This window comes from Cibotium barometz, chromosome 17 (genome assembly GCF_041138505.1).
Source record: "Cibotium barometz isolate CiBa-2024 chromosome 17, ASM4113850v1, whole genome shotgun sequence".
In the NCBI taxonomy this organism is placed as follows: Eukaryota; Viridiplantae; Streptophyta; class Polypodiopsida; order Cyatheales; family Cibotiaceae; genus Cibotium; species Cibotium barometz.
Genome location: NC_141062.1, coordinates 4,048,741 through 4,120,829, shown reverse-complemented (window position 1 = coordinate 4,120,829; position 72,089 = coordinate 4,048,741). Strand labels below are relative to the sequence as shown.

The 72,089-nt window shown below is 40.0% G+C and overlaps 1 protein-coding gene across 1 annotated transcript; it reads left to right on the top strand.

Moving 5' to 3' along the window:
- The first annotated feature begins 22,567 nt into the window (after positions 1–22,567).
- Positions 22,568–27,833, top strand: LOC147629603 (coronatine-insensitive protein 1-like). Its single transcript, XM_086811093.1, has 3 exons — positions 22,568–25,257; positions 25,648–26,146; positions 26,399–27,833. The coding sequence occupies exons 1-3, from the start codon at positions 24,773–24,775 to the stop codon at positions 27,206–27,208; spliced, it is 1,794 nt and encodes a 597-aa protein (XP_086667219.1). The 5' UTR covers positions 22,568–24,772; the 3' UTR covers positions 27,209–27,833.
- Positions 27,834–72,089: the final 44,256 nt, after the last annotated feature.

Genomic DNA, 72,089 nt, shown 5'->3' with positions numbered 1-72,089 from the left:
GACTGTCGACATAGGCACAAATGAAGGATCTGTAGGAGCTACACGAAGGGCTGGTGGAGGCCGCCTACCCTGGTCCTGGAGACGGCCTCAGCCAGCACCACCACCTGGCCGCCGATGGCTAGTGTAATCCACCTCCTCCCCTCTAAGACAAACTCCGCATATAATTGCTTTGCGAAGTATATGGGAATCTGGCGGTTGTTCGGCATCCACCCGTATGCGACAACATATCGACTATAGATATGTGCCGCCATACGAGGATGCGAACACCGCGAAATAGTAAGGGGCTTGCCCGCCCCAGGCCTCATCCCATGACTATCGAGGAAAAGATCTAAGTAGGCTCCATCCCTAATCGGACCAAGATCACAGACCTGACGATATGTCATGCCATTTGACACAGGAGCAGTGCGATGGTGGGCTATCCACTCATCTACATAAACAATATTGTGAAGGCTACGAAGGGCGAAAGCATCGCCTCCAAGTCTGCCACGATATGTAATGTAGACGGTGTGTCTCTAGCACTCCTACGGTTAGCCGTCGTCGCTAACTCGCGGTCTATCTCCGCGAGATGAGGTCCACAATAGATGAGCGGCCCTCCTCGTGTGACTCCATGCTAAAACCTAAGCCTAACACAAAGGTCCAATGTGAAAGCTCCAATGTGAAGGGTCCAATGTGAAGGGTCTAATGCTTAGTGCTAAGTAGCACTAATAAAGCTATAAAATAATGCTAATGGGTCCAATGTGAAGGGTCTAATGCTTAGTGCTAAGTAGCACTAATAAAGCTATAAAACAATGCTAATGGGCCCACTAATGCTATAAAACAATGCTAATGGGCCCACTAATGGTAATCCAAAGGAGAGTAAAAACGACTTCTGACAATGAGGCAAAAAAAAAAGTTTTTCGGTTTTATAACCTCGATCGAGGTTTGGTGGCATCATGCACTTTAGGGTTTGCAAGATGTACGCTCTGTATTTTAAGGTTAGTGAAACATACGACCAATAGGATCGACGCCACTGAGATTTGATATTAGTATCTCGTTCAAGGTACATGGACGGCTTAGATTTTAAGTCATTACCACGACCAAGGTATGTCGACGGTCCAGATTCATTATATACCTCAATCGAGATATTTAAACGGCTGAGATCGCATCTTCCACCAATGTGCCTAAAATGGACGGTGGAGATTGCGTCTCTGTATCTCGAACGAGCTATTTGGACGGTGGAGATTATATCTCTGTATCTCGAACGAGGTATTTCACGATTTGATCTCAATATCTCGTTCGAGATATGTGGACGGTGGAGATTGTATCCCTTTACCTCGAACAATGAATGGTCGCTCGAGATTTTATTTTGATATCTTGTTCAAGATACGTGGACGGTGGAGATGGGCTTGTCAAATATGCCTAGGGGGATACAGCGTGGCCCTGATGTGGATCCGAGTGGCATAGATATCTCGATCGAGATAATGTGGTGGCGGTGACCTGTAGTGGTGACATGGATGATGACTGGAAACCCGGACTTGCTAGCGTAGCATTAGTTGGTATCTCGATCGAGATATGTCGCTTTAGGCTTGGGAGGCACGTGTCGTGTTTTAATTGACGGCGGCGATATCACGATCGAGGTACTCCACCCGAGATGCATGGATGTCCCAATTTTAGAGAGATTGAACGAAAGTGAGTACCCTCATCTTGCAACCTCCCTATTCTTTTACCTCCATGCAGAAAACACCTCCATGTCACAAGGATGAACAAATACGATGGGCTAAAAAGTGGCAATCCAAATCTACCTTGAAATGAATTCCCAAGATTTCTCCTTCTATACCACTTGAACCAACCAAGCAAACAAGGCCTCAACATAATAATCGACGTAAAAAGCCCAAACTACAGGTTACCCCAAAATGGATACCTAAATGCTTATTGAAAGCTCAAGGCTACTACAAGGGTAGCCGTTGTACTTAGATCCCAAAATATAAATGTACACTGCTAGACCCCCTACCGTCACTCACAAATTCCCACGTCTCCTGAGTGAGAAAAAGTCTTCAATGGCTCAAATTCATACAAAGGGAAGAATATTGTAGGAGAATCTTCACCACCAATGCCCAAAAAAGTCTAGATCCCAAAGAGAAACCCTCTCACAAGAGGCATAATGATTGATGGGAAAGCTTCTATATCACCAAATGTTATAAAACCATTGTTAGCTATCCAAGCCTCAATCCTATTGGTTTCCTTAGAAACGACCCACTACGCAAGTACAAATTGCCTTTCTTCAAGTGTCAACTCCATTACTCATCTATAAGGGAGAACCCATAAGCTCCATCTAGTCTTATGAAAGCCCCTTATTGCCCTTAAAGCTGTAGATTGATATGCTGCAACAAGTAACAAAGGGTGCTCCTAGAGCCAATAAGCACTAATGGAGCAAAGTCATTGATGGGTTTGAGAAGTTTGGATTTTGTGGAGAATTAGAGATTTTGGGGAGATGAAAAGTGGCAATGAGTTTGAGTAGGAGATTTGGGTTGAAGAAGAGTGTGAATATAAAGTTGAAGAGATGTGAGAAGAGGGTGTAGGAGTTTCTTTAAGTTCTCAATGGAAGGTCAACTCCAACATTTTGGTTCACGAGAGGACTATCACAAGCTAAGTGTGGGAGGAATGATAACACCTAAATTTAGCACCCATTTGACATCAAAAATCTTTTTATCACTTTGTAAGTGTGTAAGTGTCGACATATATGGCGGGTTAGCAATGCCGTGCACATTTTTTGCCAACTTTGGTAGTGCATAGAGACTTTCGTTTGTAGGCACAATAAAGGTCTCAATTGGAACCTTAGTATATACATATGTTTGAGTTTCTTTCATATGAATAAAAAATCAAAGAAAGTTGGTTGGATGGTTGGAGGGGAGTTACATGACTCATGGAAAAGGAAGTGCTTCTACTTTTCTCTCTCTTCCACTTTCTTGTTCTAGCATCTCCTCTATCTTGAATCTTGTGCAATAATGTCTCCTTTTAGTGATGAGAATCAAGAGAGTATTATAGCTTAGAATGTGTGTGTGCAATTTTGGGCATTTTCTCATGTAATTTCTTTCTTTTTCTCCTTCCCAAAGCCTAGAGCAAAGCTCTCAACATATACTTTGATATCTTTTACCCACAAAATTAGACTACAAACATGGAATTTCCTTGGTACATTTGCTAGGAGAAGTGGGCTTTAGAAGGTGTGCAAAGAAAGATCAATTCAAAGCTTTATTTTAGTTCTATTCTTCAATCACTTTTCCTAATCAGGGGGTCAAGTATTGTCAATTCTATATTCATGGAGGCGAAGGCAATGAGTTGATGTGCAGCCATGCCATTATCTGGGCTAGACTGAGAGAAGATAGGCAAAAAACAAATGATGCATAGTGGACACACTTGTTCATAAGCTTCCTAAGGAAAAGACCATGGGTACAAAGTCTTTAGGGCACATCAAGCATTGTTGGTTGCAAAGAGGACAAGCACAGCCACTTGACAGAAGTGTATTACATTAGGTGCATAGGTTAAATTCCAAGCCTCCATGCTAAACTTGGCCACCACATGAACTCTAACACTCTAAGAGAGAATTCGTGTGGTTGCTTGTTGCCTTTTGTCTTCAAGCTTCATGACAACAATCATACACGAGGCTCACCCAAGATCACAAACAAGAAGCAGAAGAAGAGGATGATGGGACCCTCAAGAGAACCACCCCGTGCTTTACATTGTCTATTGCTCTGTGTTCCATCAAGCTTCGTGTCACGTGACTATGTGATCCTTCTTGAAGGAGTCAGTGTTCGAGAAAACATTTTTATTGAAAAGACTTTTCACCACTGCTTGAGAAAGAAATTACCACATTTAAAAAGTATTATATATATATATATGTTTAAAAAAACTAAAATTTGTGAAATTTGAAGTTTTTTTTTCTTTTCACAAAAATTGAGAAGGCTTTTTCAAGTTGAACAAGTTCTAGGCTAAATCGAACCTCTCTTTTCTCGAACCCTTGAGGCTTCATTCTTCACTTTGCTTTATGTTCTTCTACTTCTCTCCTTTCCTTCTTCTCTCTCTCCTCTCTCTCTCTCTCTCTCTCTCTCTCTCGTTTTTACATGTGTTAAAAGCTGACGCCTCGTGTCGCTCAGCTCGCTGGTTTGGCCCGCCCCTTTAGCTCCGTGTCGACGCCCAATGGCGCCCCCTCCTCTACCTATCAGTTGACCTCCGTGCCGCTGCGCAGCGCCCGCCAACGCTTGGCCCCATTTGCGCCACGCTTGGCCCTGTCTTCAGCTGTTCGCTACGAGAATCCACAAGATCTTTACTTACGCGTGGAAAAGTCGCCCTGTTATAGCCTGCCAAAGCCCGGCTTTTTGGGAGTGCCGACCCAATAGACCTAACGTCCCTTGCCCCGCTTGGAGAACCGCCATTTTGATCGCCTTGTGCCCACCAACAGAGCTTTTGCACCCTCTCTGGCCCTTGCCCGGCCTAAAGAGCCGCCATTTTGATGTCCCGATCCGGCCGGTGCCTCTTGACGCGCCAATCGGCCTGTCGGCTGTCGCCGTCTCATGGCGCTCCGGATCTGGTCCGTATCTTGCTGCGACGCCCAGTAAAGGCTCGCCCTAAGCCTCTAGCGCCCCATATAATGCTAGGTTACCCCGCCGCCCTCCGCTACGCCGCTTGGTGGGCCCGTAGCCACACAGCCGGTCTTTTTAAAAAAGAAAAGAAAAGATAAAGCGGTTATATTTAGGACATATACATACATATTACACAAAGCATAAACACTCACTGCAAGTAACATACATGGTTTACTATATTTAGAGACGCATAGAGCAAAGCATAATATAATTGGTACACAAGGGTGAGGCATCGATCGGGGTAGCCAGCAGGGTTCGAACCCATGACCTGGGTTTTGACAACGAAACACCTTAACAACTGAGCTCTTGCCCCTGCTTTGTGGGATAAGGGGGGTCCCATGGGTACTAAGCCCGCTTCCTAACGCCCAACTTTAAAAAAAAAAAGCATAATATAATTGGTAATAAGACGCATAGAGCAAAGCATAACATGGTTTACTTAGACATGTAAATGGTAATATGCATGTAGACGCATACGAGCAAGAGCAAGAAGCTAAAGTGATTGGATGGAGATCAAAAGGAGAAACAAAGTAAGCTACCTACATGAAGCTACCTACATGGTACATATAGAGAGATCAAAACAAGTATACAAAGATGAAATAATGAAAGTGCACCTAGATATTGCGGTCCCTTGAAAATCCTTAAGAAGGTTGGTGGACTATAGTACAAACTTGAGTTGCCGGAGAGATCTCGAGTTCATCATGTTTTTCATGTCAGTAAACTATGAAAAACAAAGAATGTAGTTTCTCCAAGCATTTTGGTGGAGTTGATAGAAACACCATCTATTCCACATGAACCCAAGAGGATTCTCGGATTTAGAGATCAGAACACGATGCATACTGTGTACTGTTAGGCACTTGTTAAGTGGAAAGATGAGGCTTCTTCGTGGGAGCGCTCCAAAAACTTTTCGGAGTTCGTTTTTGTGGACGAAAACTCTTCTTAAGGGGTGAGTAATGTTATGTAGCCCATATGGGAGGCCCAACCGACTCTAAGACCGTCCACCAGAGCATGGACGACAATGACATTCGAGCTAGGGTTCAGGGGTGAAAACGCCCAAGACGGAGTTCCGTGGGCAACCGGGCATGTGTGGGAGGAAGGCCCCTATATATGCCCAGTAGTGGGGAGGATTCCCCATTACCTCTCAGGCTAGGTGGTGATCCAGGGCTTCCCTCCTCTACATATATGCAACTACCACTGGTGTGACATTATGAGTCTTGGAAATTAAGATCTCTTGAAAGGAACTATGCTATCCATGATCTGCACACCCTAAAGCTTTGGCGACACTATCTTCTTGGACAAAAGTCCACTTTGGTTATAGAGATAATAAGAGCTTAAAGAGGACTTTCACCCATAATAATCTTAACCTGAAGCATAAAAGGTGGATGCAGACACTTCAGGAGCTTGGAAGCAAATTTTGACCAAGAATGATCTTATCACATGTGAGGTAGACAAGGTGGATGCAGATGCTTTAAGAGTTTGATTTTTAGGTCAAGTATACATCAAGAAAAGAGAATGTGGTGGTAAATAGGCTTAGCAAGAAGGCTTTCCAACCCTCTACCCAGCTGAGATCAAGGATAAGATTGGATCAAAAAAATTTACCCTTGTTATTGCATTGCTTAGCAGGAGAGTAAGTTTTTCCAGGAAGATAAGAAAGTTCAAGGATTCATAATTGAAGAAATATGTATGTACTTCAATAATCGGTTGTGTGTCCCTGAAGATAGAGATCTTAACATAATAATTTTAAATGAAGCTCACGATAACCTTCTTATAGCAAGACACCCCAGCTATGTGAAGACTTTCATGGTAGTAAATAAAAGTTTCTTTTGGCATGCATATATTGCAACATGTTCAATGCCTAGTGTGCCAAAAGATGAAGGATAAAAATGCTAGGAAAATTGCATCCCCTAGGCATTATGTAGATGAAGTATGAGTACATAAGCATGGACTTACTTGCTAGATTACCTTCAATAGTTAATGCTAGATATGATCGCATTTTAGTGGTGGTAGAGATCGATTGAAAAAGGTAATCATATGATTCTAGTAAAGAATACTTATTCAGGTCTTGAAGTTGTCAGCTTTGAATGTAAGCAAAGCTACAAACACTCACTCCCTCAATGTCCACAGATTAAAGAGAACACAAGGAGCAGAGAGAGTGTGTAGAAGGCTAGTTCGTTCACTCAATGGAGACTTAATGTCCACAAATTAAAGAGAACACAAGGGGGAGAGAGGTTGTGTAGAAGGGTAGTTTAGTCACTCAATGTCCATTGATTAAAGAGAATATAAGGGAGACAGAGAAAGAGTGTGTGTGTAGAAGGCTAGTTCATAGGAGCAAAGCTGCAAACACTCACTCACTCAATAGTGTGTAGAAGGGTAGTTCACTCACTCAATGTCCATTGATTAAAGAGAACACAAGGGAGAGAGAGTGTATACGTAGAGGGCTAGTTCACTAGGAGCAAAGCTGCGAACACTCACTCTGTCGATATCCACAAATTAAAGAGAACACAAGGGAGAGTGAGAGTGGAGAAGGCTAGTCCACACACTCAATGTCCAAAGATTAAAGAGAACACAAGGGGGAGAGAGAGTGTGTAGAAGGCTAGTTTCACACACTCAATGTTCACAAATTAAAGAGAGCACAAGGGAGAGAGAAAGAGTGTGTAGAATGAAATAAATTGTACCTAATGTGCACAAAAATTATTGAGAATTTTAATATGTGCAAGATGTTCACATGGTGTGTATGTGGTGCACATGTGCATGGTGCGTATGTACACATGGTACATTATGGGCATGTGTGTACATGTGTGGATGAATACACTTACTTGACCATGGAAATGTGCACATATGTATATGTGTGTATAAATACACTTACTCTAACCATTAAAATGTGGGTGTACCATTGTAAAATTTAATAAGGGTTGTGAAATTGAGAACCTTGAAATGATTAAGAATATAGTGTCATGTGAAGCCATTCATGTACCCATAGTGTATTAATCTAGTACTAGTGAATAATTAATAAGCTGGACATTATTTTGTGCTAAGGTTGGATTAAAAATATTAAAATTATCAAAGAGAAATTAAATGGATGTAATGCTTTTAAAGAAATTACAAAGGTTAAGTGTAAGGTCTTATAAATTTATTTGATGAACCTTGTGCATGGTTTAAGACTAAGGGTCAAATTTCAAATTATTAAAATAAAAGGATAGAAGGGATAATATCAAGACTGGAACCATGATTAGTTGAGTGGAGTTGAGAACTAGTTAAATTCAATTTCATGCACCTAACCAAGTCAAACGTGACACTTGGCAGTTTGGTTGGTGCATGCCTTGGGCCCCAAACAACCATAATACCACCTCCCTTCTCATTTTATTCATGCCTTCTTCTAGAGGCCTAAATGCTATTATGTTTACTAGTAGTATGTGCATATAGTACTTCTGTAAGTACTTGTATATCGAGTGCATAGTAGTTGGGGCTATGCCTAGGTTCATTTATTTAGATTAATCTAGTCTCTAGAAAATTCTCAAAGAATCTATAGGGAAAAACAAATAAATTTTAAGAAGAGAATATTACCATATTTAATAAGTTAAGTGCATCTATGAAGTGGAATTAACCTTGGACGTGAACCTTTGTTAAACCCTCTAGTTTATTTACATTAACCTATTTAAGGCTTAGGATATAAATGGATTAATCTATCCCAATATTGAGAGTATTGGATTATAACCTCTATTTTAAATCTTAGGATATAAATGGATTAAACTATCCCAAGATTAAGAGTATTTAATTAATTTTGGGACTAGACTTAAGGTTATATGTATAGGGTAATGATGCATAGTTTCATCCTTTATAGTCTAAATTATAATTTAATTTTAATTTATTAGATATATTAAATTTTTAAATTGATTTAAGTCTATAATTAAGAAGGAACCATCTCTAGAGAAATTACACATCTACATGTGCATAGGAATTCATGGAAGTGAATGTGCATTTAGGTGCACATGAGTTTAGAAATTATGCCCTGGATTGTTATTAAGCTAGGGGAATTCAAGTTTAAAATTGTGGATAAATTATGTTAAATTATGCTTAAAAGAATTAGGGGTTTCCTTGGAAATTAATAAGACCTTATTAGAATGTATATATATAATATGCTAAATTTTTGAAACGAATAATAAAATGATTAAAGAGATGTTTAGTGACACAAATGTGCATAAGGATACAAGAGGTGCATTTGGAATTGAATTAATTATATGAAGATATGGACCTTGATGGATGTGCATGAGATGCACATAGAGTCAGTTTATTAATGTATGTGCCAGTGCAACACATTGCTTGAATTCTTGGACCCCATAAATTGAGATGGTACTTCAATAGTACTATAACCTTAGAGAATTTATGAGTTAAGTGTGGGTTTAAAGGGTGCTGATTGTTAGCATACACTCAATGCGCACCTCTCCACACATGTATCTCACATCTATGTTTAGTGCACATTTGTAAAGGCCCCCATTATAAGGAGAAGCTATTGGTGCACTATCGTCGTTGGTGAGAACCCCGACTTAAATGCTGATGGATTCATTATTGTGAATCATTTATGGTTAAGAGAGGGCAACCCTAAACCCTAATTCCTAAACCCTAAACTCGACTATAGGGGTCCATTATTAGTTGTGGGCGATGGGTCGGTTGGCCACGTTTTGAGGTTGGGTGTGACCGTGTCAATGCCGCATAACTACATATGTTGTATACGCACTACCACACTACCTGCATTACTACTATATATGGACATAGTTATCACAAAAGCTAAGGCATGCAATGCTTATGAGTATCCACACACTCTGGACTTTTAGTACTTCTTCCATCCAAAGTTTATCTAGATCGGCCATCTAAGCTCTGTTTCATGGGTGGACAACACACTCACATTGTACCTATCTCATAATTTTGAATTCTCCCCATTCTCTATCCATTTCATTGTCTATTATACTTTGTTTTGCTATCTATCTTTCCACTATGCTATATATTCTTATAATGATCCCTTAAGGATATACATGTACAGTTTGAAGGGTGTCATCCCCTTTGTTGAAACTAAGTGTTAATTGAAGGGTGAGATTCCCTTAAAGATAGAGATTAATTGAAGGGTGCCAGTCAAGAGTAAACTAAAGGATGTCATTCTCTTAAGTTTTAATGAGAATCATAATGTTGATCTATTGATGAGAAATTTTGACCTTAAATGTCTACTTTGACCTTAGATTTTTGCTTGATAAATGAGAATTTCACCAAGCTCTCACATGAACCAAAAGTTGGAATTAAGAACCATTAAAGAAGTGTTTGAGACCATTCTGAAAGGGTTGGAGATTCTTGTCCTATTCTTGGATTGGTTTACTAATGAGATTCTAGGAATTGTTAGTAATGCATTAATATCACATCTTGTTTAATAAAGGGATTGTTTGAAATTGTTCTTATGGAAGCTTGGCTCCTTCTCGTCAACTAAAATAAACTAAAATAAGCTTGGCTCCTTCTCGTCAACTAAAATAAACTCCCATTATCTTTTTCCTATGAGGAAGTTTCTCATCCTAAACTTCCATGCTTGGAAGTTGTTCTTGTCTACCTTCTCACTCACAATCTTGGATAGACTATGAGATATGATTACTTGTAGCAACTTACCAAAAAGTGACTGCAAAGACTTCTGCACTTACAATAAACCTGCAATCTCCACCAATAGAGCAGTACTATAAACCCATTATACCATACTTTTTATGTGAACTAGTCTATATCTCCCAACAACCTACAAATCTGAGATTCTCTACATCGGCTATCTTCTTGCAACCAAATTTCTACTGTAACTTTACACTGAACTAGAAATTGGGCATACTCAATCGAAATTCACACTTTCATAGAGTGCCTACAAGGAACTTGTAGAGCCAAAACAAGGCCTAAAATGGCCTTGAATACAATATCTAAAATACCACACAATATATCGCTCACTGTGAAGGGCAAATCAAGATATGCTTGCACCTTATTGTTGTATCTACCTACTACTACTCTTGCTTTAGCAGCTCCCTCTATAGAGATTTTCTTCCAAACAAAAGGGAAAGACATGGAGTTACCCTTACCCATGTACCACTTCCTTTGCTTGCCTCTTGAGCTCTTCACGTAAATCGACACTCTGATACCATGAGAAGAATGCGGGGAAAGGGTGATCTTGAGCTCCTTACAAAGAAACACACACCCACAAGAGTAGACAAGTACAAAAGAGAGATCAATGAATATTCTTCTATTGTCCACAAGAGGGATCATGTGATGGTAGGCTTTTGGAGGGACTCATTTCAAATATGAATAGCTTTAAGCAGACACATATGTTTATTCCTTGAGTAGCTCTATTAATTTGGTCTCTTCAAGGGTCAAGTCTATAGAGGTCCAAACATTTTTAAGTTCTTCCCCAGGTTATGCTAGGTCTATTTGTTTAGCATCCTCACATATATCATAAGATGCACCTGATTCTTTTGGTCTCTCTCTTTTCGGTCTGGGCACACACACCTTCTATTTTCAACCTAGTAGTTTCTGAAATGCAAGGGGACTTACCTCTAGTCCTCTTCTCACTATCCTCAGGAGGAATATGGAACATCCTTAATCCCAAAATACCCATGAACGTCCTTAAATCCTTCTCTTTTGTTTCTTTCATTCCCTCAAGACTCTAGGAATTCCTTAGTTTAATTGGTTTGGTTTGTGGTTCACTTGGAAATGTTGTTGCCTTTCCTTTATCATGGTCTAGCTACTTCTTCTTTTCCCTTTTTTTCTCTTAGGGGATTCTGATGCTAAAGATGTCATGGATAGGGTTGCTTGATCTTGCAATTGCTTGGCTTGATCCCTTGGCACAACCTTCAGTGGAACTTCCTTTTCTTTGTTCAAAGAAGACGACAGAAATGTCACACTAATCCAATGGTGGGCGATGTTGTATTCATTATAGGATTTGGGAGAGATTAGTCATACTAAAATTAAATAATGAATGCCACACTTTGTATACCATCTATCTAATGGTGGTGCATTAGGTGTCACTACTTCTGGGATGGTTCTCATTGGGCATTTGGCTAGTCTATGAGAACCTTGACATCTCGACGCACTCACCTTGGTGCATTGATATCCTTTGCTTGGTAAGGTCCTGATGTTATTTACATTAATGTTGTCAATTAGTTTTTAATCAAAATTCGTAAGTAGTAATATTGTTTACTCTCCACTTATTTATGTAATTCCATGCTTTGTATTGTCCCCACAACAAAGTATTTTTATTTACTAAAGAGCCTTCCCCCTTCCTTCGGTTTTGGAACAATGAGAATTGAGCATTAACTCAGTATAAAGAACAACAACAACATTAATCTTATCGATTCTCCCCATAACAAATTTTCTTCTACTTTGTCTCACGAGCGCGATGGGGAATGTTAACCCATTTAAGGATCAACACCTGCTGCCACTAGTATTCTACATCAAAGAGCAAAAAGGACATATGTTCCTATTGCTATGTATATCTCTATGTACACATATACTTGGGTCTAATGGGTCTCTAGCTATGCACATATCTAGTCAGGGCACACACATATACCCAGGTGACACATACACACGTACTCTCACTACTATGGAGCAATGATATGTCCAAATTTGTAACTTGGACGGGCACTCGTAATGGTACAATGGAATACTGATGGTAATCTCCACCTTCAAGAGCATGTGGTAGCAAGCTCAAATGAATCCGTTATGTACTTCACACATATCTTATGGGATTAAACCTTGTACAAGAAATAGGCCACTTGTGAGCCTTGGGCACCCAATCGACAATATTTTAAGTGTGTATGAACACTTATGGCCTTGTATAATAAGTTAGTTTCTCTAATAATATAACGCACACTCCCATTGTGCAATTGAGTCTTCTCTACTCTATCATCATGCTTGTGTAGCTACCATTAGTGTGAGAAAAAGGAGTGTGTGCAACTGAGCCGATGTGACAATGAATTGGGAGGAGTATAAAGACGTAGAGCTCCCTGAAAAAAGACTGGATTGCATCCATTATGGCACATTGGTAATAAGCTCCCATGATATGTTTTTCTTATTCTTGTTAACTTTCATAGCAAGTTATAAAGGTTTAATCTAACCTATATCTTTCTATTGCACACACATAACTTATCATTTTATCTTTATAAATTTTCATTGTTGTCCATACTTAAATCAGACTTATTTAGACTCATAAATCTAGTTTTTAATTGGATTTTTAAAGTTTATTTTGGCTCACTACAACTCATAACCTTAAATAAAATCATACCTTCTCTTGATGACCTTCTACACTTACATTTATCTCACCTTCATGGCTCTTCTACACTAAAGTTACTTATAAGATAAGAAATATGGATCACACAATTAACTCACAAAATAAAACCTTTTATTTTATTATTCTTATTACATCTCTCGTACTTCTCAAAGTAGCCAATGTTACATTCATTCAAAATCACATCATCTATGAGCCAAGGATTATGAGGTTTACATCTACAACTTCATTATTATTATTATTATTCTAAACTATATAATTATTATTCTCCAGTATTTGGTTATCATTCTCCACTATTTGATTATTTCATTGACTTATTTTCTACATAACCTTGTACATTTTCTTCAGAGTAACCTTGCCTTGATTTCATTTCACCCTGATCTTGTATTGGATTGGGATTCAGTTATTTTATTATGTAGAAGATTCCTTCTTACTAAAAATGGAGCTCCTTGATCTTGATCTTGTATTGGATTGGGATTCCTTCACATAGTTATTTTACTATGTAGAAGATGCCTTCTTACTAAAAGTGGTTTGTCCTTGACCCATTTCAAAATTGTTTGTCTTTGATTAGAGTTCTTGCTTATCTCCCTCCCACTTAGGTATTAATTTACATCTTTGATTAGAGTTATTCCTCATCTCCCTCCCACTTAGGTATCAAAATTATTTATCCTTGATTAGAGCTCTTGCTTATCTCCCTCCTACTTAATTTACATCTTTACAAGGAACCCTTACACTAACCTTAATCTTAGGTGGTTACTTATTCTTTGTCTTGCTCTACTCTCACCTTCATGGCTCTTCTACACTAAAGTTACTTAGAAGCTAAGAAATATGGATCACACAATTAACTCACAAAATAAAACCTTTTATTTTATTGTTCTTATTACATCTCTCGTACTTCTCAAAGTAGCCAATGTTACATTCATTCAAAATCACAGCATCTATGAGCCAAGGATTATGAGGTTTACATGTACAACATTATTATTATTATTATTCTCCACTATATAATTATTATTCTCCAGTATCTGGTTATCATTCTCCACTATTTGATTATTTCATTGACTTATTTTCTACATAACCTTGTACATTTTCTTCAGAGTAACCTTACCTTGATTTCATTTCACCATGATCTTGTATTGGATTGGGATTCAGTTATTTTATTAGGTAGAAGATTCCTTCTTACTAAAAATGGAGCTCCTTGATCTTGATCTTGTATTGGAATGGGATTCCTTCACATAGTTATTTTACTATGTAGAAGATGCCTTCTTACTAAAAGTGGTTTGTCCTGGACCCATTTCAAAATTGTTTGTCTTTGATTAGAGTTCTTGCTTATCTCCCTCCCACTTAGGTATTAATTTACATCTTTGATTAGAGTTATTCCTTATCTCCCTCCCACTTAGGTATCAACATTATTTATCCTTGATTAGAGCTCTTGCTTATCTCCCTCCTACTTAGGTATTAATTTACATCTTTACAAGGAACCCTTACACTAACCTTAATCTTAGGTGGTTACTTATTCTATGTCTTGCTCTACTCTCACCTTCATGGCTCTTCTACACTAAAGTTACTTATAAGCTAAGAAATATGGATCACACAATTAACTCACAAAATAAAACCTTTTATTTTATTGTTCTTATTACATCTCTCGTACTTCTCAAAGTAGCCAATGTTACATTCATTCAAAACACAACATCTATGAGCCAAGGATTATGAGGTTTACATCTACTTCATTATTATTATTATCATTCTCCACTATATAATTATTATTCTCCAGTATCTGGTTATCATTCTCCACTATTTGATTATTTCATTGACTTATTTTCTACATAACCTTGTACATTTTCTTCAGAGTAACCTTGCCTTGATTTCATTTCACCCAGATCTTGTATTGGATTGGGATTCAGTTATTTTATTATGTAGAAGATTCCTTCTTACTAAAAATGGAACTCCTTGATCTTGATCGTGTATTGGATTGGGATTCCTTCACATAGTTATTTTACTATGTAGAAGATGCCTTCTTACTAAAAGTGGTTTGTCCTGGACCCATTTCAATTTTGATTAGAGTTCTTGCTTATCTCCCTCCCACTTAGGTATTAATTTACATCTTTGATTAGAGTTATTCTTTATCTCCCTCCCACTTAGGTATCAACATTATTTATCCTTGATTAGAGCTCTTGCTTATCTCCCTCCCACTTAGGTATTAATTTACATCTTTACAAGGAACCCTTACACTAACCTTAATCTTAGGTGGTTACTTATTCTATGTCTTGCTCTACTCTCACCTTCATGGCTCTTCTACACTAAAGTTACTTATAAGCTAAGAAATATGGATCACACAATTAACTCACAAAATAAAACCTTTTATTTTATTGTTCTTATTACATCTCTCGTACTTCTCAAAGTAGCCAATGTTACATTCATTCAAAACACAACATCTATGAGCCAAGGATTATGAGGTTTACATCTACTTCATTATTATTATTATTATTCTCCACTATATAATTATTATTCTCCAGTATCTGGTTATCATTCTCCACTATTTGATTATTTCATTGACTTATTTTCTACATAACCTTGTACATTTTCTTCAGAGTAACCTTGCCTTGATTTCATTTCACCCAGATCTTGTATTGGATTGGGATTCAGTTATTTTATTATGTAGAAGATTCCTTCTTACTAAAAATGGAGCTCCTTGATCTTGATCTTGTATTGGATTGGGATTCCTTCACATAGTTATTTTACTATGTAGAAGATGCCTTCTTACTAAAAGTGGTTTGTCCTCGACCCATTTCAAACTTGTTTGTCTTTGATTAGAGTTCTTGCTTATCTCCCTCCCACTTAGGTATTAATTTACATCTTTGATTAGAGTTATTCCTTATCTCCCTCCCACTTAGGTATCAAAATTATTTATCCTTGATTAGAGCTCTTGCTTATCTCCCTCCTACTTAGGTATTAATTTACATCTTTACAAGGAACCCTTACACTAACCTTAATCTTAGGTGGTTACTTATTCTATGTCTTGCTCTACTCTCACTCACTTTAAATACTATCTACTGCTCTATCTTGTACACCTTAAATAAATTTCATAAAGTTGATTTAAATACCAAATACATCACCTTAAATAAAGTTCATAAAGTTGATTTAAATACCAAATACATCACCTTAACTCTACGTTCACCATCTAGGTGCTAATGTTTTTGAGTGCTTACGTACTGTGACCTCTATAACATGTGTAGATGAGTAATAAAACCATCCTTCACAAATATGTAAGCCATTGTACTAATTCTCTTCCTCTTAAATAACTCTAGTTTCAAAGAAAAAGCTAAATCTAGTAGTTCCTTACCTTCCTTCTTGGTGAGGGAACTTATCATTTGTACTTGCTATACCAAATCTAAACTGGCATTTTGTTGTCTCTAGATGTGAGATTTTCTAATCATTATCTATTTAATGTTTAAATATATTTCTCTTTCAATGTATTGTCTCATACTTTCTTATAAAGGGGGTCATAAAATTGTAAACACACACACTCTAGTCCCTTGTAACCTTATTTAGTTACATATAAGATCACTCATTTTTCACATTGACATGCTAGTGATATGACTCACTTTTTCACCACTTTTAACAAGATCATTAATTCTACTTTTTCAACCACTTTTAACAAGATCATTAATTCTACTTTTTCAACCACTTTTAACAAGATCATTAACTTTACTTTTTAATTAGTTTGACAAGACCATGAATTGGGAGGCTTCCATTCCTATACAAGACTATCTCGATCCTTTCTTAAAACTTATCTAAAAAGGACTTTCCTTGATATCATGGCCTATTTCCTCTAGTGAGTAGACAATGGGTCATCACCTAGTCGCTTACCTAGTGTAATGCCTAGCTAGGGTAAAGGTGGATTTATGTAACATATATCCCTTGGCCTTTCATTTCTTTTTTTTCTATAGGTTCACCTACTTTAACCTTTGAGAATTATTTCTCTTTTGATTAAACATGTTTCCTCTTGTTAAACTTTTCATAGCAAGTTGTAAAGGTTTAAACTATACTTTGATATTATGCACACGTATCTTATCTTTTTATTTTTATAAGTTTTCATTATTGCTCTTACTAGTCTCATAACTTTGTTAACAAAAAAAAGTTCTTCTTTACTCACAGCCCAACTCATATGAATGTCATTAATATGCCTTATATAAAAACACATGTAACTTTTCATTTTCCATCAATATTTTTTCTCTAAGTTTTTTCCTATAACCCCCTTCCTTTATGGATGAATTTACCATCATCTCATTCTCTTCATCTCAATGTCTTAAATAGATCACATCTTTCTTGTGCTCTTCTACAACCAAGTTACTTGTAAGATACCAAATAAGGAATTGACATCTAACTCATAAAAGAGAACCTTTTGATCTACCAAGTTACTTGTAAGCTACCAAATAAGGAATTGACATCTAACTCATAAAAGAGAACCTTTTCATCTACCAAGGTTATAGTAGCAAGCCGAGTTCTCCTATTTCTCAAAGCAATGTCCTTTAGTCGTGTTTCATTCATTCAAAATCACAACATCTACAAGCCAAGGATTATCAAGTTTACATCTACGTCTACATGCTCATTATTATTATTTTTCTCTGCTATTCGATTATTTAATTGACTTACTCAATTTGATAGTCTTGGTGGAATCTTATTATCGACACTGATTTGCTACATAATTTTGTCTTTGTCTTGCTTCATTTTCATGGTATTGATTAATGCTATTTTCTAACACTGAATTGGTGTGTATTCACATAGTACCTTGTGACTTTAAGTTTGTCTTTGTCTTGCCTTATTTTCATGGTATTGATTAATGCTATTTTCCAACACTGAATTGTTATGTATTCACGTAGTACCTTGTGGCTTTAAGTTTGGCCCATCCTTTAACTTTTCAACAAACAATAATTGTTATGTATTCACATAGTACCTTGTGGCTTTAAGTTTGGTCCATCCTTCAAGTTTTCAATAAATAATAGTTATTACTTAAAGTTGAAAATCAATTCGTACATCTCAGTGTTTGCCTACAAATAGGCATTGATACCTCTTTAATAAATAATGTTGCTTTATTTAACCACCATTACTTCTTCACAATAATTTGTTGAATTTGTAAGCTACACTATAAGCAGTGGGCTTGCCTCTCTATTTGCGTAGCCATTAGGATGAATCTAATATCCTTTGCTCCCTTATATCTATTTCCCTTTTATGACCTCGTATTACAATTTGGCATTGCTATTCAAGCCAATTTTCAGCACACTCCTCTATCGTTAAATTTGGTGAGGTTCTCATAACTTCCTTCTTAGGGAGGCCGAACACTTGTCATTTATGTACAACATGTAAATACAAATGACATTTTGCTATCTCTAACTGTAAGGTCTTCTAATCATTATCTATTTATTGTTCAATGATCTTTCTCTTTTAATGTCTTGTCTTATACTTTTCTATGAATGGGGTCACAAATATACATACCCATATCCAAACCTCGTGAGTATAGTAATTTAATTAACTCACAAGGCAAGGGTAGAATAGTGGGAACCTAGATCTCAATGAATATAGGAATGAGGAGGATTTGACCATAAGCTATGCAATCAAGTTAGAAGATAAATCTGAATGAGGAGAGTCGAAGGGGAAGTCCTCACAGATTGGAGAGGATCATTGGACATCACAAAGACTGATGCTAAAGGTTAACCAATCCACCATTAGATTAAAATACTCCATGCGAACATGTTCTTAATGTAGTCCTTTGAGGTGGGTACATGGGTCTTGTAAAAGTTCTTAATCTTAAAGTCTATCCACATGAGCCAATAAAAAAATTACACTTCTTACAACTATGGACATGCTAACTTAAAATAAGAACTTGAGAGATTAGAGACCTTTAAAAGGTGTCTAGAAGAGCTAACACGTAGCTTTCCTTATCAAATGGAAAAAGGCTATGCCACTTGTCTTTGGGCCATTCATTGCCTTCTTGATAGTATAGATATAGATTAAGAGATGTGCAAGTTGATCTTAGTATGTTGGCACTATAAAAGATTAACACTCAACAAATCATTTACTGCACATTATATACACACATATCCATTCATACACATGAGAGAGAGAGAGAGAGAGAGAGAGAGAGAGAGAGAGAGAGAGAGAGATTTTATTAACGTCTTCTAAAGGCCAAAAAATGGCCTATGAGAGACAAAACCTGTGTGCATCATCATCAAGTCTCAATGGACATCAAATGAATACAAAAGAAAAAAAAAGTACAAAGTACTCTATAATGTGGAGATAAATCACATACAGAGCTCTGGTTAAGTACTGTGGGGTGGGTGGGAGGGAGGCAGGGTAAATACATCCAATAAAGCAACTAGCTCCAACCGGTGCCAATGACTGGGTGTAGGATGTCATACAATGGGTTAGGGGCAAGATATCTCCCAATATGTGCTAGATCAATCTGGGGTCTGTACTCTCTGCTATGTATCCACACAATCTCATCAATCTGTGTCTGGTGGAGACCTGGGGGGCGAGAGCCAGGTGGACGGGGGCGCCTACTGGATTGTAGCTCTCTCGCTCGGGCTGATGTCACTCCTCTACTAGTATATGTAGAGATAGTGCGTCTCCAAGTGACCCGGGTTTGAATCGAAGGAGCTATGGAGGATGTCCCACTAGTGAGTGGCTGGAAGAAGGTAATGATCCGTGCTTGAGATGTAGTATCCCTCTGCTGGAGCTGCTGCAATAGCTGCTCTCTACTATGACGTCGTAACTCCATCGAAAATCCCCCCAAGCATCTCTGATCATGAAACTGCATAACTCTACTGAGTGGACCAAATCCCTCCCTAAAGAGACAGTGGTATCTCCCCCGAATCTCATAGTATATTGGGCAATGACAAACATAATGCTCCTCTGTCTCCACCTCTATGTGGCACAATCTATAGATACGTGTCTCCCTCAGGGCTCCTGTAGCTCTCCCTGCCTCTATCTCTAGAGTGTGTGAAGATACCCGAAGCTGCCCAATAGTAGTGCGCATGGCATGAGACATATATACATCCATGTACCCTAGTCTCTGCACAAACCCATCCTCTGTGAGCTATAAGAAATGATCGTGATAGTGTTGCCTCTTCATAGGAAGAGGCTGTGGAGGATCAATCCATGTATGATGTGTGTATAGCTGTATCAAATCCTGACGTATCAATCGGTTCCTCTCCACACGGGAGAGTCTCATGGTCGGATGGTCCTTATTATACTGAAATGAAGGGAGCTTGTCCATACTCATCCCATGTAGTAAAAACCATTGTAAAACCTCATACCATGACTATTGCCCTGATGCTGCTACTCGCTCTGATGACTCTAGGGCTTGTCTCGGTAATCTATCTGGGGGCATGTGCCTAACCACTGAAATGTCACTGTCTGAAAGAGTGCCTCCACTAACATGGGAGAAGACCAAACTCTGCCAAAACTATCTCATGTGGCGTCGAGGTTTTACTATGAATCATTTGTGAGAACATAAGTATCTGTGGGCGCTCTAAACCTCACCATCTGCTCACTGATAGTCCTAGAGCCCAGATGGGGGATGCATATATCGAGGCTGGTGTGACCATGGTATTAAAAAGCCATCCCTTTGTACGAGGTTTTTGAAAATGCGCCTGGTGACATTGCCTCTCAAGTAAAGCTAAAGCTTCATACCCTTTGGCTACCCTGCCCTCTTGAACTACGTGTCTCATGGAGAACCTCCCCGCCAGGCTAGTAAAGGTGACACCCAAATATACATATGAAGTCACTACATCCACACGTCTATCCTGGTATATGATGTGGGTGGTCTCTCACCCTTGCTTCGTGGTATTGAAAATCATAACCTTGGTTTTACCAAGATTGACCGTGAGGCCCCTTTGATTACAAAACTCACCCAAGGCATCCATGTCTCGATGTAACCCCTGCTGTGTATCCGAGACAAGTACTACATCGTCTACGTAAAGCATCAAAGCTACATATAGATCTGCCAAAGATGATCGACTGCCCCCCCTCTGCCCACAAAATCTGCTAGCTCATCAATGTATAATCCAAACAGGGTGGGAGATAATGGACATCCTTGCTTAACACCAATAGTGCTAGCAAGCTCCTTTGATAATCTGCCCAAGCATCACACACGACCCACAACTCTCTCATACTACACAACAATAATCCCCCATATCATCTCTGATGGTACCCCAAGTGCTTGCGATCTCTGCATAAGTCGCGAAGCATAATGTCAAATGCCTTGCGGAAATCCACAAAGTAGCAATATAATCTACGTCTCTGTGCCTTCGCCTCCTCTATGAGGCTCCTCAGTGTGAAGATATGATCAAGAGTGGAGTGGTTTCGACCGAAACTAGCCTGCCCCAGTAGCTTTGAATCCAGAGATCTCTGCCAATTTATTGAGCTCATGCTCAATGACTGACCCATAAAGTTTGGCCAATGTGTGGCCTACCATCACATTGGCCAAACTTTATATGTGTGTGTGTGTGTGTGTGTGTGTGTGTGTGTGTGTGTGTGAGAGAGAGAGAGAGAGAGAGAGAGAGAGAGAGAGAGAGAGAGAGAGAGAGAGAGAGAGATAAGATAGGATTGTGGTTTCATAGGAGATGGCAGGATCGGATGTGGTTTGAAGGGTGGGTTTTGAGGTTTAGAAGGCAACGAAAAGGGGAAAGGTCGGGGGGAGGGGAATGGAGAGTAGATGGGCATGTGAGCTATTGATTTCTAAAATGTAGGAGCTACCACGTAATTGTCCTTGTGAAATAGAAATGGAGAAAGGGGCTACCACGTAATTGTCCTTTTAAAATAGAAATGAAGAAAGGGGCTACCACGTAATTGTCCTTGTGAAATAGAAATGGAGAAAGGGTATACCAACTATCTTTGGATGATTTCCTTTATTAGTAGTATGGATACAGATATACACATGCACAATTTGATTGTGTGACAACAACTCATTTACCACATGTGCACTTGGTTACTTGAGACTTTTGAGTGCCTTAATCTGGGCCTTGCCCCTTCTCTTGAACCTTGTAACATGCTCCCAAGGAATACAACAAATGAGTCTTGATGGATAATTGTGGTGGTCATAAAACTTCAAGAGAAAGAACAAGTGCTGCTCTGCAATGGTACAAAGGAGCTTGAAAGCCATAGTGTGATGCCCAAGAAACATTGCAAGTGCGCCCTCATATACAATCAGAGTGTTCATGAATGCTAGCAAAAGACTAAGGTCTAACCACGGTAGTGATGGTAAGGATAACATCAACTAAGAAGTACATAAAGGAGTGGTGGAGCAATTTTCATAGACATCATTTTTTCTCAATGGATCTTTACACCTTCAACTTTAAGATTTTAGAAGTACTTTTTTAAAGAGCTAAAATAGAACTACAATGTCTTGTATTTGATGATTTCAAGGAATCCCAAGAATATACTTTGCTTATAAACACACTTATAGTTTGCAAGTATTATGTGAATTGTCTTCTTGTGAAAATAAAAGTAGTTGTATGGGTGCCTTGTGAAAGCTCTCGGAAAGGTTAACTTCTAATTTTTACTTGATAATGATATTGATAGTCATTTATCGCCAATGTAATGATGATGACATAAGTAAGGAGATGATTAGCCAAGTAGAAAATCACACCTCACTAACAATATCCCTTGAGACTAACCCTCAATTTCAAGTAGAAAACCACAAATATCCGTTGAGACTAAACCTCAAATTGAATGGCTGCATAAAACTCTTCTTCCGGTTTTTAATCCGGGAATGGCCTTGATAGTGAGACACTAATTGGAAATCAATTCTTTTCAACTAGCAGGGATGCCTCGGATCTCCTCGTGGTGCATCCATTTCTACAAGGTCAACGTTTGATTCTATACTTGATAGTGATGATTATAGTCATCGATGTAGAAGCAAGGAAATGATAAGAGGCATGTAGCAAAACCCCTTGAGAAGAGTAAGAGCAAATTCTCCATGAACTTGCCATATCAGAAATTTGTCAAGCAGATGTCAGCCTGAGATTCTTCTAACCTGCCTTGGTAGAATGAGCGGGCCATCAAAGGGGCCCTTTTTCTTTGAGAGAATGAAATCTAGCAGGCCCGTTGTATGTGATGAAACCAAAACGTTTGGTTTCCATTATATATTGGGCGTGACCAAAAAGGCATCTGCTGCTCTTCCTGGCATGGTTTCCATCATAAATTGGGCGTGACGACCAAAAAAGGCTCCTAGAGGCATCTGTTGCTCTTTCTGGCATGCATGCATATGGACATGAAGAGGAAGCAGACATCTGCATCGTTAGCAACGGCGAGAATTATGAGGCGGCTTTCATGTAGGTTACTAGTAGTAGGTAGGGCCTCGGGAGATTGAACAGTGCACAGCACCTGGTCAATTGGGCACATTCATATGTGTTTGGGAAAGCTGAAGGGGCCCGGCCCCTGCCCCAGCCCCTGGGGCGGTGCGTCCGTGCTTGCAAGGGGGGTGCAACTTGCGGGCAGATCGGTTAGAGAACTGCAGAGCCTGCTGGTGGGACTCGGGGGAGGGTCAAGGCCACGAGGGTATCACCATGATCTCGATTTCGGGGATTAAAAAAAGAAGTGCCGAGTGGTGGGATAGTGCGCACTGTAGTACCATTAACCTGGGTGGGTGGTGCTTTCAAGGAAAGGGAACCCATTTTAACCTGCACAAGAAAAGCATAAGGGGCCTCCAGAGTCCAGCCTGCACAGTGCAGGGGGGACCCACATCAGCACACCCCCAGTTTTCACTAATAAGTCCTGGTGCATCTACCTACATCACCTTCTCATCAGCTTTTTGTGGTGCCAAAGTGCAAGCAGGTGTGGTGACTGGTCGTGACACAGGACAACTTGCAGACCAGGTGAAATCGAGCACAACTTGCAGGCCAGGTGAGATGAGAGGATGGGTCCTGACTCCTGGATCCTGTTAATATATTGGGTAAAGGTATATGCCCCTCACAAAAAAGGCGTAAAATTTATATGTTGTGGGCAAAAAGCCGGTGCATGAGGCATGGCATGATGGCAGGGTGGGGTAGCTAGACGTGACTCGTGAGCTTTGCTGGTGGTGGGATTATGGCAATGGGCATCTCTCTCTGGTTGATAAGATTTGATTCACTGCAGAGAAAATGGTGGAAGGGTGGAACCCTTTCCTTGTAATAATGCGCATATCTTGCCGTCTACATACAAGGCCACGCAATGAACCTTTCTACCTTTTTAGGGTTTAAACTTTGTTCAGAGACTCTAGTGAATCAGATGGCCACCTGTCACCACCTGATCTGGGCTTGAGCAAAAAAGCAGCACAAAAGCAACAGAAAAGCACTTTACCCTTGATGAATGCTAGGCCCTAGTCATGGTGGGGATGGATGGCGGGGACCATGGATGAACGGCGGCAGTAGATGTAGAAGGAGACGGAGAAAGAAATAGTGCTCAAGTGGAACGGGGGAGCATAGAAGGAAGTTGACCCATGATGAAGCTATAGAGTGTATTTGTTGAAAGCCCCTGTTTCTTATAGGTTTTCCTCCCCAGCCTTGCTTTGGAGCTCAGCTTTGGCTTTCTGCTCTCCTTGGTCAGTGACTTCTGAGATCAATCTTACAGTTTCTACAAGGATAGTTCATTTTCTGTATAGGTTTCTCCCCCCTCCTCTTTCTCAGTAGATCTTTGTTGTATATTTCCTCCATGTCTGCTTTTCTCCCTCTTGCTTTTTAGGATGAAGCCTGAAGTTAGGTCACCTCTGCTTCTGCTAGTGATAAGTTGAGGTTGAGAGGACAGCTTGTGTTAAGACTTCTGCTTTCGAGGGCAGAGCTCGAAGACACCGTCTTTGTCGGGTTTTCCTTCCATCTTTTGCACTGTTATGGCTATGACTTCCTGCAGACGAGCTTGCCACCAGGGCATCCCGGAAGAGGCCCTTGGCCTCATCTTCCCCTTCATTGTTGATCCCCATGACAGATTCTCCATCTCTTTGGTCTGTAAGAAGTGGTACAGCATAGACAACCTCACCCGGAAAGAGGTCACAGTGGCCTTCTGCTACACCACCACCCCCTCCAGCCTCACGAGGCGCTTCACAAACTTGCAATCTCTGAAGGTCAAAGGCAAGCCCCGAGCTGACATGTTTAACCTGATGCCGGAGGACTGGGGTGCCTATGCCGAGCCCTGGGTTCGAGAGGTTGCAGTGAATTGCCCTTGCCTGAACTCCTTGCACTTCCGACGAATGGTCATCTCGGATGAGGACTTGCTCACTCTTGCCAAAGAGCGCCGGCACATGTTGAAAGTGCTCAAGCTTGATAGGTGCTCTGGTTTCTCAACCATTGGTCTGGAAGCTATTGCTCAGTACTGCAGGTGCATCCTCTTTTGTTGACTGCTTTACATCTTGAAGTTGGTACTTTTTGGCGTCAGAGTTTGAGCTGGAAGGCATGAACCCCTTAAGAGGCTTTCATCTTCTTTTTCTTGTGTGTTGGGTGGCAGGGGGGGAAGGGACGCGATGGTGGTTTGCCTGAGTGATGTATTTGCTTGTCTGATTTTCTTTTGTGCTGAAATTTAGGGTCTTAAGCTGTTGGTTGCATCTTGTGAAAGTACCGTTCTTTTTTATGTTGAGAGTTAAAATTCGAGCAGGAGTCAGCATGAGTCTATTTCAACTGTATGATTTGTGGTTGTTTCTTGTCACTGAAGCGCTTGTAACCTTAGTCTGACAGACCAGGCTTTCTTATTGTTGACGGGGATATTGTGCAGACAGCTGAAGGTTCTCTTTCTGGACGAAAGTTCCATACAAGATCATAGTGGGAAGTGGCTGCATGAAATCGCTTTAAACAATTCATCTTTGGAGGTATTGAATTTCTGTGCAACCAGCCTTGCCAACATCGATCTAGCTGATCTGGATACGCTAGCCATGAATTGCAAGAAACTGAGCTCTTTGAAGGTGCATGATGTAGAGTTGAGTAAATTGACTGGAGTGCTGAATAGAACCACATCTTTGAAAGAACTGGGAGGAGTCTTGTTTGGTAGTGCCAGTGCAAACAATGAGCATGCCAAAGGAACTATCAGTTTGCCAAAAGGTCTAACCTCATTTGGGCTGGAGTACATGGGGGATGACAATGGTGACATCAAGGTTTATTCATTAACACTACCATTGGCTCGAGGCTTGAAGAAACTAGATCTACAACGGGCAGCCCTTAGTGTGCAGGGGCACTGCCAGCTTCTCCACCATTGTTCCAACCTTGATGTCCTTGAGGTAATCTGCACAAACTCTGCTGATACGACTCTCTCCCTCTCCCTCTCCCCTCCATGTGTGCGCACGTGTGCATGCAAGGTATAAATGTGCGTGGGCGCGCACACACACACGCGTATGTATGTACACATGTATTTAGTTTGTATCTTTTGCTTTTATTCTCCACAAGTTCTAAGGTTGTAGCTAAATTGTCTTTTCTATTGTGCATATGCTTGTTTGACATGAATGATGCTCTCGTCCTTGAAACAATTTCAGGTGCTGAATGAGATTGGCGATGAGGGCCTTGAAGTTGTGGCCCAGAGCTGCAGGAATTTGAGGCGCCTTCGTGTAGAATCCGGGGATCGGGAGTTTCAACAAGGATATGTTACTCAAAGGGGTCTGATTGCCATTGCTCGTAGTTGTGAAAAGCTCGAGTATATTGCATTGTACATGTCTGACATCAACAATGCAGCGCTGCAGGCTCTTGGAGAAGGGTGCCCCAAGTTGAAAGATTTTCGCTTAGTTCTGCTGCTGGATGAAATTCCCAATCCCGACTTCCCACTTGACAATGGGGTACATGCTTTGTTAGAAGGCTGCCGTGACTTGACTCGCCTTGCACTCTACCTTAAGCAAGGAGCTTTGACAAACACTGGTATGAGGTTCATTGGAAAGCTTGGGAAGAAGCTAAGGTGGGCGCTCTTGGGATTGTTAGGCCAATCTGATGAAGGTTTTAGCTGGTTGGCTGATGGATGCCCCAAACTTGAGAGGTTAGAGATGCGGGATTGTGTGTTTACAGAGGCCGGAATATCCAAGTCTGTATTGAAGATGAAGTCTCTCAAGTATGTATGGGTCGAAGGCTACAATGCAACTCTCCAGGGTCATGATTTATTGGCAATGAGGAATAGGCCGTTTTGGAACATAGAGTTTATTCCTGAGCAGAGAAACACAAGAAGGGAACTTGAGGGTATAGAGTTTGAGGAGGTTGGGGATCTGGATCTGGGAACTAAGCCAGCACAATTTCTTGCATATCACTCTCTTGCAGGCTGGAGACGAGATTGCCCTGGGAGAGTCTTGCAACTTGCATGAACCCATATGTACCTTGCGGCAACCCAAGCTTAACTTCAATAACCTTTTTTCCTAGCTCTCCAGGTTTTCTGAAAAATTGACCTACCTCATATCTGGGTACTTGATGTGTTGCTTGCCTTGGTCTCAGCAAGATGATTAACGAGTCTCCCTGGTTTGTATGTAGGTTTTTAGTAGGCTCACCCGGCAAGCGGAGAATCCACTAGCAGGAGGTTTGAATTGTCCATCCTTGGGCTGTATAGTTGTAATGAATAGTGCCTATACTTTATATTGAGGTCTGGTTGAGTAGTAGATGTCTTCCTGACCTTTGAAGGTGGTTTATAGTTTAGTGCATTACAGTAGGATGAAGGTTTGGCTCAGTAGTAGATGTCTTCCTGTCCTTCGAAGGTGATTTATAGTTTTGTGCATTACAGTAGTGTGAAGGCCTTTGTTGAGTCTTGCTGTACAAATTTCAGGTGGGTCCAAGAGCAGCATGAGTGATATCATTTCTTGTGGGTTTGAATTTAGACTTAATTGAAGTCGAGGGGTCAGCTTGTAAATTTTGTAGCATTACATTTCTTTCTTCGTTTTTTGCCCTCTCCTGAGATTGTTTGCAATATATGGAGGGGCCAAAGCCTCTTGGGTCAAAGTGTGAGCTCTAATCATCTAAGCATAGTTGCAATAATGTGTTCCATTCAATATGAAACCTGTGTGAAACTTGTGAATGTTCCATGCGTTTCAAAACATGTTTTTGTCATGCTTTCTTAACTCAAGAAGACATGAGTTTTGTTGAAAAATCAGCATGCTATTTTTTTTTTTGTTTGGGGAGATTTTAAAACCTGCATTTGCCCCCCTATAGTTTTCTACAGTGCATCTGCCCAGACTTCTACAGTAAATCATGAATAAATTCTGCCTTTCAATTATTTATGCATGCTTTTGGAGTTACTTTCTCATTTTTCCTTGAAGTAGTTGCTCAATTTTTACTATTATATGCTAGTACACTTTAGAACATTCCCCATCCCCTAATGGAACCTTCTTTTTGAAACATTACGTACCGGCCGTTTTTTAAAATGCTTGGCAACTATGCATCTAAGAGAGTTCTTATATAATAACAAGGAGGCATGGCACACGAATGATTGCCACTTCAACTTTGGTCATCTCCTTTTTCCTCCATGTCTGCGCCTAGGTGCAGAGTTATTTTTGTTTGTAGTTGTGTTGCATGTGCTAAGGAAGAATAATGATGGCTTGGATTTTGTGTGAAGGAGAAATGGAAGGTTGGGAGTGGGATGGGGTCTTGTATGAGCCGAGGATGAGCACTTCTTGGGAGTTATCACTTGAGGTAGGTCTGAAGAAGTAGCCAACCATATGACTCTGTTTATCAATGAAGCCCAGTACAAAGCTACAGGTTTTGCATCCTGTAGGGTTTTAGAGAGTATGGAAGCATAGCAAAAGCAACCGATCGTCTCTTGCATTGTAATGACACACAAGTTATTACTGCGTGAAGGGTTAGCAAATAAAAGCAAGTAGTTGAGAGGCAAGGTATATGAATGAAGATGGTTGTTCTACCATGTGTGAAAGGGGAAAGCATGGAGCGCAAGGAGGCATTGATGCTTGTATTTTTTATTGAAGCTTAGTACTCCACTTGTTTGATGCTCTTGTATTTCCAAATTGTAAGTACTTAAGAGGAGGGGAATTGAGCCACTCCACCAAGCTATGGGACTGAGTCAACTCTCACCCCCTCTCCCCCTCCCCTTCTCTACAAAACTATTAGAACATTAGTAGGAATTAGGCACAAAAATAAAAAAACAAATATTATTAAATATTTAAAGCTTTTGAATTGAAAATCGACTCCGTGAGATTTGAGATACCAAACTCCAAAACACCACACATCAATGAGAGGGCTTGAAGTAACATAACAAATTCGCCAGTCTATATACATAGCTAAATATAAAAATATATGTCTAAGCTTATATACCTACATTATAAGCTGAAACATATTTTTTTATCTATTTATCTACGTATATAGATCCATATACACAGATAAATAGATTAAAAAAACATTTCAACTTATATACACACATTTTTATAACTAAAAATGTATGTGTATAGATATAGGTAAATATATGTTTAAGCTTATATACCTACATTATAAGCTGAAACATATTTTTTTAATCTATTTATCTATGTATATAAATAGATTAAAAAAACATTTCAACTTATATACATACATTTTTATAACTAAAAATGTATGTGTATATAGATAAATACGTAAATATATGTTTAAGCTCATTACATGTATACATATTTTTATATATTTATCTACGTATATAGATACATACAATTTTTGAGATAACATGCATTTTATCATAGATAAAATATGCATTTTATCTATGATAAAATGCATGTTATCTCAAAAATTGTATGTATCTATATACGTAGATAAATATATAAAAATATGTTTTAGCTTATACACATACATTTTTATCTCTAAAAATGTAGCTTATACACATACATTTTTAGAGATATAAATGTATGTGTATAATCTTAACCATACTTTTATCTATTTGAATATGCACAACCAAAAACAATAAGAATATGATTCCATGTTGTAAATTGCAAGCAAAAGAATAGCAAGATCAAGCAACAGGCGTTCTGGTTGATGTAGTAAACATCAAAGGCATAGATAGGAGGCCTGGGCAGCTAATGTGCTGGTGGCAAATCATGCTTCTCAAGACGGATGAGCCAACTCTGGCTTGTGACCCGGCTATGCAAGAGGGTGATATTGTTAGATTATGGGCAGAAGGGATCCATAATGTAGGTGTTGTCTGCGACCATAGAGCTGCTATTGCTGTCACCTATGATGATAGAGCCAAATTGGGGCGCGAGTTGATGAGGGTGATCTTGGATGATAGAGCCAGATGTTGCTATTGAAGCACTACCGTAGGTAATAAGAACTAGATGAGGGGGAAGAGATCCTCGAAAGTTGGAAAGGAGGTGGTGCCACTGTGGTAGAATTTAAGATTATGATAAATTAAAATCATTTAAACTATAATATATATATTATATATCCATGTAAATAATAAAGTTATACGAATATAAAGCATAATTTAGCCTATAAAATATATAGTGATATCATATAAGTATATAGCTTAGAATTAATAATACAGTTATAAACTATAAAGTGTGTGTGTGTCTGTATATATATATATATATATATACTATTAATAATATAGTTATAAACGTGTGTGTGTGTGTGTATAACGCCTTAAAAAAATGAAAAGCAGTTTTTCAAGGCCAACAAAAGCGTTAGTCATTTTCCACTTTTATATTTGTGGTGTATGTTACTTGCCACATAGTTTTGAGAAGGATTTTCTCCACGCACATAGATAATTAGATTACATGCTTCTAAAAAAACTTTATTTCTTTTATATTTATTTATGTTTTTTTTCCTTCTTACATAATGAAGAGATCTTGTCTACTTGTGATTGTGGTCGACACCCTTATTTCTTTGTTTTCATTTTTCTTTGCAAGGCCACTTCTTTTCTTGTCAATTTATGAAGATGTTAATGCATCATTTTTTTTGTGCTATTGCTTTCCTAGTTTCTATATTGCTTTCTTCTTATACATGTGAAGAAACATCAAAAGGAGGTAATAAACTTTCTATGTTGCTTTTCTTCATATACTTGTGAAGAAACATTTAACGGAGATAATACATGTGTGAAGAAAGTAGAAGGACAATATAGAAAGTAGGAAAACAAAGATCCGTGTGACAAGGAAACAAAGAAGAAGTGTATAGATGCCGACATTTTCAAGATATGATTCCACTAGCTACTACATTTCATACTAACAAGATATGATTCCACTAGCTACTACATTCCATACTAACAAGGGAAAATTCACTTGACAGTTATTGGGGTGATGGCTCTGATTCAGTGGGGCATTATTTTTGGTGATCAAGGTGGCAAGAGTGGCCCATTTTGTATAAATTTGCACGTTTACATTTCTCGCATATCACGTTGTACGAGAGAGAGAGAGAGAGAGAGAGAGAGATGGCTAATGTTGGACAAACATTCTCCTTCTACTGTTGGATACATTCTCCTTCTACTCTTACCATTATATAAAGATGCCTCTATGATCTGGCTATTGGTGGGGCCAAACAAATTACACAATATTGCATCTTCAATTGCGATTCTCCATTGTGTGGCATTGATTCAAACATTTTATACTTACAATGCTAATTTGAAATTCATTTTATGCTTACCACGCTAAATTTATATTCATTGCTTTCATGCTTGCTTTTCTTGCTCGTAGATTTTACCTGCTTACTTTCAAACTCAAAATTATCATTGACTCACTTTTAAATTATTATCCCCATGTAGAACCATGTCTATTGCTACCACTACCTTTTCTAGTGTGGTGTAGGAGATGGTTGACCACCCTTTGTAAATCATGTCCTTCAATCCTTCCTTGGTATATGCTACAAGAAAGCTCTAAGTTGGTATAGATGCAGCATCAAGCTTGCTTAAGTAGGTACGCAATAATCTTGTACCTTTTTGCTTCTTCTTCGTCTCCTCCTCCTCTTAGAACATCTAGATAGGAATACCACCATGTTAAACCGAGCAATTGGCTTCTTCTTGTTGTTGTTATAGTCACTTGGACACTTATTAGCATAGTGCCCCCTTTGATGGCAAATGTAACATCAGATATTCTTCACTTTTTTATCTTGAGTTGTTAAATCTGGAACATTTGTCTTCTTTGGTTCTCCACTTGCTCCATTATTATTATTGCCAAACTTTGCTTTATTGTTGTTGAATTGCTGGTTTCTTTGATCTTGACCCTTGTTAAAAGGTCGTTTGAATGAAGAATGCGTGTCAAAATCACTAGAAGATGTCAAAGCCTTAAAGAATTTAGAAGTACGATTCTCTTGTTGGAACCTAGGCACACCATTTTTCTTTTCACAATTTAAGCAAGAGATTTAGCAGAGGCAAGAGTATGAGGGAGAAACATGTTAACCTTTGCTCTAATCTTTGGATCCAACCCTAAAATAAACTTCCTTTTAAGCTTCTTTTCATGTACTTTTTCTATAGACTGCATTTGAATGAGAGCATTCCAAATTTTTGGATCCAACCCTAAAATAAACTTCCTTTTAAGCTTCTTTTCATGTACTTTCTCTATAGACTGCATTTGAATGAGAGCATTCCAAATTTTTGAATGTAAGTTTGAACATCCTCCCCTTTGAATTGTTTAAGAGTGTCCCAATGTTGTCGGGCTTTGCCCCTGTACTGAGGAGGTAGAAAGTGTCTCTTAATTTCGTGCTCAAAATCCTCCAAGTACAAGGTCTATGTCACCCATTCTTGGTAGCATTCCACTATAAAGTAGCATTCTGAATCAAATGATTTGTAGCGCACTTGACCTTGTCGTTCTCGAAAAATTTCTCTCCCAAAAAATACTCATTAAATTGGCTAAGCCAAGCTAAAATAGTGCGTGCATCCTTCTTTCCATCCAAATTTTGAAAAGAGAATGCCTTTTGACTAATACGAGATTCTTTCCAAGCCGTTTGAGCATCTAAAGTTGCTTTCACAGTTCAAAGAATAGAATCCTCGTCACTATCGCTTTCAATATCATGCTTGTACAGTTTACGAGATTTCAATTGATCTTCTAATGTAATTCTATGAGTGTGTTCATTGACCAATTGTGCTTGCATTGTAGTAAGTTTCTCTTGAATAGAAGGGGATGCAAGAAAACTAGCCATAATTCATGAAAAATTTAAATAAATAGCAAAAGTCTAGAAATACTTATAATAATTCCCACTCTTGATAATAATTGTGAAGTTCTTGTAACCCGCGAAAAAATAGAAGAGTGATGCAGCCATTCAACGCAATCTCCAATCATCCGAAAGTAGCAGTGAAGCGTCAGAAGGTCGATCAGTGGAAAAATTATTGAGTATTGGAAGAGAATTTGAGCTTCAAAAGAGTGAACAGTGACCAATTTTGTGATTTCTGATTTATTTTAATTCTGCATTTAAAACAAGCGTGAAACGCTGAAAATTTCTTCAGTTTGAAGGTGGGCCGAATTCGAATGAATTTGGGCACTTTTTGAAGGGCTTTTGACTTAAAAGAGCCCCACACATGAATCTCCTCGTATCTTTCAAGCTTTTTACAAGTAAAAGATGGGAATTATGGAGACCATAGATTTATGCAGACTCACAACCACCATTGCAATTTCAAATCACTGGATCCTTGACGAAAGAGTCCAGACACAGGGTATAAATTTTGTGTGCAAGAGAGAATTTTGGATGCACCTAATGGTATGGATCTAGTTTTCGTCGACTTCTGCAGATTTCGAGAGCTCTAGAGCAGGTCGGTGCTGTGCTTTTACGTTTTTCTTTGCTAGCTTTTTTTTTGGGCCTTGTGTAGACCTTGTAGAGGCTATGGGATAGCCTTGTACTAGCCTTTCTAATTAGCCTTAGTTAAGACTTTTTAAATTCTTTTACCTACTCTACACTTGTATTTCCAGCCTTTTTTTTGGTGTCGACATGAAGAATTTGAAGCCGCTCTTTGAAGCCTTGGAATTTTTCTTTTGAAAAAGAAATTTCTTCTTCTTGTACTAAATATTTTCAACCTTCTCTCCTCCCAAAGCTCTGATATCATTGACAGGAAATAAGATCTTGGGGACACATCACTTACTATTCAAACGGATTAAAATATAAACTTCAACTATTACTATGAGCAAGATAGCATAAAAGCATAAATATAAACAAATGAGAGAATATTGGGTTCAATCATCCCCCCTCAAGAAGTGTCGGCCTTCTTCCACCTCTTGAGTATTTATACTTTATTAATTAAAAATAGCCCATAAGCGAAAAATAGATGCACACTTATGCATGGGCTTGCCCTTTACAAAAATGGGGGTTGCTTTTAACACAAGCTTAGGTAAAGTGTTCATATCTAACCACTAAAGGATAATTACAAAAAGAACACAGAGGACTAATTCACGTGCAAAATAAATAAATCTACGCCCAAGTATAACAAATGTGGGCGGCTCAATAGAGAGTCTCCATACTAAGATGCCCATATCCCTCATGCCAAAGTTTGCTACTATTCAAGTCGGTCATGACTGATGATGTAGTGTTCATCTTCTCATTAGCTCTAAAAATTCCTCCAAGTTACTCTCAATGCTTACATGTACTTCAACTAGATGTTGTTAATGAACATAAGACAATGCCAAGGCATGGTTCTTCTTCACTTTGGCAACCTTCAACTCCATAGACTCAAAAAATAGTGATAGACAGCTTGCAATACTTCTTCATGACCTGCTCACAACCCTAATGACTCTACAACAGTGCTTAAGAGCATCCACAATTACCCAAGAATTCAATGCCATGGCCAATGTGCAATACATTTACCACACACTCTCCAAGACTTAATGAAAAGCTTCAGAATCTTATTTTTCCTTTGGTTTGGACAACAACAACCATTTTTCTCAAATCTCCTTCAATCACTTGTAATCTTCTAGATTAGAGTTAGCACCACTATGCCTTAGCTTTTAGATCTGCAATGTTAATGTGCTCCATAGTCTCCAACAAGTGCTTCACATCTTCTTCATTTCTCCATCAAAACTTCTTCTTCTTCACCACTCTTTCTCACACTCATAAAACCCTAAGAATGAGAACACTAAGCTTTGATACCATGAAAAGAGAACACCAAGATTTGATACCATGAAAAGATGTTCTTAGTGGCATGGAAAGGCAGAGTGAAAGACTTTAGGTTTGTTGATGGGAAGAGTAATGTTGAGGAAATATTGATCCAGCATGTTTATATGCACAAAGAGCTTATTGTCCATGGATTATCTAGACTATCTTCCACAACATAGACCTATATAGCAAGTTTGAGTGGATACGAACAAAGCAAAAACAAGGAAATTACATTACTCCTTTGAATGAGGGAAAGTGTCCTTTTATACAATATGCTCAAGGCATGATCATCCTTTTGCCTTATGGGGTAACTCTCACACTCCCATTACAATGGGCAAACCGACCCCTCTATAGGTGCCCTGAGTGCTAAAAGTTCACCGTCCTCCCAGTCAACAACCATCAGAAAACACGTACATAACTCCCATACATGTGTATACCACTAGACTACCACAATCCAAGTATAAAAGATGACCATTGTCAACCACGCGAGCATGAGAAGGTGGAGTCATGCTTGAATAATGATGCTACCAAGCCATATTCTCCCTACTACTGCACTAAGGGCGGGTTAAACCCTTCGCCGCCTTGGCTCCTAATTTAATGCCTCATGCCACAGGTGGCTCCTACAAGCTTCTCCTACAACATGGTTGACTTGAATTGAAGCCCATCCTTTACAACCAACATAAATTATACACATGAGTGGAAAAATACACAAATGATTTCGTGCAATTCCATCCAAGAGGGGACTTGAAAGTACTATGTCTAGGCCCAAAGAGGAGATGTAGATAAAGCCCAAGCCTAGGTGTTAGTGAGAGAGGCCACTACAGCCCGATGTGTTGAGTTATCGATTTACTTTACATGGTAGCAAGAATCATTCTCTCTAGCCGGATCTCCTCTCGAGGGGTTCACCTCTAAGAAATTTTATGTATCACGTGTGTTCAAGAGGTATTTAAAAAACCCCTCACACTTACATACTTTGATGAATGAAATGACCCCTTTTTCTTTTTGAACTTACATGTTTTTTTTTTCAAAATTGGTTATAAAAACATCTCTTGCAAATGCAATTCTGTAATTGTTTTGAATTAATATACCCCTCTTGTGATGAACTCACGTGCTACACTTACATATTTTAGGTGAACCCCCTGAGGATCTCCTATAGTTCGTTGCCCAATGCCCACTGTGCCGATCATCAATTGAACAATTAACTCCTTCTACACAACAATTATAGAAGAAGGTTGATCCCACCTCTCGTGAACCCATAGCAAAGAAGAGATCAATCCATGCAGGGTGCCATGGCAATAAAATTGTCAGGATGGGGGGTGCTAGGTACCAAGTAGAGGTGAAACGAAAGGAAATAAAAATTAGAGAGGAAGAATGTGGTGAGGAAGGCGGGTGGTAGAAGCGCAAGGTTGTGGAGGAGATAGACAATGAGACCAAGTGTGAGAGTGATAAGCATACGTAGGAGGGGTTAATAAGGCATACATAGATAACTGATAAGCTACAAGGGAGAGGTACGTGGTAACTGATTGGATTGGTGATGGCGCCAAACTTCACACGTCAGCAGGTCATTTACGTAGACATGTGCAAACACGTCTAGACACGAATAGCAAAAAAGCTAAGCAACTTCGGAATAATAACTAGGCAACAGAAGATCTACGCGACTTCATAATAAGAGCTAGGCGGAGGAGCAGTGGGGGTAAGCTAGGCGACCTAAAGCATGACGAGCAACACTAATATGAATTAAGCTAGACGAGACTTGGGAGGGGGAGTGATGGAAACTCACCCCTCCCCAGCAGGATCACTAGAAACTTTCCCTACCTGAGCCCTAACTATATCAAGTTTGAGTGGATACGAACAAAGCCAAAACAAGAAAATTGCATTACTCCTTCGAATGAGGGAAAGTGCCCTTTTATACAATATGCTCAAGGCATCATCATCCCTTTTCCTTATGGGATAATTCACACACTCCCCTTACAATGGGAAAACCGACCCCTCTATAAGACCGAACTGTAAGTGCCTAAAAAATGATAGAGAAACATGCTATCTTTAATCTTGAAAATGATCTAACTACAAGTTTGTTTTTGTTTCTACTGACTAAGATGTTTATCCATCATCTTATGACGAATGACAGCCTATACAATGCATATTGGGGTTATTTGATGTTTTGCATGGGACAATAGGAGAACTGTAGTACAGAGGTAGACCTCCAACACAATTGGCACAATATAATGTTTTCTTTTATGATCATTTCTATAAGCTGGTGGATAACCAACACACATGGTATCTAGAAAGACAAAAACTTCCATCATGGAATATTGTAGACTAGCCAGTTTCAAATGCTTCTATTAGTGAATCCTATAGAGGCAAACTTCTTGTGGAAGTTCAACATTCATTATGGACAAGTATTGCCAACAAGAATTGCTAAAGTGAACATATGCATGCCTATTTCAATGTTTGTAGACTTTTTTAGCAAGTACTTAATAAAGGTTATCAAGACAATGCTCAGATATAGAGTTAATGATGCAAATAAAGGTCGTGATTTTCTTAATTATGGTCGGGATAAGAAAAATTTCAATAAGATGCATTGTGAAGTTGTGCCAAAAAAAGTTAAAGTGAAGTATATGATTAGGTCTCAAAATTTTATAATGTCTTTCTATTATAAACGCAGTCGGTTCTAGTGACCAAATTGTCCAATGGATTAAGATTTGGATACATCTAGTGAAGGAAAGCAATTTATTGACATACAGGTATATGAAGGGGTAACATTATTGGCTATTATATCTCTTAGCCAATGTTGTACACTCACTCAACTATGCCATGATCTTCTTACTGAAAATAAAGCTAATTTACCAAAGAGCTTTACATTCATTAAATAAAAAATAAAAAGGTAATTTCATTAAATAAACAACAGAAAGGTAATTTCAATGTAATGCTTTCTTATTTCACTTTACATTGAATTAGTCTTTTTAATTCATATCAATAACATCACATGATAACATGTATTACAAAGAAGAGAGAGAACTATACGCTCACTATACACTACAAAGATATACCAAATGACATTTTGTAATATCTTTCATGATGATTAACAAAATACAAGTAAGGTGTCAAATTCTGTCTTTTTATGTACAAAAATAATAAGGATGACATTTGTCATCATCAAAATATACAATTACATTATACTACTAAGTAGGTTTGACTTCATCATCAAAATATACAATTGCTAGGGGAGGTTGCAAGATGAGGGTACTCACTTTCGTTCACTCTCTCTAAAATTGGGACATCCATGCATCTCGGGCGGAGTACCTCGATCGTGATAGTGCCGTGAATTAAAACACGACACGTGCCTCCCGAGCCTAAATCGACATATCTCGATCGAGATGCCAACTAATGCCACGCTAGAGCAGGTCCGGGTTTCCAGGCGTCATCCATGTCACCATTACATGTCACCGCCACCACAATATCTTGATCGAGATATCTATCCCACTCGGATCCACATCACGGCCACGCTCTATCCCCCTAGGCGAATTTGACTAGCACATCTCCATCGTCCACGTATCTCGAACGAGAAATTAACATCAAATCGCGACCATTCATTGTTCGAGGTAATGGGATACAATCTTCACCGTTCCCATATCTCGATCGAGATACTGAGACACCGTCCAAGTAACTCGTTCGAGATAAAGAGGTACAATCTCCACCGTCCAAATATCTCGTTCTAGATATGTAGATGCAATATTCACCGTCCAAATATCTCGATCGAGATACTCGTTGGCAGACTTGGAGGCGATGCTTTCGTCCCTTCGTAGCCTTCACGATATTGTTTATGTAGATGAGTGGATAGCCCACCATCGCACTGCTCCTATGTCACATGGCCTGACATATCGTCAAGTCTGTGATCTTGCTTCGATTAGGGATGGAGCGTACTTAGATCTTTTCCTCGATAGCCGTGGGATGAGGCTTGGGGCGGGCAAGCCCCTTTCTATTTCGCGGTGTTCGCATCCTCGTATGGCGGCACATATCTATAGTCGATATGTTGCCGCATATGGGAGGATGCCGAACAACCGCGCCAGATTCCCATATACTTCGCAAAGCAATTATATGCGGAGTTTGTCTTAGGGGAGGAGGTGGATTACACCAGCCATCGGGTGGTGGTGCTTTGGCCGAGGCCGTCTCCAAGACCAGGGTAGGCGGCCTCCACCCGCCCTTCGTGTAGCACCTACTACAGATCCTTCATTTGTGCCATTGTCGACACAGTAGAGGCACTTGGCACCCAGGTCGGCATTGACGTACGGAGTACCACGGAGAGCATCCAGCACGTGGTGCGCCTGTTCTCACGATCTATACTGACGACAGATGTTGAGGTATTTACATATATATTACTTCTTAAGTTTTTTTAGTCATTTATTTACATGTTTATATGTACTTTTCTATATTTTTACATGAGCGGCATGGTTGATTGTGTCACATAGGGTCCCACTGAGAGACTCACTCAGGAGTTGGTAGAGACGAGAGCGGAGATTGACCGCCTCAGAGCTGCATTACAGACGGCAAAGGCAGCTACTGCAGAGACACAGCATCTGAGAGAGTCCGACATCCAGTAGGTAGGTTTCTCTTGCACGTAAAAGAGTTATAATTAAGGTCCTAAGTTATAAATTTCTTTAAGTAATACCTAATGAGAGACTAATGAATTATTTTAATGCTTTACTTTTTTGCGTAGGCTCGGACCGAGGTAGAGAGCTCTAGAGCTGAGGCGGCACAGCATCATCAGATTATGGAGCGGATTGCCCAGCATAGGGCAGAGCAGTTGATGCTGCATGTTCGAGAGTATCGCAGATCCTCGGACGTGACAATGCCATACCTACCTTTATATCCACGGCTGTCTCACAGAGGTTTTTCGACGACCTCTCCCGCAGGATGCACCACCCTTTCTACGTGATGCGTGTTGCGCTTTATGTATCGAGGACATTGATAGTACTGGCGGATATGCCCTGGGATGTGGACATTTTTTCCATTTGTCTTGCATCACCCAGGAGCTAGTACGTTTCTCAGCATGCCCCTCCTGTCGTGCACGCGTCGACCTAGCGACATACAGAGTTCTGGGCATCGATGATCGTCACCCAGGCCTCGTTCGAGTAGATGCTAGGACAGGCAGGCCTATTGATTTTACATCAGCTATTGACTTGGGATTCGACGCCTTTGACGATAGAGATCAGGAGCCTGAGGTGCCTCCAAAGATTGAGTGGAGCTCACATGAGTTTGATGCATACCAGAGAGTCCTACATGAGAGCCAGATCACAGCATATGAGCGCGTGGGTGGTGCTGGTCCTAGTGGCACCTCGGGTGATGGTGCTAGCAGCAGTGCTGCTTCTCATGATGAGCAGCGTGTCCTTACAGCAGAGGAGCTTACACGAGCAGAGTGGTAGACACGTACTCTTGCAGATTATAGATTTTGGGTTTACAGACAGAGACGTCTTGCATTAGCACGACGTAGAGAGAGAGAGAGAGGGCTATAGCAGCTTTTGGGACTCGGGAGCTCCCGAGTACACCGGCACTAGCTCACGATCTTGCCTTTGAGGCAGACCTCCCCGCAGACATTCGACGACCCCTGCAGCCGGCACAGCCTCCTCGACGTGCACAGCAGCCTCAACGCGCACGTCGACCGGCAGTTAGAGATGACGATTTTGATTGGGTTGCCGTTGATAGTGACTAAACTCAGACTAGGTGGGTTAGCTCACTTACATTGTACTTAGATTTTTGGACAGTGACTAACCTCAGAGTAGCTGGGGTAGCTCATTTTCATTCTGATGTACTTATTTGATGTTTATATCATTATGAGTTTTTTCATTATTGAGTATCATTACATTTTAGTTGATGTTCTTGATTTTATTATATTTTTTAACACTTTGGCTATCATATTGTTTGTTGAAAATCTCCATGCCATCGTACCCAAACATGCTCCGATGGGAACCAAACTTTGCAAGCATGGGGGGGGACCCACCCCCACATGCTTGCAAAGTTTGGTCCCCATCGGAGCATATTTGGATTGGTAATTACTGCTCCGATGGTGGGGACCCACACCCACAAGAACATCAACTAAAATGTAATGATACTCAATAATGAGAGAACTCATAATGATATAAACATCAAATAAGTACATCAGAATGAAAATGAGCTACCCCAGCTAGTCTGAGGTTAGTCACTGCCCAAAAATCTAAGTACAACGTAAGTGAGCTAACCCAACTAGTCTGAGTTTAGTTACTATCAAGATAGAGATCTAGTCAGCAGCACCCTCTCTAGCTCTCAACTGCTCTAGAATGCTCTCATGGTCATCCACTCGAAGCCGAAAACGAGGGTGAGAACTGTGTTTTCGGCTCTGTACTCGAATAAGAGTGAGCCTGGTAGCAACCACTAGATGAGAGAACTGAAATGCCTCTAACTCCCACTTCCACTGCTGGAACTCAAGACACCCCCGCCGATGAAGTCGAATCTGCTAGTAGAACCGGCCTGCCACAATCATGCTATGGGCGTCATAAGAAAACCCATGATCATCCACTGTATCCTGGTCAAGGATGCACTTTGGCCTAGTGCAACTCATCAGAGAGTAGTCTACTCCCTCGCTATTTCCCTCACTGGCAATAACAGCAAATACATCACCCTCCTGTAGCAAATCTGTGAGGTCATCATAACTGACCATGAACGCAGGACCTATGTGCTCATCAGACAGCACTGGGATGTGAAGGATGCTTGGGGGAGAGGAATGTCTGTATCCATGCATCTGCCCATCCTCTCGAGGCACAATGTGACCAATCGCCATCCATACATGCTCCACAGAAGCATGCAAACCGTCGTGTGTAAATCGTAGGGGCTGCCATGCACGTTGATGGAATGTAAGCCCAAGGTGCCAGGTACTGTGTCACAATCATGGAGGCTCTACGGTCAATCATGCCACCATCCACATGCCAAAAAAATCTCATGACAATCCGAGCATCACGTTTGGGGTACGATGATGCTGCACTCCCACACAAATGTTGGGAGCACCACTCGACTACGTGGCCCGCATCTCTGAACCGCTGAGTATCCTGCCGCAACTGATGACGCCTCAAGGCACGTTTCACACATGCGCCCGCACCATCATGCTCTCCCTTCCCGTGACCAGTCTCAAAGAACGACCAAATCACTGGGATACTAGACTGCACATGCCACCTATAAATCCATAAAAGATAGTCTTAGTTATTGTTTTCTTTAAGATGTTCTAGTGAATTTAGTTTAATTGTCAATGTAAGAAAACCATAAGTACTACCTGTAGAGCTAATAGAATTGTCGTGAATTTAGTTTAATTGTCAATGTAAGAAAACCATAAGTACTACCTGTAGAGCCAATAGAATTGTCGTGATGACTTGAACTGTGCGCCCTAACCATCCGACCAAACCCATCGCTGGACATGTCTGATCCCACAATCTCCTAAAAAATCGTCATGGAGACGAAAATAGTGTTGCACAAAATGTGCATCATGTGAACGATCATCACTGATATAGAAATGATACTCTCGAATAATGACACGTGTCTCGGGGGTACTCGCTATCCCATCTACATGAGCCTCTGCATGTCGATAGCTAATGTGGACCATAATAGCAACCTGGTGAGGTAAGCAATACATACGTTTAGGACACAAAAAATCAAATAAGTAATGTAGCTCAAACATAAAACAAATATTACAAAATATAACCATTACCTGCTCTGAGAAGTAATACTCAGATTGTATCTCCTGAAAAGGTGTGAAAGTGTAGTTCTCTGTAAAATCAATCACAGAGACGACCACACCAATAGGAAACTCTACTAGGCATGCTCGGAACTGACGATCCTGCCACTTGGCACAATGACTGTGCCGTATGTAGGGGTAGATCTGCTCCCTAAATGTGGCTGTGAAGTGACAACGTGGTGTATGTTTGTCCACGAGCTGCAACTTCCTGGATTGTCCACCACTCTGGAGCTGGTGTGTCACATACTCATAACGTTGCCATGCCACTATCTCTTGGTCACTTGCATCAAGATCTACCATTTGTAGATGTGCAAGTGAACCACATGATGTGCAAGTGAACCACATGATGTGCAATTGCTCTCCACACAAGGCATCCTATGGAACTGGGCATCCTCCGTGCGTGCACACAAAAGAGAGTGGATGAAATCACGTGGACTACGAGGCAACTCTCTATGCCCACTAAGAGAATGGAACACATCATAAAAAAGTTTGAACTCAACATGGTAGCGACAACAACATGTGTCACGCTGACGTGAGTACCTCACAAACCAAGGCTTACACCCCTCAAATGACCTTTGCCCAATTTTAAGCTCTGGATACGAAGCCACAAATTGAGAATACAACTCAGTTTGGGTCATTTCAAGAAAGCAAGCACCGTGCTCAATGAACACTCCTCTTGTCAGTCTCTTACGCAAAGCTTTCTTGAAAACTGGCGAGGCACGACAATTCTCCTCCCAAAAACTTTCTATCAAGGTTCTAGTGGTTTCATCTAGTAGGCGATCATGCCTAGCTACACGACCACTACTCGCCCACAAAGCACCAACCTCATTGGCATCTAAACTTTGTCGTCTAATAGACCCAACTCTAAGTGCGTGTGGTGCTATGGAAAGGATGCGAGATGTGGCACTAACCTTACCCTTCATTTGGGAGCTACTTATGGCTGCCACAATAGCCCGTCGAGCAGCCAAAGCGTCCGCAGAGTTCCTCTTCTTGTTAACTATATAGGAATGACGAACACTTTGTAGCACCGCCATGCCAGCTCTCCTCTCTCTTCGACCTCCAATGTCGGAAAGCGCCATGCAGTTGCCCATGTTGGGCAGATCAATCAAAGCTTCAAGCACACATGCCTGTGATTGATGAAGGCGTGAGGTCTTTGAAATAGGAATGGAAGATTGCATGGGCACGACGATGTGCCCCTAACTTTGATAGTTCTTTCCTATCCACACGAAGGGCGCCCAAAGGAGGGGGGTGGGTTCTTGTAGAAGAGAGGACTCAAGAAGGGCGGGTTCATGTGGATTATCTAAACTAAGGGGTAGTGGGGGGGAAGAGGGCGAAGGGAGAGGAAGTGGAAGAGGAGGAGCAAGGCTTGGATCATCGCCAACGGAAAGTGTTGCTCGTTGACGTGCTCTCCACTCTCTCTTTCTCTCACGAGCTACCCTTCTCCTCTCCTCCTCTTGAACTTGGTGGATGGGGGGGAGTCTAGTCCTATCACGTTTCCGACTCCTACGACTTTGAGAACCCATTCTCAAGGAAGCTAAGAGAGAAAATATTATAAAGGCTCAATGATGGGATAGTACTAGAGATAAGTGTGGGATAGTACTAGAGATGTGTGATTATATAGGAAAAATAGGTTATCCACTTCAAATCTCATTGGATTTCCTATCTAAGATTGATTGGATAACTAGGATAAACATAAAGATAATTAAAGAAAAACTATTATCCACTTAAAAATCAATATTATTAATAATATTTATTAACAAGTCTAAATATTTATCATTACTAGATATATAAATATATCTTTTATTTTATAATTATATAACTGCTTTTTTTAATAAAGTATTTTTTTTTTAAATTTTATTCAAAGGTTTATTCTACTTTAAAATTTTTCAAGAAATATTAAATTAAAAAATTTATTTTTTAAAAATTATATGAACTTTAATAATAATATTATTGATCTAAACCCAAAATATAATCCTTTAAAATTAGTGATTTTAAATTCTTTTATTTAATAAGTTATATATATTTTATTATTTAAAATTTTATATTCTATTTCTCTAAATTACTAAATTAACTTTTTCAAAAATATGTTTTTGAAAAAAGAGGGGAGGTGGGAAGGAGGTGCCATGTGTCACATGCGTGCATGACACGTGGCATTCTCTTGACATGTGACACTATTATGGTTGATGTGGCAATTCCATGATGTGGCACGCCATGTCACCAAAGTGCGAGGTGGCATGCAAAGGTGGCAAGATGATGTGGCATTAATGATGACTAGGAAGATGAGGTGGGGAGTCAACTAGGTTGACCATGTTGAGGTGGCAAGCTGCTTATGTGGATCCTCTCGATGCTCATGTGGACATAAAGTGGCATGCATATATAAGATTTGTGCCTACCCAAGCCTCACACATAGAATGAAACCTAAGCTGTGAAGTTTACCAAGCCTAGATTTCCAAACCTAACTAGGATTGGTTTTAGACTTGAAAAGGGGAGAGTGGACACAATATGGGAATTTTCACTTGGGAGGATTGAAAATGGACCTTCCCATACTCAAATCAAGCCAAAATTTTTTTAATAGGATCATGGCAACAAGAGTATTGATCCCTTGAGTTTTTAGATTGAAAGATTCAATATTTAATTTTCTAGAATTAAATTACTATTAAATCTCTAAAAGTACCAAAACAACAAGATAAGCATTGATACTTACAAAGTAGACATAACATCAAATGAAACATATAATATAAATGTTGATACTTACAAAGTAGACATGGAATGCGTCCCAACTGTCGCTTCCAAGGTGAGAGCTTCCTACGCTCTCCATTCGGGCTTTGGCCGCATCCTCTTGTTGCTTGTAGTGTTGGGAATTTCGAGCATGCTTTTGCTTCTCCTCATTCCAATCCTCGGTGCTCATGTACCAAGGCTTCTCACCCTCTACCTTCACTCTCCTAGTCACATCTCCCCGCCAATGTTTCATGACGTCCACCATGTGGTCATTAATCTACCTTATGGGGACGACATCACTACCGCCGGTCGGCTTGTACTCATCCTTGATTTGATTTATGACTCTATCTTCTTGTCTTTATCCAACTTTGGCCATAAAGTCATAAAGTCATTTGCAAAGACAATGTGGCAAAGCTCGTGGATGCGGCTCTTCTGCTCGAAATTATCCAAAACCACATTGCCATTGACAATCGTGTAAACAATCAGAGGGAGATAGAAAGCCCGATTAATTCTTGGGCTTCAGTTTCGCACACTCTTCTCCCTAGTCTTTGACATTGCCAGTTGCACTCCATTGACGACGGGTGTGGACTATGTTTTGAAACGTCGCGATGATGATCGCAAGCACTGAGTGCTTTTGGAGCTAGATGGGGAAGGATGCTCACGTGGGGGCGTAGACCCATCCGTGCCCCCACTTGGACAACAACCGCCTCCACCTCCACTACTCGAGCATTTTCCTCTCTGAGTGGACGAGCGACCTGAGGAAGGGGTTCTAGCGGCTCTTTGTGGGGTTTGTATAGGTGAACTAGGGTTAGCGGTGGTGGTGCCCGATGGTGCGACTGAAGTGGCCGCCCGTCTCCCAAAATATTATTGTGCCATCACTCTTTGCTCGTGTGTGGCTTGTAAAAACCCATAAACTAATCAGGCGCAGCGACATGGCATATGGAGAGAAAGATGGAGAGTAAGCCGGTGTCTCATCTGGAGTGCGAGACATGTTTCTACACACACATAACAAAGCCCACATGGACACTTTAATAAGAGCATACACATGAATTATCCCTCAAGATTCATTCATTTATGCATGAGGCATTATGCATAAAGCCTATGCATAAAGCTATGCATGAGGCTTATGCATAAAGCTTATGCATGAGGCTTATGCATAAAGCTTAACTAGCCCCCATAAATTTTTCCTCATGAGCAGATACATGGTTTTTGTCTGCCATGTATAAAAATGCTCCCCATTAAATTTGGCTATCTCTTGTGCCGTACTCATGATAATGCGAAGGGGGTCTTATCTCTTGATCCAATTTCAAGATTCAAGGGCAGTGTTTACCCTTTTACAACTCAATTTGATGTTTAGGAGATGATTACAACAGATTTATCAACATAAAATTACTAGAAATTACATTAAATCAAGGGTAACCAATTTGTACGGAATGGTTAGAGTATCAAACCATCTCTTAATTGCAATCTGAAGTTATAAGGATCTGTATCAGATACCTAATGGTTAATTTGAACCCTCAATTGTACCAAAATATAGTGATTAGCATTGATTAATCACTCATTAGCAAATTAATCCTCTATTTTGTGTGCAAAAAACAGAGTATGCGGGGAGTCCAGATCTGAGGCCTTAGAGTTCAAATGAGCTCAAATGTTTTCAAGGCCATTAATAGCATAGTAGAGGATTAAGCCAAGAAACACAAGATTTGACCAAACATTGAATGCTTAATCTCTGTTTTTCCAAAGTCACCTGTAGATTTGATGAAGAGGTTGGATCTCACTATAGACTTATCAAATCAAATTCTGTCTTTACCAGCTTGTAGAGCACGCTTGAAAAACCCTAGGGCCAAGAGGAATCAGACCCATTCCATCTAGTGAAGCAGACCCATTCCATCTAGTGAAGCAGAGATTTCAAATTCTCCTAAGAAAAACGGTGCCTGATAAATCACAAAAATCCGAAGCTATGGTAGGCAGTTTGGCGCAGTGATTTCATGGACTGGAGCACAAGGGTGTTAGCTATGTTTGCCTAAAGTGGCTTGAGCTAATTTGATGTATGATGGGAGATAGCGGCTCCTTCACCAGCTGGGGGTACAGAGGGTTTGTTGAAAAAGAGGTAAAAATATTAATTATCTACTAATCCTAATTAGCCATGTGATTAGCAAGATAATGGGCTCACAAATTGATGGATTCTAGGGTAGGCTCTGATGCCATGTTAAAATTACAGAAATGTGATGAGCTATGGTGGATCAAATGCTAGAATCAACATCATTAATAAAGAGATTAGATGATAATTAAGACGTAATTAGTGAGCAATTAACTGATATCTTAATGTAGGCATAGATAATAAAAAACCAGCAAATTCTCATTAGGGCAATGCCTCAATTTATAGGGTTTACATCCAAGCATCTAATCCCACTGATGTCTTCTTGATTCACTCCACCTCTCCATGTCTTCCCAGAATATCTCCACACCTCCTAAATCTCCTCATGCTACCCTTTATTCTCTCCCAGTAGATACTTCTCACCTTTTCATAGCTTCTCTCACATTTACAGATTTTCTTTTATAGCCTCTTGCTAAGGGCTTGTTCCCGCACCCACCCTATTCACTTGTATATTTCAACATGGTGGGGTTTGGACATGACCCATGGAAGATGTACAAAAAGTAGGTTCAAAAGTGATAATGTGGACCGTTCGGTAGCCTTTAAACATGATTTTGAGGAAAATGGTATATCTTGAGCTTAGCAACTCCAAATGTTACAGAGTTTGAAATTATAAGATCTAATGATCTTTCTGATGATATGTCATATAATGGTGTTTTAACATAAGGCAAGAAATGTTCACCGTGGCCCCCATTTTCAAGGCAAAGATGGCAAAAAATCCCTTCGAGGGCCCAAAAATGAGCCCAAATGTTTCCTAATGTCATCCGTTGAGCATGAAGGGTTAGCTTAAGCTGTAAAGAAATTTTGGCATTACCGTCTTGCTAACAAATTTTTTTTCTATGTTGACCATCAAGCCTTGTTGTATCTAGTAAACAAACCATGCTCCATAAGAAGGATCACAAGGTGGCTTTTTATTCTTCTCGAGTTTGGTTTCATAGTAGCTGTGAGGTCTGGCAAGAAACATGTCATGGCGGATCATCTATCTCGCATACCTAATGGGTGAAGCTTCAATTGGGATTGATAAAATGAGTTACCGGATGCTACACTATTCAAGGTTGAGGCTATTCTAGTGGAGTGAGAAAAGCATTAACCTTTTGGCAAAAAGAGAGTGCACCTTACCAACTTATTTTCGGAACTCTTTATAGAAAAGTTAAGGATGACATACTAAGACGTTGCCCTAGGGAGGATGAGTACTTATACATCATCGAACAAGCGCACCAAGGTGGACACTTTACAGGAAATGTTACAGTGAGAAAAAACTCCAATCAGGGTATTGGTAGGGCCTACGCTCTTTAAAGATTATACACTATTTGTCAAGGGATGTAGTGTACAACAAAAATATTAACAAAAATAGCCCACATGCTAAAAATAGTTACACGCTCTTGCATGGGCGTGCCCTTTACAAAAAAATCGGAGTTACTTTTACCAAAATCTTAAATAAATCCTTCCTATCCAAATCACTAAGGAAAAATACATATAAACCCCCAAGGGCTAGTTCACGGTGCAACTAAATTAATAGGTCCACTCCCATGTAAAACAAAAGTGGGTGGCTAACAAAAATACAAAAATATCTTGTAGTAAATACCATGGCCAAAATACCAAAATCATTGGCTATCCCGCCAATGCCAAAATACTAAAAGGAAAACCTTCTTGGTAATTGCTCACACCAAATCACCGCCATCATGTCCTAGCCATACTGGCTAATGTATTCATATATCCTACACATGGAATATTCGGAATCACCCAAGTGATATGCTACGAACATACTGGTAATTAGGCGTCCCCAATTAACCATAAAGGGATAGACAGATAAATCATAAAAATATTATCCTAGGAGAGCTTTAATTTTTTTTTTGCTTGGCCCTTGGGCCCAAGATCCTCTCTTAGTTGCCTATTTTCCACCACCCCTGTAGGCACTTAATTATCCATTTGTTAGGCGATGCCACTGAGGAATCACCAAGGGGGGTTCTGAACCTGGGACCTCTTTGTCCTAAGGAAAATGCCTTCACCACTTGAGCTATCACCTCATTGGCCCTAGGAGAGCTTCTTCTTCCTCTAATCCTATAAACTTAATAGACGTCACTAAGGAAGAATATTTTGTTGAGGATAAAGGTAAAGATATTATTGATGTGTGTGCTTCACACAAGAAGGATAAGGATGTAGAAGAGGAGGGTTGAGACAACATGGGGGATTCTAAACACATGTCTAGAACTTGGGGGTTTTAGGGCACATGCTAAAAGTTTGGCATTTATATTTGTTTTTGCCACAAGTGTCACAAGTCCAAAACTTAAGAGGTGTGTTTCTCGTGTGTATTAACACAATTATAAAAGAAGGGCAAGCATTTACTTTTGAACACATGATAAACTTTGATAATTTAATAGTAAAGGGCCAAAAGAAGAGGCAAGCATTTACTTTTGAACACATGATAAACTTTGATAATTTAATAGTAAAGGCCAAAGTTTGACTACTCAAATTATTATGGACACAAGTATACTACTAGGGGGGATTTAGGTAAGCTAATCCAAGGTTTATAGAGCCAGATAACTTTGGAGACAAGCCTCCATGGGGGATTTTGGGACACATGTCCAAAACTATGGTGTTTAGGGTATAACTAAAAACTAGTAAGTTTTAGATTAGTTTAGACATAAGTCAAAAACATAGGAGGTAGCCAAGGTTCGTGAGATTCAACTATTTAGGAAGTAATTACATAAATTTTTGACATTCATGCAGCTTTGATTAATCCAGAACTTGAGGGGTTTGTGCAAGCTAGGCCACGATTTGTGTAATTCAATCAATATTATGGGAACTGGTAAAAGATGTTGAGATATCGTGGGGGAGATTTTAGTACACATATCCAAAACTTGGGGAGTGAAACATTAGGGCATTTTGGAGGTCATTCCTAGGGCCTAGTAAGAAAATGGTCAATTCTTATTTTCTCTCTCTAGAAAAAATCTTGAAATATTAAAACAAAGTCGCGGGCAACTATAGTAAGCCTTGGACACATAGAGAGAGAGTGTGTCAAGGACTATGAGTTTAGGGATCTGAGGCACTGGTCGCATGCTATCAAGTAAGAGAGAAACTTGATATAGGGTCCAGGTGTGCTGAGATAACTTGAGGGGAGGAGTAGACACTGGTCGCGGACTACCAAGTAAAGGGAGGCAAACTTGGTATAGGGTCTAGGTGTTCTAGGATTATTCACTTGAGGGGAGGTGTTGAAATATACAAGTGAATAGGGTGTGTGTGGGAACAAGCTCTTGGATAGAGGCTGTAAAAGAGGAGATGTAATTGTGAAAGAACCTATGAAAAGGTTAGAAGAATCTACTGGGAGAGAATAATGGGTAGCATGAGGGAATTTAGGAGTGTGGAGATATTCTGGGAGATATTCAGGGAAAAGAGAAGAGGTGGAGAGAATCAGGCAAAAGGTGGAGATATTCTGGGAGTGAATCATGGAGAAATCAATGGGATTTGATGCTTGATGTAAACTCTATAAATTGAGGCATAGCCCTAATGAGAATTTGCTGGTTTTTGAGTATCCATGCCTACATTAATCTATTTGCTAATTATCCACTGATTACATCTTAATCATTTCTTAATCAATTGGTTAATGATGTTGATTCTAGTGTATGATCCACCATAGCTCATCATTATGCTCAAATTTCAACAGAAGTGACCTTCGCAAATATAGAGAAAAAGACACAATCATTGGATGATGCATACGGAAAAGAAAGCTCAAAAATGTCGAGAGCTTGAGGCTCAGTTCTAGAGGCCTGAAGAAGAGAATCCAAGCCACACTGAATGCATTCCCATTCACATGTCTTTTGTGTTAGCAATTAATATTATTTTATTTGCTGGGCTTCTTTGGGATTTACATGTTCTCTACGTTAGTAATGAGTAGTGCTGTATTTGTAGGGTTGTCATACATCCTAACAAAGAGAATATTAATCCCAATCTCAATCCAACAAAGCAACTAAAACCATCTGTGACATCAAGAATGGCAAGAGAAATGATAAAAGAGAAGAAGTTCAAGATGGTTTAACAAGATATAGTGGATGAATTTGTAAACAACAATACAGTTTCAATTGTGGACATTCAATACACCATGGATTCAAGTGGAGTCAGTTTGTAAGGGTTATAGTGCCATCCAGAAGTCAGTGTTATCCCTTCTTGAGGCCAAAGGCATTAAAGCAAAGCTACTTCCAACACCTACAAAAGTTTGGATACATAGGGAGGAATTAAACACAGAACAACTTCACTATGTTGGTCACTCATACCACATTGTAGGAGAGTTTAAGGGAGAAGGTGGCAGCATATTCTACAATGAACACAATAATATATTCATGGACTTGGAGCTCTTGCAAAAGAGAATGGTGGAGTTCTATGATATTACATTTGAGGAGGTAGGAGGTGTACTTCAGTTTGTCATCAAGCTTGATGAGTGCGAGATTATTAAGGAGAAAAAGACGGAAAGGGTCACACTTATGAATAGGGATCTTTGTAATTGTAGTAGGGATGATCCAAAGTATTTTAGTGTGCAGTCTGAGACGAACATCTAGTGGCTAGGTTCATTTGAGGTCAAGAAAGAGAACCTTGAATCCTTGTTTTGGGTATTTCATCAAACACATATCCCCAATCTCATCAAAGAATAGATGAATGCAAACAGGATGCAGAGAAAAGGGAGGAATTTCAAGTCCAATGGCATCTTGCGGGTGATTTGAACTCTCAAGTGCCTTTTTTATTGCAGCAAAGGGTCCAAAAAGTCTCCATGCCTTTACTGCATGGACTCCGAAGGGTGATGGACTCTAAGTGGTGGAGACGACCAGCCAACAGACAAATTTTGGATGAGAACTTTAAACCAGTGATGATTGAGATTCCTCTTTCCAATGTGCATATACGCACGCTTCATGCTTTGTGTTGTATCATAGAGAAATTGGTATATCTCCACATTGGGTTTGCTTGGAAGATCAAGAATGTAGCAGCAGAGAGGAAAGAAGCCATCAGTGCATTGGAGAAGGTGCTATCATAAATTGGACTACATGGAGGGAATGTCCAGATTATGAAGGAGGACACTAAAAAGTCATCAAATGAAAAGGAAATTCCAATGAAGCCCTCCAATGGAGGTGTTAAGGCAAGAAGATTTCTTTCCAAGCCAATTAATAATCAGTAACACAAACTTACAAAGTTAGGAAAGCAATATACAACAACCTACACAATCGAATACCAACAGTGGAAAAAGCTTCATAATGCAGTGAAAGATCATGAAGGTGCTTCAAGGAATGTCAAAGCAGATGTTTGGCGTTCAATTGATACTCTATTCCAAATGTGTGAGAAAGTCAACTACTCCCGCAAGACAAAAAGAGCTTTCAAGCAACTTACAAGCATTCAAAAAAGCATTCAGAGCTGCTTGGACTGACACCAACATTACACACTACATGGTATGTTTCTAGCTTACTTTTGTTTCCTAGCCATCGATACTAACTTGCATTGTATGTTTTCTTATGCAGCATATTCTCTACAACCACATGCCTTACTTTACAAGTACGGAGATCCTAGCATTTGGAACACACAAGGACTCGAGAAATCACACTATATGGCACGAAATGCATATTTCAGGCACACACAACATGATGGTGGAAAAAGTAAGGCAAGCAGCCTACAAGAAGTGTTCCAATGGTTCTATAGAAGGATATTGCAACAACTACATAAACCTTGAGGTCATCCAAACTGATGCACACTCAGACAAATGGAAAGGAAGAGATTGAAGTGCTCTGAAGCATTTAAAAACTCAGATGCCATAGAAGCACAAAACAAATGGAGAGAACAAAAGATTTTTATTAATCATTGCTGGACAGATAGATGTAACACATGTCTTTTACAATGTATCTTTCAATTCTAATGACTGGAAATTCCAGTGAATCTGGCTTTCATTTATACCTTAGAAAACGGTGTTTGCCATACTCTTCTAGTTCCTCTGGGTTCTCAATGCCTAGAGACAATGCTACTGCAGTATATGTATGAAAGTAACCCCTTCGGTTTTGCCGGGCATAACCAGGGTAGCATCCAAAAATTTCTAAGGTAGTAGACTTCTCTATCAAAATAATCTTCTCATAACTCTTAGGAATAGTCATTGCACCTAGGAACAGGGACGGGTTCACACTATAGAGAACCCGTGTATGTATTTGGTTGATTACCTTTCATATTGTGTGTACTCTTATTCTTGTATATGGTGTGTTGAGTGTTGAGTGAAGAAGAAGAAGATTTTCAGCCTCTCACCTTTGTGTGTTCTCTATTAGGGTTTTGTGAGTGTGTGTGTGTGCTTGCAAGAGCTCAAGCTCTCTTTCCCCCTGCATCTTTTCATGGTATCAGAGCCTGGTTCGTGCTAAGGGCTAAGCTGCAAGCAAGAGAACCACAGGAAGCGGTACGAGGATAAGAGTTTCAACTACTCTTCCCTATTTATGTTGGTGACTACACCCTTGTCGGGAGCTCTACGGGAGGCACCGGCAACGATCTCTGATTGAGGAGCTTTCTTCGTGGGAGTAAAGCTATAGGGCAACTATACTATCCTATCGGACTTCATTTTTAGGGCCGAAAATGCGTTTCGGGCACGTCTGGACCTCCGTTTTTCAAAAAGCAGGCGATTTCGAGCACTACGGGGGTAAGTCATCGATTCTCTGCAGAACTTTGTTTTAAGAATTGTAGGAAGACAGATTGACTGTGCAGACACTGTGGGTGCTGCAAAGAGGTCTACAGTTGCCATTGGGTGTATGTATGCACATTGAAGTCACTGGTTGAGAGTACTACAGTACCGCCCTGCAGAAAATACAGGAGTTTGTGCAGAAAAACCAGAGTGCTGTTTCTGGTAAAATTGTGTGTTTGGCAAGATGTCAAATGATGGGATAACCCAGATTGTGGCTGAGAAGCTTGATAAGAATTACTTCCATGCTTGGAGGTTCAGGTTGACGAATTTCCTGATGGGAAAAGGCTATTGGGACTACATAGAAAGTGAACATGAAGAGGCACCGGAGATACCGGATATAAATCCGACTGCTCTGCAGATGTGAAAGAATTTAAAGACTGGAACCAAGGAGCCAGGAAGGTTATGTATTGGCTCTCCATTAGTATACAGGACACCATGATTGGGCACATTTAAGATGCCAAGTCCCCCAAGGAGGTGTGGGACACCTTGGTAAAGCTTTATGAAACAAATACCAAGGCATGCAAGATACAGTTGAAGAATGAACTTCATACTGTGGAGAAAAAGAGCATGTCTGTGAATGACTATGCATTGAAGATAAAGGGTATTGTGGAATCCCTTGCATCTATTGGTGTGTCAGTAGATGATGATGATAAGGTGGAGGTCTGTCTACGTGGTCTCGGGCCACAATACAAGGCGTTCAAGACGTCTATTCAGACTCGGGAAAACATTCCCAACTTTACAGATTTGGTGTCTATGCTGATTATCGAAGAGAACAGCTTGGGGAAAGACCAACAGTCTTCACAAAGCAAAAACAGTTCAGAGCAAAAGGCCTTCTACACGAGTTCAAGAAGAGGACGAGGTAGAGGAGGCCGTGGACGCGGTCAAGGAGGTGGCCAAATAGGTAATCAGAATTATGGCCAGCAGCAGCAGCAACAACAACAGTCCCAGAATCAACAACAACAACAACATGCAGGTGGAAGAGGAAAATTCAGAGGCAGGGGGAGTCAAAGAGGCTGTGGAAATTGGCAAAGGCAATATAATGATGCGCGTGAATGCTATTATTGTGGTAAGCCTGGACATGTGCAGGCAAAATGTTATAAGAAGCAAGCTGACATGCAAAATGGGAAAGTGCAACAAAACAACTATGCATCCTCAAGCAGAAATAATGAGGATAATGAAAGGTTGTTTGTTATGCAGCATGTCGTGAATGCCATGTCTAAAAATGTTGATGAAACACAAAAAGATAATGTATGGTATGTGGATTCAGGTGCTTCGAACCACATGACAAGTCATGGGGAGTGGTTCAAGGAGATGAAAAACCCAGAAAGACCAGGTTTTGTGGAAACAGGGGATGACACTGCTCATCCAATTGCCCATGTTGGAGATGTGCCATTGTCTATGTAGGATGGCAAAGTGAAGTACCTTGCAGATGTACTTCATGTACCGAACATAACAAAGAATCTAGTTTCAGTTGGCTAGATGATTGAGCAGGGTTTGTAGGTTAGGTTTAACCCTGATGGTTGTTATGTTGAAGACTTTAAAGACAAGTGCAGGTTGGTTGCAAAAGGCAACAGAGTGGGTAGAATGTTTACATTGAATGTAGACATGCCTGAAATGAGTACTGCGATGTTTGCAAATGGTTCAGGAATTGTTGCAGACACAAACATTTGGCATAAAAGGATTGGACATGTAAATGTGCAGAGATTGAAGTCTATGCAGACAAAAGGAATTGTGACAGGGCTGCCAAAATTTAAAGTGGAAGGTATGCAGAAAATATGTGAAGCATGCCAATTTGGGAAGCAAACAAAGCATGTGTTTCCACGTAACAGATATGTAAGCAGAAATGCACTAGATGTTGTGCATTCAGATGTATGGGGTCCTAAGAAGACCATATCTATGGGAGGCTGCAGGTATTATGTGACTTTCATTGATGACCACAAAAGGAAAGTGTGGGTATATTTCATGAAGGAGAAGAGTGAGGTGTTCACTCACTTTCAGAATTTCAGAGTTTTGGTTGAAAAGCAAACAGGGAAATATGTAAAGTGCCTAAGGTCAGATGGAGGGGGAGAGTACTTCTCCAATGAGTTCTCTGAATTTTTGAAGAAGAATGGTATTCGGAGACAGTTTACATGCAGATACACTCCGCAGCAAAATGGAGTTGCTGAGCAGAAAAACAGGCACATTGCTGAGATTGCACGAGCATTGATGGAAGAGAAGAATATGCCGCATTGCTATTGGGATAAGGCTGTTTCTACAGTAGTATACATCATGAACAGGACTCCAATTGCAGCCATACATGATGTAACTCCAGAGGAGAGGTTTACTGGCAGAAAATCAGATTTGTCTCATCTGAAAGTCTTTGGATGCATTGCATATGTGCATGTGCCAGATGAGCTGAGAACTAAGTTGGATCCAAAAGCTGAAAAATGTGTGTTTATTGGATACTCCCTTGAGCAAAAGGGATACAGGTGTTATAACCCTGCTACACGTGAGTTGAGGGTAAGCAGGGATGTTATCTTTGATGAGATGAGTAGCTGGTATGCTACTAAAAAAGAAGCTGTTGGGGCTGATGTGAGTGGAAGTGTGATTGCACAGAATGCAGGTCAACAATCACAGTCTTTGAGTGGACCAGGAGAGTCCTCATCTAGTGGGTCTATTGATAGACCATGGAGTGGCAGGCTATGTCATAATACCAGTCCTGCAAATGTGATTAGTACATCACGTAAAGGAAAAGAGAAAGTGGTTGAGCCCCTTGGTATGCCTGACATTTCTGTAGGACATTCTCATGTTGATGGAGAGTCTAGTGGCTCAGATATGAGCCTTGATGAGGAGCTTGGGATCCCAGCTATGAGAACACCTGGTGTAAAGAAGGCTATGGAAGCCATGAATGAAAAACTGCGAAGATCAGGGAGAGTGAAGAACCCTGTGCAGAGATTTACATATGATGGTTATGTGGCACATCACTATGCATATATGGCAAAGGTTGTGCAGGTTGTAGAGCCCACATGCATTGATGAGGCTATTGGAAATGTGTGTTGGGAGAAAGCTATGGATGAGGAGATGGATGCACTATATGGAAATGAAACTTGGGATTTAGTGCAATTGCCTAAAGGCAAGAAAGCCATTGGATGCAAGTGGGTGTACAAAGTTAAACATAACAGTGATGGAAGCATAAACAGGTACAAGGCTAGCCAAAGGATATGCGCAGACATATGGCATTGATTATGAGGAAACTTTCAGCCCAGTTGCCAAGATGGCAATAGTGAGAATTGTGATAGCAGTGGCTGCGTGTCAATAGTGAGAGTTGTGATAGCAGTGGTGGCTGCGTCAAAGCAATGGTCTTTACACCAGATGGATGTAAAGAATGCATTCTTGCATGGGGATTTGCAAGAAGAGGTGTATATGTTGCAGCCACCTGGTTATGATTATGAGGAAACTTTCAGCCCAGTTGCCAAGATGGCAATAGTGAGAGTTGTGATAGCAGTGGCTGCGTCAAAGCAATGGTCTTTACACCAGATGGATGTAAAGAATGCATTCTTGCATGGGGATTTGCAAGAAGAGGTGTATATGTTGCAGCCACCTGGTTATGAGGATGTGAGTCACCCCGAGCATGTTTACAGGTTGAAGAAAGCCTTGTATGGCTTAAAGCAAGCACCAAGAGCATGGTCTGACAAGATTTCTGAATATCTTGTCACTATTGGCTTTCGTGTAGCCAATGCAGATTTCTCGCTATATGTGAGACATGGTGATAGTGGGGTTGTGCTTGTTGTCATCTATGTAGATGACTTGATCATTACGGGGGACCATGATGTAGAGATCTTTGATGTAAAGATCTTGCTAAGACAGAAGTTTGAGATGAAGGATCTGGGGGAGCTCAGATATTTCTTGGGCATTGAGGTGATTAGGTCACCACATGGTATTGGATTACTGCAGAGACAGTATGGCTTGGACATGTTGTCCAAGTATGATATGACAGGTTGTAAGCCTATTTCTATGCCATTGGATCAGAATGGCAAGTTGAGTGCAGATTCAGGAGAGATCTTTGAGGATCCTACTATTTATAGACGCATAGTAGGAAGTTTGATCTACATGACGATCACCAGACCAGATTTGAGCTATGCTATTGGGTTGGTGAGTCAGTTTATGCAGGTTCCACGGAAACCGCATTTGGATGCAGTGAGACGCATACTGAGGTATGTTTGCATTGTGGACTATTCTATGAGACTGGGACAGAGATATGTATACATGGGTACACAGATGCTGATTGGGCTGGTAGTATCTCAGACAGAAGATCTACCAGTGGCTTCATGTTTTCTTTGGGGAGTGCTGCTGTGACTTAGAGCAGCAAGAAGTAGCCTACGGTTGCTCTATCAAGTACAGAGGCCGAGTACAGAGGAGCTGCTATGGCAGCATGTGAGGTAGCTTGGTTGAGGAAGCTACTTGCAGATTTGGGTCTATCAGTGGATAGACAAGTTGTCATTTTCTGTGACAACATTAGCAGTATACAGTTGGCCAAGAACCCAGTATTTCATGCTCGTACGAAGCATATAGAGGTCCACTACCACTTCGTCAGAGAGAAGGTCTTGGGTGGCAGGAGACCTTGACCTTGTTTATGTCAGCACAGAGGATCAGGTAGCTGACATCTTCACCAAAGCATTGGGTACACAGAAGCTCCGCAGATTCAGGGCTTCACTTGGTGTACATGAAATGGAGTTGAGCTCGAGGGGGAGTGTTGAGATATCGAGTTTGTCTAGTGAGGCGGTGGACACTGATGACCCGCCTGGGGGATAGGCCCCACACTTACACCACTGGCATGGTTGGTGAGATCTTGGGTGATATGCGGCCAGTGGGATGACAGGCTGTGTGACAGCCATTCTAGAGACTGGCATAGTTATAGCGCCAACTCATTTAGTCGGGTTCACACTATAGAGAACCCGTGTATATATTTGGTTGAGTACCTTTCATATTGTGTGTACTCTTATTCTTGTATATGGTGTGTTGAGTGTTGAGTGAAGAAGAAGAAGATTTTCAGCCTCTCACCTTTGTGTGTTCTCTATTAGGGTTTTGTGAGTGTGTGTGTGTGTTTGCAAGAGCTCAAGCTCTCTTCCCCCCTGCATCTTTTCATTTCTCTTGCACACACACACACACACACACACATGCAGGAACACAGACACACACACACACTCATGTACGCACACAATAATGGGACACACACACACACACACACACACACACAAGGAGAAACACATACAACAGACATACACATCCAGTAATGCTAGAGAGAGAGAGAGAGAGAGAGAGAGAGAGAGAGAGAGAGAGAGAGAGAGAGAGAGGTATTTTTACGGTTTGGTGCAATATGGCACTTGCATGTCTAATGCTTGTTTGATATCGTGCCAAATCGCACTTATTATTACAGAGGCCTCGCTGGTGCGGTCTAACACTGGACACACACACGCACGCACGCACGCACGCACGCATGCACGCACACGCACACACACACACACACACGCGCGCGCGCACACACACACACACACACACACACACACACACAGAGAGAGAGAGAGAGAGAGAGGTTGATTTATGTCTCTTTCTATCAGGCTGATTGGTAGATCATGGCGAGAACAAAGGTCACTGCAAGGAGACAGGGTAAGGGGCCTAGACTGGTAGTAGCAAAGGCTACCTGTCAGAAGAAGCCAAGGAAAGGAAAACCTATTCATATTCTGAAGCAGGCCGAAACAAGGAGATTCTCACAGAACTTCTACATTCTGAAGGAGATTCTCACAGAACTTCTACATTCTGAAGGAGATCAGGAAGACGCAGAATTGTGTGGAGTTATGTGTTCCCAAGCTCCCGTTTCCAACGGGTGTGTAGGTCTATATTTGAGAACTAGAGCCTATCCGTAAGGTGGAAGAGGACAACCTTGCTCTGTCTAAGGAGGCTACTTGAAGACTTTCTCACAGAGTACTTCAATGACCTGTGTGTTGTGTGTGCCCACGCACATAGGATGACTATAATGCCCAAGGATAGTGAGACACTGAAGAGGCTTAGGTGGAGGTATGAGAAGCTTCTACGCCCTGCAGAGACTGCAGACCCAAAAATGAAAAACATCCTCATGATTCCACCAGCAAGAGCTCCTCAGAATAGAATAAAAATTGTAGATATTACAAATGATATTAACACAAGAGATAGGGTAGAACATGACACCAGACAAGAGGAAGAGCAGAAGGCAAGAAAAGACTAGGATTAACAAAGTAAAATCGAACCCAAAGAATCTCCACGAACAGTACATCAAAGAAACAGAAAAGTTGGAGTCAGTCAACCTGGAGGTACTAAGGAGCTTGTAGAGGGGCATTTTTGTCTTCGTGGAATATGGAAGATGGTAAGCGATAGCTCTCTCTTGACATCGAAGATGTCAGAACTTTGATGGAGAGGACATTACAGATCACAGATACTATCCTATACGTCTGTTTAAAGTAGGTATCCGAATTGCATTTTCTAATGATATGGTAGTTCTGCCTTTAGTTCTTCCCTTTTTCCTCAATGAGTTACCCTTGTTTTTGCAGTTTAATAAAGTGCCAGCTTCCACACGTGACAGCCACTCTGAGGTGTTTAGTCTCAACTCTCAGCTAGCACCACTACTACTACTACGAAGGAGTACTTCCTAGCAACAAGAGATTCAAAAGTGGTTCACCTATTTGAATATGCTGGAGGTTACTGTATTAATTTTTCCATACAAATCAGGGTATGTTACTCCTCTATCTTGTTTGTTATATACATCTAATAGATAGGGGATGCCTTAGTTTTAGATATTTCTACTTTTGCAGCAGGAACCATCGGAGCCTTGCTGTTATAGAATTGGATAAGAGAATCGTGTGGACTCTTAATTCAGTACCAAGATCACATCCTGAGTTAGGCTTGTAAGTAAACATTCAAAGCACCTTTCTCTAGTATCTATGGCTCCTTGAAGTTGGCAATGTATCTTATTATGAAAGCATATTTATTATGTAGGTGTATAAAAAGGCTTCTTCATGTTCTTGGCTCAAGCCTGTTCAAGTGCCCAAGCAAGGTGACTCACACTCTTGTGGATGGAGATCGATGATACATGCAGAATATATTCTCCAGAGTCTCTTCTCCATGAATCCCTTCATGTCCAAGGTAAGTGGAAGAATCATTGGTGGACATTGATTTAGCTAGATTTGCGGTCTGACATTGTGAATTTTATTTTTTCAGATTGCATTACAGAATTATGATAGTAACTATGTGGAGCGGTACAGAGTGACCATGATATGATTAATACTAAATAATAGCACAGAGATATCTGAGGAGAACCAGCCGGAATTCCCTGATCCTGTAGACGTCGAGGTGCTCCTTCAGACTGTAGGGGACGAGGCAAAGCCCTCTGAGCACATAGAGGTAGAGACAAGGTCCAATGTGGAGGTTAACATTAAACATCCCAAGGTTGATGAGGTAGAGCAAGCTGAAGAGGCAGAGCCGAATCTTAAAGAGAAAACCGACGAGAAGCAGACTGTAGAGGCCGAGGTGGGACCTAGTAGAGGGAGGCAAACAATGAAGAACCTAAGTCTAATGAGGATGCCAAGGCTAGTGAGGCTCCCAAGCTTGATGAAGATCCCAAGCCTAATTTACCTGATGTAATGTAACCAACTCAATTTTAAGAATTGTTTCTATTAGCTGTTTTTGTCCCTTAACAATGATTATATGCTTCAATCATATTCAGACTGATTAGAATCATGTCAATAATGGTTCCAGACACCAAGGAGGCTAATTATCTTGGATGTTGATGGATTGCTGCTCAAAAGACAGCCCAACAGCTTTAGACCAAGTGCTACAGGTAATTACAAAGTCAGAGAAATGCATGTTGCTAAGACGCAAACTGTATCAATTTATCAACTTTGTAACTAAGCACTTTAGCTTGGCCATAAGGTCCTCAATGATGATGCATAATTTGAGGCCTCTTGTCACGCTAGTTTTGAGAGAATCTAAGATTGAGGAAATAGAATTGTATTCCGTATATGACCAAAGACACTGTTACATTGACCCATGTGTTTTTCATCCCAACAAACTTGGGGTGCCCTTACTTATGAAGTGCTATGTGGATATCCAACACCCATATAATCCCACAAATACATTATTAATTGATGATACCCTTGAGAAGGCTATGTACAATCACATGGGAACATGGATATCAGCCTTTCCTTTTGAAGGTAATGCAGATGATGTTTATTTGGAAGAACAATTGATTCCATATTTAGATGGATTTTACAAATCAAAAGACTCTATACAAGATTATGTAATGAGAAATCCTTTTTTGTAATGTAATGTTTTCAACTGTTCTATTCTCACTCAAGTAATGTGTCTTGGAAAATAGTATACATTGTATTATTTTTTGAAAGTGCTGCATCGAACAAAAGGCTCTTGATTAATTATGTTAAAAGAGTACATTCAAATTTGTAATGTCAAGTAGGAGTGTCATTAACAAGATAGACTTGATTAATTATGTCAGAAGAAGAGTACATTGGAGTGGGTATTGTCAAGTAGCAAATGATCTTGAGTGTGTTACCCAATTCTTTACATTGTATTAGTCGCTCCTTTCTAAGGAGGACCTTTCTTCCATTATGAATGAAATTAAAGTGTGTCGGCGTGTCTTGCAAGGATTCTTTGACAATATCCATAGCTATTGGTAAATTACATTTTCCTTGTATAGAAACAATTTTCACCAATGTTGAAGCTTCATCAACTTGAATGTGTATGACCTTGTCATCCATTGCACTTGCGGCTTCATGATCCATTGGTACCAACTCTCCATTGATGAAATGGGACCTGCTATACCAGAAGGACAAGATAAAAGTTTGAGTTGCAATCATGTCCTTTGCAACTACTGTATCCAGTGCAATGCTACAATGGATATCGTCAAAAACTTTACTTGACCATCCCTCATCAAGAAGTCTTACTAAGAGGAATGCGTCCAAATCTTTGCAGACAAGCATGGTTCTCGCTATCTTCACCTGAAATAAGCTAAAAAGTTCTACAAACACAGTAATTGGTAGGTAAATAATAATTTTTACTACATGAGTTGGAATGCTCCCTCGTAGGGAGCGTTGCACATCCTTGAAGAGCTTGCTCTTTATTGCTGACTCCATTACTGAGGGGTCTGGGATACGCCAATCCATGTAGTTTCACTCAACTTGCAAAGGCAGCTCTTCCAAGCGGCCATGATTGTGTTTCTTGTTGAGCAGATGGTAGAAATGATCATAGAAAAAGATTCATGTATCTACAAGGCTTTTGTTGCTCCTTCCCTCATACGGTAGCCGACCAATGTGTGCGTGAACCACATTCATAATTCCAATGATGCACTGAACTGGCTCCTTTTCCTCCTTCCATATGGAGAGGAATAAGGCTCCCTTGCAACTATAAGTATGTGGTTGTAATTTTATTTGAAAATGGCTTGTTTTGTTTTACTAATTATGGTATGTGGGTTGCAGACATTTTTCCATCAAGCTATATTGAAGAACAACCTTTGAGAAGCCTCACTGGTGTGTTTAGTGCTTTTCATAGTACAATAGGTGAGCTTATGTTTCCAGGTGAGAATCATAGAGCCCTCTTCAACAAAAATATATTCTGTCACACACTCTTACAAAGTCCCTTCTCGGCCTATAGAATATGGTTACCTTGAGGAGATCCCTATGGACTCTTTACAGAGTGTAGAGTGGCCAGTTTCGGATAGGTGGAGTGTTAATGCTTTCAAAAACAAGATGTATTCTGACATACACTCCTCCTTAAAATTCTCTAAGGCCTCTAAGTCTATGGGGCTTGGATGGTTTGCCCCAATCTATCTATTTGTATTTATGTTCTCTAAGCTTTCTCCCCACAACCCACCCCAACAATGTTCATTTGCAAGAAATTGCAAATTGAACAAATTAACAATGTCTTGGGTATTGGACGGAATATTGTGGAGGGGTTTCACAAAGGTGACATCTACTCGTGTAAAGTGGTGCCTTCAAGTGTGACCTTTCGATACTTGAAGACTCGTCAGAGCTTATCCATTTAATTTTTCTTATGAACGATGGATGAATAAGAATGGGGAGTGGGTTCCCTTGCAATCAAGTGAGGGTGTGGATACACCTATAGATTTATCTCTGTGACTCTTCATGATGGTTCAATTGAGGTGGTGAATGAAAGCAATGAATGGAGCTTAGGAGATGTTCAGGAGCATTTGCTCATTTTGGGATTTCAAGATGTCCAAGAAGCAAGCATCAAGATTGACGAAAGGTGAGATTTGATATTTGTAAATTTGTGTTGCTTTGTGTTTTTTGAATATGTTGTTTTATTTATTACACTTGAATTTTCTTGTTTAGATTGGAAGATGTTTGGAGAAGAGCTTAAAGTTTTGCAAAGATTGGAGTAACGGTGGATGCAAATTTCAACTTCAGAATTAGTGTCGCAAGTTGTCGAGGGGCTATTTGTCTTTTTTTTGTAATTAAGATGGTTTTGTATCAAACCTATTATAAAATTATGGTTCCTTGTTTTGTGAATGACCACTTGTGTTATGTCTTGTCAATTTAATTTATATTTTTATATAAATCTGGGGTTATTTATAGGTCACTTATGTTATAGTCTGAAATGCCCAATGTTTGATTTTGAGGTCTATAAATATAGGATCTCTCTCATTTTCTAACACTTTATTTGAAGTTCCTCTCTCTTTTAGCACTCCTCTCCATTTCTAGCATTCGTCACTCCCTTCCAGCATGGACCTGTATACGAGAGGTTTCTCGAGTTCTTGAAGGCGACCAAGTGGCCTAACAGAGAGGAACTTTTCTTTATCTTCTCCCGCGAGATTGACTTTGGAATGACCATCCTATTGGCAAAAGAGGACTACAGAGGTACTCTTGACTACATGGAGGAGTACATGAGGCCCTGGACTGTCAAGCTACCATAGGAGGACGTTGATTGGGTGCCATGCAATCTCCTACAATATATCAACAATAATTACACCAATGCCCTTAGGAGGTTGCAAAAATTCCAAGATATTGTGCTCCTTGATGGTCACTATAAGAAGATCACCAAGGAGGAGATGCTTGCACTTAAAAGGGGGAAGATTAGCCTTGATTGCCTCTCTTGGGTTATCACCTTCATATACCTTTATGGTGAGCAAGACTATGATGAAGAGGTAGAGGTGGAGGATGTCTCACTTAGAGGAATGGTACAAGGAAAGGAGGAGGATGTCTCACTTAGAGGACTGGTACAAGGAAAGGAGGTGGAGGATGTCTCACTTAGAGGAATGGTACAAGGAAAGGAGGAGGATCCTAAACCTGAGATCCTCAACCAGCTTGTTGAGGCCGTTATGGCCAAAGATCTCCTCCTCCAAATTGAGGCATGTCAATCTGGTGAAGCATCCTCGTCAAATGCATTGATGTGGAGAGACAAGTGCCTCAACCACAACATAGGGTGGAGAAGAGGTGGGGGAGGGTCCTATAGAGGGTGCCCTAGATGTACTAGATGTTGTGGGCAAGGGAAAGGAGGCTACACATGAAATAACGAAGCTTAAGCTTAGTAAACTCGGCTTTGTGGTGATTGAAGGGGAGGATTTCCACTTTTTACATGACCTAGAAAAGGTCTACAAGCTCAACCAAGCCGAGTGCCTCTCCTTGTTAGCTGCTGTGAATGATGAATTTTCCATCGATAATAACAAGGGCTTGGAGGCTTTGCAAACAAGGGCTTGTTCCGGTGCAAGGTGGTGTGCATGAGTCGGTGAGGATCCTGAAATCAGCAAATTGCAGAGGATGATCAAAGCCTTGTGACTAAGGAGGAGTTTAGAAAAGATCAAGAACAATTGTCGCCAACCAAAGAGTCTAAGGATGCTACATTAGTGTCGTTGTGGAGGAACACAAGTCCTCCATTGACGTTTGCAAGCTTGAGGTGGTTAGCTCTGATTTCAAACACACGGTAAGATAAATTATGTATGAATCTAATACATATAATTGATAATACTACTAGAGTTCCACTAATCCTCTTTCTTGTGTACAGCATATAGTCTCTATAGATACTTGGGCTCAATGTAAAGGTGGCACATGTGAGGGTTTTGGAAGAGATGCTGCGTTGGCTCATTACATGGGTTGTATTACACATCAACACCTTGTTGTGATGCACAATGCATTCAGCCCCATGGCAAGCTTCTACATGTTAGCCCTCAAAGTACTTAGCAAGGTCCTATGCTTGTCAACGATTCCAAGAAATGATGACAAGATAGTGCTCATCAACAAGGCTGCAGCGTACGCTACCTCTTCCAAGGGGGTTATGCTTCTAAAGTGCTCGCACACATGCTCGCACACACTACATTTACGGAGAGTATTGGTTAGAAGGACCCAGATTGTGTCGTCAATGCCATATTGTCGGGGACCCTTCCACTTAGCAAGAAGAGGCACAAGACTGTAGCTAGAGGCATCTCAAGAACATTATGAGTTAGCTTGAAAAATTGTCATAGATACTTTGTTCGATACTGCTGCTTTGTTACAGACAATCAATGTAAATCCTTTTTATTAATACAAGTGGGTTTTTTTATACATAATGTCTACATAAAATTTGAATATGTGTGTGTGTGTGTGTGTGTGTGTGTGTGTGTGTGTGTGTGTGTGAGAGAGAGAGAGAGAGAGAGAGAGAGTGTGTGTGTGAAAACCATTGTGGATAAAATTGGATTGCATGCATGTTTATTATGTGGTATCAATAGTGATTAATTTGGGCCAACTTTCCATGATGTCCCCCCTGTCCTCTCTGACCACAATGAGTGTGTAGTTCTGTCTAGTTTAGCCAACACCCAGCTCTACTTGTTGATAGCAAGGTCTATGTGTATGTGAATGTGACTACTTGTAAATGCTTGTACATGACAATGGGAGGCCACCAAATACAAAATAGCCCCAACCTGAAGAGGGCAACTTTTGGCCCCAAACAAGCTTGCTATCTGGGAAAACTTTGCCCTGTTCAGGTTAGCTGTCTGGGAAAAAGTCGCCCTATTCAGGTTAGGCCTCCTTTTGTATTTTTTAGCCTTCAAGCATTCATATAGGATTTTCTATAAACTAGGTGCTTATACAATTAAAGATATACAGTGCCTTACAAAGTAATATTAAGATCATAAAAGATACCCTTTTACATGATGAGAGAGTTTTTACACATGGAAGGAGAGAGTTCTTACATGAGTGTGTAGTTCTTTATATGAGTGTAGTTATGTCTAATTTAGCCAACACCTAGCTTTAATTGATAATAAGGCCTATGTATATGTGAATATGAATGCATATAAATGTTTGTACATGACAATTGGAGGCCAACACCTAGCTTTAATTGATAATAAGGCATATGTATATGTGAATATGAATGCATATAAATGTTTGTACATGACAATTGGAGGCCACCAAATATAAAAATAGCCCCAACCTGAACATGGCAACTTTTGCCTAAACAGGCTTGCTGTCTGGGCAAAAGTCGCCCAGTTCAGGTTAGGGCTCTTTTTTCATTTTTTATACCTTCAATTGTCATGTATAAGCATTCATATAGGCCTTATTATAAATTAGGTACTTAAAATTAAAGATATATAGTGCCTTACAAAGTAGTATTAAGATCATAAATTAAGATCATAAAAGATACCTTTTTAGAGTTTAGAGTTCAAAGTAAAATGATAAAATATTGCACTATCCCTGATGTTGACACTAGAAGCATATTTTGAGAACTATCTATATCATACATTGCAAGTTTTGCCATCACCAAGCAATTTACAACTAAATAATATTAAAACAAAAAAATATTGATACATATGGTTGAGAGAAAGGTATAGAAAGGCAAAAAGATCCCCAACCTGAACATATGGTTGAGAGAAAGGTATACAAAGGCAAAAAGATCCCCAACCTGAACATGGCGACTTTTGCCCAAACAGGCTTCCTGTCTAGGCAAAAGTCGCCCTATTCAGGTTGGGGTTTTTTTTAAACTTTTTTAAGCCTTCAAACTATACATAATAACAAGTGAAATATACAAATCACCCTTTTAAATGAAATATACAAATCAATTACATTTAAATTTTTTTGATACAGATACACATGCAATCAAGGCCTTGATGGACATCTTGAGAAGCACTAAAAAGATAATATATTAAGTGAAGTTTTACATTATCCAATCATGTACATCATAAGGGAAAATATTCAGATGTTATCATGTCGAATGGTGCATGCCAACTTCATGTCTTTACACATGATTGTGACCCACTTTGCATGGATTGCACACATGTTAGAATCTTCAAACATGGTGATGAAAGATGCCTTTGCTACTTCTTGGATTGCAACCAAGGCAAGGCTTTGCATCCTCTTGTCTCTTGGCCCCCAAAATCATATAGTATCTCTTTGACAAGACGTGCAAAAGGAGCTCAAGGGATGAGGAGGTCGACACTCTTCTAGAGCCTCCGAATCTCCTTTAGAGCTGCCATGCCATTGCGTTGTTTCCTCCTAGGGGCACGAGGAGGAGGGTTTCTTGTGGGTGGTCGAGGAGGACATGCATGAGCACTCCAATCTCATGCACGTTTATGCCGAGAGGATGATGGATATCCTTCAACTACTACTGCTTTCTGTTGCTGCTGCTTTTGTTGTTGCTGTTGATGCCACCTCTTCTCGTGTTGGCAATGGACCCATGCCTCGATGCAAGATCTTCCCCCCAGTTGTGGAACGCATTGGGGGATAGAAATATCAGCCCATGGCACTCCATCAAGGTCAACATCACTCCCTATCTCTCGATTAGGGTCAGTGGTGGTGCTGCTTTTGTTGATGCCACCTCTTCTTGTGTTGGCAATGGACCCATGCCTCGATGCAAGATCTTCCCCCCAATTGTGGAACATATTGGGGGATAGGAATATCAACCCATGGCACTCCATCAGGGTCAACATCACTACCTATCTCTCGATTAGGGTCAATGGTGGTGTTGCTTTTGTTGATGCCACCTCTTCTCGTGTTGGCAATGGACCCATGCCTCGATGCAAGATCTTCCCCCCAGTTGTGGAACGTATTGGGGGATAGGAATATCAGCCCATGGCACTCCATCAGGGGTCAACATCACTCCCTATCTCTCGATTAGGGTCAGTGGTGGTGGTTGGGTTAGTGGTGTCTGGATGAGGGGGAGAGGGAGGTGGTGGTGGTGGTGGAGGACGATGAGGTGATGGTGGATGCTTACGTGCAATGTTTTTCGTGCAAGCCATGTCAAAAAGTGAAGTTAAAATATAGAAATGAGAATGAATGAGACTATTACGCCTTTATACAAAGTCATTTATAATGTGTTCAGATAGTCTGAAATCGGCCAAAAATTACAAAACCACCAAATTAGACACGTTTAACCCAACGTCTGCCATGTCTTACCATTGTCGCACACCATGTGACATGGCTTGCTCTTGAACTTCCATTTCACTTCTCTATGTTTGCCTCCTTCCTTTTGAGTCTTGTGGCTTTAGCAATTGCTGACATTTGAGCCTTTTCCCTAGTAACATTTCTTGCAAGATTGTTGTGATAGAACCAATTAAACATCTCCACAAGATAATTGCTACGTGTCTTCCCTCCACCATGTTGAGTATTCTTGAAGTACATTCCTTTGGCTATGTAATGTGATTTTTCCATGCCTTGGGTGCTGAACATATCCAAGGACCCGTATTTTTGTAGAAAATACGGTCCATGTGCACATACAATGTGCTATGAAAAAATATCCAAGTAAGAAATTATAAAGACAAATGTTTAATTTATGGAATTTTAGTAAGCAATTGCAATGGTAATTAATGAACGGCAATAATTAAGATGAGAATATCTTACCATGTAATATGTAATGGAGATATAGAAAAATATCTCATCTTATTAAAATAAGTTTCCCTGAAATAGAAGTTCAAAAAGATTTTCAGAAGGTGCATTAGAAATTAAGTATAATCTGTTCAAGAGGCATTATCCTGGGGGTGAAGATTTTTTCGAAATTTTAAATTAAGGTTCCTATTATGGACCAATAAGATTCATCCAAATGTAGGGAGGACATAAATGAAGAAATAAAAGAAAAATATCCCAAAAATGAGTAAATACTCACATAAGATGAAGAGTTGACTAAGGACAAGGTTAATAGTTAAAGAAGGGAGATATTTAGAAGTAATGATGCATTTTTGACACTTCTGCATGGGGGAATTTCCCTCATGAAGGAGGTGCCTATTTCACATGCTTGAATGAGTTTTAAACTCCCAAATAATGAGATATTGTTGTCTCTCCTCTCTCCTCTCTCCTGTTTCAACTAGATCCAAAAAGTGAGCAAAACTGACCTAAAAATGGTCAAAATTTGACCAAACTGATCTAAAAAATTCTAGAATCAGTTGGCTTGGTTAGAAGCTCACTTTTTCTTATAAATAGAATCCCTCCCCTTTGTTGAAACTCAATAGTGGTTTGCACTGTTACCCTGCCTCTCCCAAGTGCCAAAAACAGTGAATTTTACTCATAATTCATTAGTTTTTGACCTTCCCTCTTCCAAAAGATTGGTAGCCACTCTTGTTTCCAAATAAGAGTAGAACCCTCAAACCATCAAGCCAAAGGAAAGCTCTCAAATTCCTTAGTAAGTTGGAGATTCTTCTCTTTTCCATTTATTTTATGATTTTTTATGATTTTTATGGTTTTTTATGAATTTTGTCTTCTCTAAAATAAAAATGATGTTATGCCTCATTGCAAAAAGGCATTCCCCTCTCTTCTTTAGTAAATCCAACCATTCTTATCCTAGATGAATGATTAATGAATAGAATCAAGTTTTTCATAATGTTTCTCTTTGATTGTTTACATTAGAATGATTTAAATACTCTTGGTAAACTTTTAATTAATTTTAGAGACTTAAAAATTAAAAAATGGTCAGCCATACAAAGGAGTTTATGGCAAAAAAATTTAAAAATTTGGAAATAAGTATTATCTTTTATTATTCTAAAAGAGTAATCCTTATGGTTTTTATATTCTAAAAGTGTCATTTTCTTGCATAGAAGATGTATTTTGATTATTTGTATAAAAGAAATTTAGTTTTATTATAGAAGTATTACTTTCTTTATTATTGATTTTTATGCATAAAAGTATGCACAAAAGATTATTTTTTTATTATAAAAGTATTACTTTCATTATTATTTATTTTTATGCATAAAAGTATGCATAAATGCATAAAAGTATGCATAAAAGATTTTTATTATTATTATAAAAGTGTTACTTTTATCATATTCGATTTTCATGCATAAAAGTTTGCATAAAAGATTATTTTTATTATTATAAAAGTGTTACTTTTATCATATTTGATTTTCATGCATAAAAGTATGCATAAAAGATTATTTTTATTATTATAAAAGTGTTACTTTTATCATATTTGATTTTCATGCATAAAAGTATGCATAAAAGATTATTTGATTTCAAGGGGACAGGGAAGTCAAGGACCCCGAGTTCAGAGACCAACCCCTTCATACCAGTCTACCGTCTCGCCCAAGCCAGGGAAACCCTAGAAGACAGCCATCTGCCTCTGTCCAGCGTAACCTCAGAACTCCTTCCCAGAACTGGGGCAACCAAAGAGAAAGAGTTCCACCTCAGACTGCAGCAGCCAGAGCAGTCATTTCAAATGTAGTAGAAGAGGAAAGAGGGCAGATCTATGCTGCAATTGAAAATCAAGGGCTTAACCACACCACCATCAGTTCTCAGTCATCCATACTCCAGCAGAGTATCAGGGTGAGCCTTTTAAGCTTTTGATTGATTCTGGCAGTTCTCATTCTTTCATTTCCCCTGGATGCTTGCGTAAGCTAGTCTTAGAACAGAAATCAGGAAAACCTATGCAAGTTGAATTGGCCAGTGGGAAGAT

Bases quoted from the DNA above. Each gene is read 5' to 3' on its own strand.
- LOC147629603 (XM_086811093.1), top strand. From the start codon at position 24,773: ATGGCTATGACTTCCTGCAGACGAGCTTGCCACCAGGGCATCCCGGAA. The intron at 25,258-25,647 runs GTGCATCCTCTT...GATATTGTGCAG, and splicing joins GCTATTGCTCAGTACTGCAG to ACAGCTGAAGGTTCTCTTTC. The intron at 26,147-26,398 runs GTAATCTGCACA...AAACAATTTCAG, and splicing joins CCAACCTTGATGTCCTTGAG to GTGCTGAATGAGATTGGCGA.